This window comes from Chlorocebus sabaeus, chromosome 20, assembly GCF_047675955.1.
Source record: "Chlorocebus sabaeus isolate Y175 chromosome 20, mChlSab1.0.hap1, whole genome shotgun sequence".
Taxonomy (NCBI): Eukaryota; Metazoa; Chordata; class Mammalia; order Primates; family Cercopithecidae; genus Chlorocebus; species Chlorocebus sabaeus.
Genome location: NC_132923.1, coordinates 2818330 through 2871889, shown reverse-complemented (window position 1 = coordinate 2871889; position 53560 = coordinate 2818330). Strand labels below are relative to the sequence as shown.

General features: G+C 46.2%; 1 protein-coding gene across 5 annotated transcripts; it reads left to right on the top strand.

Annotated features, from left to right (window-relative positions):
• Positions 1-2317: 2317 nt before the first annotated feature.
• Positions 2318-30516, top strand: VANGL2 (VANGL planar cell polarity protein 2). 5 transcript variants are annotated; one of them, XM_037997690.2, is made up of 9 exons: positions 2318-2625; positions 3751-3834; positions 17299-17559; positions 17711-17831; positions 20648-21255; positions 22064-22200; positions 22700-22835; positions 25869-26100; positions 26945-30516. In XM_037997690.2, the coding sequence occupies exons 3-9, from the start codon at positions 17489-17491 to the stop codon at positions 27203-27205; spliced, it is 1566 nt and encodes a 521-aa protein (XP_037853618.1). In that variant the 5' UTR covers positions 2318-2625; positions 3751-3834; positions 17299-17488; the 3' UTR covers positions 27206-30516. The 5 variants fall into 5 exon arrangements, with proteins under 5 accessions (XP_037853618.1, XP_007974680.1, XP_037853619.1 ...); XM_037997691.2 differs by lacking the exon at positions 2318-2625 and adding an exon at positions 2953-3098; XM_007976489.3 differs by lacking the exon at positions 3751-3834.
• Positions 30517-53560: the final 23044 nt, after the last annotated feature.

The following is a 53560-nucleotide window of genomic DNA, read 5'->3' as shown; positions in this document are numbered from 1 at the left end:
TTCCATTCTGTTGTCCCTCAGGCTCCTGGCCTCCCTCTGTTATTGTAGGTTGATCCCTTTGGGAAAATCTCAGTTGAATGTGATTTCAGTGCTCTCCTTCCTTCTAAAGAATTAAGCTAGGTCCCTTAGACCATAGGGTACATGGGCCTTCTAGTTGGGTCTCTGTTTCCTTACTCAGTGACTTGGGGACGTGTGAAATCCAGATGGGATTCTATCCTGGGGTGAAGGTAGAAGGTAGTACAGAGAATTGCTGAATGGGACAGACCACACCAGTAAAAATTTATTGTTGGACTCTGTAATCCGGTGTTTTCATTGCAGAGATGTAACTGAAAGCCCCCAACCTCACCCTCAGAGAAGAGAAAGGAGGGACCAAACTTATTCTAGCCTGATACCTGATACCTGTTAATTGGGAAGCCTCGTCTGTTAACATCCTGACTTAGGTTTCAAACTTTCAGTGGGGCCAGACTATGGAATTATCTGTAATTCTGGCATCAGGGGCACTTTTTCCAGTTCTTCGGGCCCTTCTGAGGTCTGAGAAACAGGCTAGCAGCATGTCAACATAATTCACACTGAATCTGCCTGACAGACGGTGCCATGGCAGCCCTGACTCTGTGTCAAATTACACACTAGCTGCCCAGCGCTGGGGTGTGCTTTGGGGCAAGGCTGGGGACACCCATGTCCTCCCTACTTCCCTTAACCCTTCCCCAGCTCTCCTGCCACCCCCTCATATGAGCCCTAGTGCAGCCCGGTGCCTGCACATGATAGGCACAAGGTGAATGAGTGCCTGGACGCATGCAAGGACTTGGGTACATGAAATGATGATTCTGCATATTTCATGTAGTCTTGGTGCTGAGTCACCTGCTTACCCATACTACTGGAGGAGGGGATGAAGAAAGGCAGAGTTTGGGCAAAGGAGAAAGGAAGTGTGTTTTACTGTTCTGCATCTTTGAACAATGCAGCAAAGTTGGCTCTGTCCTCATCTTTGGACGGGTTAGAATGAACCATCAAAAGGGGTGAGATTAGGTCTCAGGAAATAATTTTCATTAGGGAGGAGCAAAAATTCCGAAACAAGTGAGGAACAGAGACTGGGAGTCTCCTTCTCTGGGATTCCTTAATCACAGGGTTGTTAGAGCAGGTGCCAGGACTGGAAACTGAAGGAGGCTGAGATGTTGAAAAGGCCTTGGCCTGCTTAGGGAGAAGTATGTGAAGATGCTTTCGAAATGATACTACTCTAAGTGGCGGGTTGCACGCCAATAACACTAATGATAATTGAATACTGCTTTCACTTACTCCAAGGGGAACATGGACTTCCCACAGCCCAGGCTTTTACGGTGTAGGGTCACTCTTGCAGGGTCAGATATACAAGAACCCTAACTGATTTCTTGGCATACTGGGAGGCAGAAATGCCTCAGACGTGTAGGATATTTTGTGAGACCCTACAATCCCTGTGTGGCACCTTCAACTCTGAAGTATCTGAAACTCCTGGGATGCACAGTCTGCCTGCTTGGGGTTGGGAACCCAACAGGCCAAGGCATTTTTCCTCTTGGAGGTTTCCTGGGAGAAGGCCCCCTCTCCTCCGCCATCCAAACTCCCAGGCGCCCGCGTCGTCTCCTCCTCCCCTTCTTCCCCAGGGCAGGGTTCCCTTTGTAATTAATCCCAACACTCAAACCAGAGGGGAGGAAAAACGTGTTAATGAGGGAGCGTCCCAGACTGACTGGGGCGGTCGCTGCTCGCAGCTAGAACTCCAAGTAATTAAATTATTTTTGGAAGGAGGGGATATGGTGGTGATGGTGTCAGGGAAATCCCCGTATGCATGGGAAGAGGCGTGCGTCTCTCGCCACTAATTAAAATCAGGGATGACCCTCCCTTCTCGCACCCCTAGGGGGAAAAAAATTCAGTCTTCCCACGTCCCAGATTCCATTGGATTTTGTGCAGCCGGGTCCGTGGCCCTAAAGAGAATATGGCCAGCCCCGGGGATCTGGGGGTTCCGTCTCCGACAGGAGGGGTCGAGGAAGACAGTCCCAGGAGGGACTGCGGGCTGGGCCAAGGCCAAGAATCGAGGCATTCTCCTGCCCACCGTTCGGGACCCGTGTGTCAGCCCCACCGCGGATTCCCAGGATCGCTGAGGGCCGCCGGGCTTCTGAAGGCGCAGGGCTGGGGGAGCGGCGACTCCGGGAAGAGCTGGGCCACAGACAATGGATGTGGCGGTAGGAGGGGCGGCGGCTGCGGGAACAGCCGGGAGGCGGCACCCGGGAGCTCGCGCTCCCCCGCCCCCTGCACCCCCCCACCCTCATCCCCTCCCCCTCCGTCCCCTCCCCCCTCCGCCGCCGGCTCCCGATCTAATTCCTGATCCTTGATTCCTTGATCCTTGGTCCCGCCATGGGAGCCTGAGCGCCCCCTATTCCCCCCTGGCCCCCAGCCCCCGGGGCCTTGAGGGGGAAGAGGCAGCGGTCTGGGACGGAGCAGGGGGTGACCAGACTCAAGAACCCCCCGTCTCAACACCCCCATCGCCCGCGCTGCCTGTCCGGGAGCGCCGAGTTCGGAGCGACCCGAAGCGCTGCGGATACAAAGGCGACGGGCCGAGCGGGGCGCCCGCTGAGCCCACCCGGCAGTTCGCAGCGGCGGGTGAGTGCCGGGCCGCGGGGGCGCGGGCAAAGTTTGGAAAAAAAAAAAAAAAGAAAAAGAAAAAGAAAGAAAGAGAAAAAAAGAAACGGAAAAGGAGGAAAATCATGCAAGGGGCCAGGGGGTGCCCGACCCCAGAGCGAGCGGGGTGGCTTATGGGCGAAGGGGGGCTGGGCTCCGGGCAGCCCCCTTCCGGTGCGCTTCCCCACGGCACAGCGGAGTACCCCCCCCAACTTTGGGGAGGAGAAGGGGCTCGTGGGGGAGGGGGCGGAGCCCAGGCCTGGAGAGCCGGGGACTTTCCTGGGCCCGGGCGGGGGCCTTAATGATCCCAGGGGAGCCGGTTGAAGCCGGAGACTGGGAGCTTGTGTTGGAGGTGGGGGGAGAGGCGTGGAAGGATCGGAGTCTGGAGGTATTGGAAGCCAAGGGTGTTTTGGGGTGCACACACCCCTCAGGAGCGTGGGGAGGGACGGAGGCAGGTATGCATTAAGGGTTTAGAGTGGAGTCTGTGGGGCGGGCTGGGCAGAGTAGATAGGGTGTGTGTACAGCCAGAGGATGGGGCTGGAAGCGGTAGACTGTGTATACGGGCCGAGGGAAAAGACGCTGGCATCGCTCTCCCCACTCATATTTACCCATTTAGGGGACTGTGGGCTCTGCGTTAGTGAGTTTTGAAGGGTTGGTGGAGGATCCGTGTGCATGATTCTTTGTTTTGGTGTGTGTGCATGCCTTGACGTGCTGCATGTTCCTGCAGGTGGGCCCCTGGTTTGAATGTGTAGGTGTTTTTCTGTGCTTGACTGTGTGTGCACCCAAGGAGCGGCTGACCACGCATCTGCTGTGTGTTTGGATATGTGTTTATATGTATACTTAGGGGAAGGCGTGTATGTCTATGTGTGTGTATTGGGAGAGGGCTTCACGGGAAAGAGGTGTGTAGGTACCAAGGAAGGTGGGTGTATAAGAGCAGAATGGAGTGTATGTGGATAGCTGCGTGTGCACCTGTGTACTGGGAAGGGGTGTGAGTGAATCTGTGTTCTCTTGTGTGTAACCTGTGTTGATGGGTGTCAGTGTGTTTGTCTGCCTTAGCTGGTATGTATGTTTCTGAGTGTGTGTAAGGGGTACCTCTTGTCTCTGCAGGCAGATTTTCCTGGCAAAAGTCCGGAAAGGAAGGCTGTCTGCAGGATTTTGAGACTTCGTGGATGGCCTCGTCTGGATTTAGGGGTAGTACCTTAAGTATCTGAGACCTACGGGTGGGAGGGAATGGGTTGTCTTATGAAGTGGCTGTTTTTGGGGGATGGGTTTTTCTGGAAGAGGGCGTGTGTTGTGGGGAATAGGGAACAAGGGGTCTGGTTGTAGTCCTAGAGGAATTTGGAAGATTGGCGGGGTCAGGGAGAAGAATAAGAGGAACTTCCTCCCCCATCATCATAGGCTGGGTTCCAGTGCTTGGAGAGGCTACATTCTTCTATTCCCAGCCTTAGTTAAAAGCCTCAGGCCACAGTTCTCTTGGAAAGCCGTCTCAGAGTTTGCTGCTTCAGAGCCTTCTAACTCTGCCCTAACTCTAAGATCCTGAAGTTCCTGAGGAGTCTTGGGATTTTGGTGCGGGATGGAAACAAGAGGAGGAAGCATGTCTGGAGGGATGAGACCTGGTAGGGAACAACTTGGGTTCCCTGCCCATGGGGTTGAGAAGGTGGCATAGGGTGTTTCTTCAGGAGTTTTTGCAAGTGAGTCTGTGTGGTTTATCACATAGTTTCCCTTTTCCCTGGTGTGAAGCATGATTGAGATGGAGCTGTGGGTGTGGGGCCAGGGACTGACTGTGTGTCGGGAAAGGGCCAGGTACCCATTGCAGGCTATACTGTCATACTCGTCGTCATGATAGTGTGGTGGGAAGTCGGTGACTATCCAGGAAGTGAATGTCTCTTTCCACCAAGAAGCCACAGCTCCCTTCTCTCCCTGTCCTCTCTCATCCTTTTTCTTTTAGGGTATAGGGAAGGGGTTGCTCACCTCCTTCTTAAGGATAGCCTTCCTCCATTGTACACTCTAGCAGTTTTCTTTTTGCGGCCAGTGGCTGGGTTGCGGCACCCAGTTTTAAGAGCTGAGGTGAGATTGCACATGCCCATTAGGGTCTCTGGGCAATTGCAATTGGAATGTTAGAGTCTCTAATGGGCATGTGCAATTGGAATGTTCCCTCTTTAGTCCTCAGGGCTCCCTACCCTCCCTAAGGCCTGGAGATAAGAGTAGTGGGAGTTACAAAATGTTTGAATGAGGAACGGGGCAGAGTAGGAAAAGCCATTTTTTTTTTTTTTTTTAATGGATCATTCCCCAAACCCAACACCCGTCTGACAGTTAGGGCTCCCAGGGCTAGCAAGGCACTTGCATCTAAGATGGTGTGCCCTGGCCTTCTGGGGTACCTTGTTTGCTCTGTATACACTCATCACATGCGTGATATATTATACTGGTGGGGGCTCTTCCAAAGAGGAGGAATTGTGGTCAGATAATAGGAAATGCCATTTCTGAAAGTACTTCCAGATTGGGAGTCGGTGGCCACGTTGGCCCCTCCTCACCCATTGTCTTGCTCCTGACTTCTACTTCCTCTAATTCTTCCGGGGCAGGCCTCTCTGGTGTGTTTGCCTCTTCTCCTGATCCTTTTAGGTCTGAGGAAATATCCCCCCTTCCCTGGCCCTAAAGCAGGACAGTCTTTTTATCTGCTCATCTGGTTTCCAGGTCCTTCCAGTTAATGGGGAGGGAACTTGGCTAACAGAAGCTTTGGCAGGGAAAAGGAAGAGATCTGATCCCCTCTGAGTTTTAGAGACTCCAGCCTTCTCCTTCCCTCAAGTGTTCCTCACATTGTGAGGCCAGAGAAAGGAGTCAGAGTTGGTTGGAATTAGTACTTAACAGTGGTGTGATCTCGGCAAGTAATAAACCCCCTTCCCCAGCCTCTTAGGTGTCTTAAGGCACATCCTCCAAGCCTAGACTGAGCCCTTCCACAAGGAATCCCTGGTCCCCTGCCAAGTAGCTTTCTTCCCTGGTTTGCTTTTAAATTCTGGCTTTGCCACTTTCTAATTCTGTGACATCAGACAAAACTGGTAACTTTTTGAAGCCTCACCTGTAAATTGGAATTAATAATAGGCCCTACTTCTTAGGGTTATGAGGATGAACTGAAATAATAGAGAAAGCACGTTGCACAGTTCCTGGCACATAGTAAATGTTAGCTGGATGGTTTGGATTCTGAGGGATAATCATCGTTAAGGGAGAGAGGTCGGGGTGGGGACAGGAGAAACAGGCTTTGGTTCTGATCTTCCTCTGTCCGGCCACATTAGACACTCTCTCCTATCTGCCAGGCGCTGTGTGAAGCATAGGGGATGGAGGGGCTAATAAGATGTTTCCCAGGGGAGACATGCGAAAACATGTTGATTCACTGCAGCCCAGTGAGTGCTGTGTGGATGTGTGTTCAGGAGGCCACTGGAGCATAGAGGAAGAGTGCTTGGCCCTGGGGTGAGGTGCCAGGGAAGATTCCTGGAGGAGATGCCCTCTTAGCTGGATTAAAAAAAAATTAAGGTGAAATTCACATAATAGGAAATAAACCACTTTAAAGTGAATAGTGGCATTTAGTACATTCACAGTGCTGTGCAACAACCACCTCTGTCTAGTCCCCAAACATTTGCACCATCCTGAAAGAAAACCCATACCCATTATGCAGTTGTCCCCATTTCCCCTTACCCCAGCCCCTGGCAGCCACCAATTTGCATCCTGTCTCTATGGATGTACCTATTCTGGATATTTCATACACATGGAATGATAGAATGCGTGACCTTTTGAATCTGGCTTCCTTCGCTTAGCATAATGTTTTCCAGGTTAATTCACATGGTAGCATGTAGCATGTATTAGTACTTCATTCCCTTTTATAGCTGAATATTATTCCCTTGTGTGGATAGACTTTAGCTGGTTAAAGAATGAGTTAGGCCAACAGGAAGGGTCTGAGGAGGGCACTGCTGGTGGAGGCTCAGTGTGAGCAAGAAGGCACACAGGGTGTTTGGTAGTCCTGCACCTTGAAGTGTGAAGTAGGGATTTGGCCTCAGTTTCTCTGTCTATAAAACAAAGTTATCATCCCTTTCCTGCTTGTCCTATGGGGTTGGTAGAGTTGGAGGTATTAAGGGAGAAGAGAGGCTAGGGTATTATTGCCTCTTCTTAGGCTCTGGGCTAGGGATGGGACTTTTTAAAACTTGCTCTTTCCTCCTCTTTCCTGGGCAGCTCACTCCTGTATGCATCAACCCTCATCCTTGTGGGGAGCCATCTCCCTGTTCACTTGGCATCAGCTTCCCCTCTCTCTGAATTGACCTGAAATTTCCCCTTTTACCTTCCAAAGAGGGGTAACCCTGTGCATGATGAGATTTTGTCAGCAGAGGTGAAGGAAAGCCTGGGAGTAAGTCCTACTCACACTCTAGCCTACGGCGGCCCTCCCCTTCTTTATCCTGTCTCTTGGTGATGTGGCTTGGGCAGCCCTCTCTCACCACCTCTGTTGTGATCTGGCTAGAACTGTGGTAGGCCCGGGAGAATTTTTGCTTTCCTTGTCTCTACCCTGCTTGGTACAGAATAGGAGGCAGAGGCCCTTTATGGTGGGGCCTTTTGGAAATGAAGTTTTGCTGTGCTTTGTCAGATGCCCCTGGCAAGGTTGGTAATTACAGACGTAACAGCTGGGAACTGGTTTGGGAGAAGCAGGCTTGGAATCAGCAGAGCTGAGGATATCCTAGTAATCAGGGTGGGGCAGGGAGAGGGGAGAGTGGGAAGAAGCTGGGGGCTGGCTAGGGTGGGAGGCTTGGGACCCCCTTCCCCTGCCACTCCACACACAGCTGGGCATAGAGCCTAGAGGAGAGTGGGAGGTGATTGGAACCCAGGTCTGCCTTACTGTAAGTGAGGAAGGAGGAAGGAGAGGAAGAAAGTTGGGGGATGCAAGGGCCGCTGAAGAAAGAAGCAGAGAGGAGGAAGAGGCATTTTGGTTGCTCTCTCGGGCAGTACCTGGATATGGTCTAATTTAGAACAGGGCCAACCCTGCACCTAAAAGTGGTTCCATCTTATTCTGGGGTGTTTCTCCTTACAGTGAGGTTATGGGAGCAGGAAGTGGAGGGGATTGGCTGTGGACCCACTAAAGGAGAAAAGGTGGGAACTAACATTTTTTAAAGCATCTATTGTGTGCCAGAATCTGTAATATTCTGTATGCATTATTTTGCTGAAAACTCTTAACCTTCTGAAGTAGGCACTATTATTCCCATTTTATAGATAAGGAAACTGAGGTTTGGAAAAGAGGAGTGACTCACCTGAGATTACATAGCTCGTAAAAGACTGTGCCAGGTCTGACGTCAGTGCTCTTCCTTTTTCCCAAAGTTTCTTCACCTTCCCCGACTGTCATTCCAGTTAGGTCTGATTGCTCATTATTGCCTTTAATCTTGCACTTGAGTAATTCCCCCGTTTTCTGAAAAGCAAACATGAGTCCACTGTCAGCCTGAGGAGCAGAGAAGCCTACCCTTGAGGGTGGGAGTCAGAGAACGATCTTGTCTCCAGGAGGAGCACCTTGGTGTCATAAACCTGGGGTGGGGCTGGCATTTCTGCAGAAACCTCTCCTTGCTGGGCCATGATTTTGCAGAGTGGTTGAGGGAAGGGAGTGACTGTAGGTTCTGGCCACCATGGCCCATGGGATCTTGTTTGTGATTGGGAGGAACCTGGTCCTTATTGTCTATAGGGATTTTTCACAGCCCCTAACAATGTCCTTCAGACCCCTGTTTTCACCAGAGTGTTCTTGGCTCCCTCAGCCTGGTCAGAGACAGAGGGTGTGTTTGTTTGTGGGTCTGGGGAGGGGGTTCTGTTATTTATTTATTTATTTTTTTCAGACAGAGCTCGTTGCCTAGGCTGTAGTGCAATGGTATGATCTCGGCTCACTACAACCTCTGCCTCCCTGGTTCAAGTGATTCTCCTGCCTCAGCCTCCCAAGTAGCTGGGATTACAGGCATGTGCCACCATGCCTGGCTAATTTTGTATTTTTAGTAGAGGTGGGATTTCACCATGTTGGTCAGGCTGGTCTCGAACTCCTGAGCTCAGGTGATCTACCTGCCTCCACCTCCCAAAGTGCTGGGATGAGCCACTGCGCCTGGCCTAGGGGGTCTGGATTTTTAGGGTAAGTAGGGTTTAGATAGGAACAGGTACTGAGCCCGAGGTGTGAATGCAGTCACTTAAAAAACAACAGACTGTGAACAAAACATGCATTTTGTCACCTGCTTTACTTCAGGAATGGAGATGGTAGATATAAGGGATGGGGGAGATGAGAATTTTCAGCAAAGAGTGAGAATCTGAGGTAGGGGGGTGGTCGAGATGGTGGAGGCTGGCTGGAACTTGGGCCTTTCAGCTGTCTCTGGTTTTCTAGATAAGAACTAGCCAAGTTGCCAGATCCAAGGCTCTGGGCTGAGGCAACAGGAGGTTCTCAGGATGGGGATACCCAGCTCTGCCACCCTCACCCCCAGTCACACTGTATCTCACGCTCTACTGCCTTCCTACAATTCAGCCTTTCCTGACAGTGTCCCCATGTGTTCTTCCCCCGCACTCCATCCTCACAGCTCAACTCCCCTCATCCACAGCAAGCCCAAGGTTGGCTAACTTCCCCTTCCCAACTAGCTGCTTTTCACGTCTTTGCACCCCAGGGCAGGGGCTGGGTGAGTAGGTTTTGAAGGTCTTTTGGGGCCAGGGACAGTTGCAGCCTACCTCGAGCAGCAGGCTATGAAGAGGGGGCATTTGTTTTTGGAGTGCACAGGAAGCTGGCTTATGGGTCAGCACAGCTCACCCACCTCCCATTGTCCACCCTCTCCCTGAAGACACCTCAAGCTGCCTGTTTTCCTTCTTGGTTCTTCCACAGCTCACCTGGTGGGCAGGTAGGGGCCAGTTCTCTGCCTAGGTCAAGGGAGGAAGCAGCTCAAATCCTGGTGGTGGAAATTGTGGCGCCTGCCCATTGGTAAAAATTAAATGGAGAATCCAGAAGCCCTGGTTACCTTCCCACCAGCTTAGTGTCCCGTCTTCTCACCGGCCCCCACCTGGGACAGATGCCAGGGGGATTACTCACCTTTTCTCCTGCAGCCTTTCCACCCCCAGTGTTCTCTGCAAGACTGACTGGGAATGGGTCTGGGGAAGGCTAGGGCATGGGGTGCTATGGGACATGTATGTACATACGTGTGTGCTTTTGTGTGCTGTGTTGGGGGGCAGGTACCTCTGGGAGCTGGGATGGGGGTGGGGGTGCTGGAGAGACAGCAGAGCAGGTCTTTACAGAACCTGCCTAGCGAGGGTGGGTGGAGCTGGGTGGAGCAGGCAGGAATGAGTCCAGGTTTCAGAGGGGCAACAGAGTGTGGGTGTATGTGTGTGGGGGGCAGGTGTTTCGGTGTGTCTGTGGATTTAGAGGTCCCCAGCCTCACCCCTGGCCTTAGACTGAGGGAAATTAAGGAAGTAGGTGGAGAGGGGCTTGGCTCTGGCTTCCCCAACTGCTTTTGAATTAGAATGCAAGCTCAGGTATCCTGGCCAAGAGCCTAGTCTGTGGGCCCTTCTCCTGTGGTGCACCCTGCACTGCGGTCTGCTGGTGAGAAGCTGCTCTGGAAGCCTAGATGCCTGGATGACCCAAGCACGGCCAGGATCCCACCCCTCCTCTGCCACTCAGCCCAGTGAGGAGAAGGATCCTGCCCCCACCCTGGGGCTATGAGGATGGTGAGCTCATGTCTGGGGCTGTCCTGGGAGAATGCCTGGTTAACAGGGCGGGTGTGGGGCACCTGGTGCCAGTTCCTGGGCTCCCTGCTCTGCCCTTCCCACCCCTCAGCCCACCAAGATCCAGCTGTTCTCTCTGGCCTCCTGGGCAGCACTGTCATCCACGGACAGCCTTTTTCAGGGTTTAGGAATGCGGGTCGGGACAAAATCTCCACCCTATTTGTGGTCCAGGACTGGAGCTGTTCCTTGCCTACGCTGTACCTTAGTCGTTTTGGTGATAGCAAAGCCTAGCATCTCCGGATGGGTGGCTTGCCCACGGCCCAAGGCTGGATGGGGATGAAGGAACATCACGGTTCTTAGAAGTGGTAGAAGGATGGGTGCAGGAACCACCCCTTTTGGGGATAGAGGCTCTTTGGTTCTGACTGTCTTAGCTGAGGCCTGTCTAGTCTCTGTTTCTTTGTCCCTGGTGAGAAGAGGGGGCAGAGTGGAGTCAGCAAATCCTCTCCTGTCGTGGCCCTCTCACACTTGTGTCTACTCAAGGAAGCAGCGTCCCGAGCAGTCTTATGGAGAAACCTGGTCTCACTCCAAGAGAGCACCCCTCAAAGTCAGTGTTAGTACGATTTTCCAACAATCAGAGGAGGCCGGAAATGGGCTGCTGTAGAAGTAGTGGCCATGAGAGAGTAGTGGCACCCAGAGAGAGAAGTAGCCACCTTCTCTCTCTGGGTCCCAGAGAGAGGCCCCTTTCAGCTTGGTGCTGGAAACTGTTGAGAAGAGGGTGATTCAGCCAGCTGTGTCCTCCTGAAGGGGAAAGGGAAAAGGAAAGGGGTGTCAGGGAGTGATGTGGGCATAGTCAGAGGTTCGGGTACCTTCCTCTCCTCTGTGGAAGCCATGTTGGGTATCTGCATTTTCAACCCACACCCATCAACTTCAGCCCCCTACCAGGGCCTGACAGCTCTGTCTGGGTTAAGCACATCTGTGAAACTCACGGGAGGAGTGTGACAAGGAGGAAAACCAAGCAAGGCTGTGAAGTGGGACAGCTGTGTCTCAAGTCTCTGCTGTGCCTTGCACTGGCCTTAGGCGTTGGTGAGGTGCCTGACTGCACAGAGAGCTAGCTCCTGGGATTGTGAGTTGGGAGGCTGGACTCTCAGCTTAGTTCCTGCCATCTCCAAGGCTGAAGGTGGGCATCCAGCACTTTGAGTGGAACTTATATTGATATCCTTGGACCTTGGCACTACGGTTGGTGATGATTAGGGAGCCAGGCAGCTAGGGGGTGGGTGCCCACATGTATACCCCTGCCCATGGGCTGCAGTGGGAAAGGGGTGCAGGGCATATGCAGGAAGAACCAGGCCCCTGTGTAGGAATCGGAGACCTTTAGTGGGCAGGGGCCCACAGACGACTCTTCAGGCAGGGTCTGAAGCAGTAATCACGCCCATTTCCCTGTGTTCAGGCAGAACCACCCTTCTCTAGTCCCTGACTGTGGAGAGGAAAATGGTCCTATCAGAGATCTCTGCTCCTGTCTGAGGAGAACTTGGCTTCTTGTCCTCTTTCCCATCGTCTTCCCACCTGGCTGGAAGTCTTTTAAAAATCAAACCCAAGCACCCTCTGCAGCTCGGCTGGCTAGGTGCTTCCAGCCCTGTCCTTGGTGATGAGGAAAAATAGGTGCCCTTTTTAGGTGCATGTTTGTGCTCTGTCCCCGCCCCACTTTTCTTCACGAGAATCACCCTGGTTTCCACAGCTCTTTCTCCCAGCCCCATCTTCATCTATGCTCTGTCTCATTACCCCACCCCAGGCCTAAAGTAGCTGGGACTGGGCTGTGGGGTGGGCCCGGGCTAGAGCAGTGGCAGGAGGTGGCGCCTGCAGCTGCCTGCGTCTGGTCATCGGTCCTCAGCACGCGCCACGCATGGGGGTGCTGGCGTTTGTGTTCAACGCCTTGCCCACTTAAGCTGCCTCCTTTGAGTGGGAAATGGGAAAGGGTTGGTCCGCCCTGGTCTGTGTTTTGGCCAACACCCACCTCCCTTATACACACACAGACCCCCACACCCACACCCACATACACACTACTCTAGGGCCCTGCTCCCTCTGCCTGTTGCCAGGTTCTGAATGTATTTTTTCCAGAGGCCTCCAATTGTTTCCTGAAGAAACCTGATCCCAGAGCTCAGACAAAAGCTGGGGCCGCCAGAGGAGAAACCCCATTCTCTCCTCCTCTGTCCCTATCGCCCCCACCTCTATAACCTCCCTCCCTTTGGATGCTGGGTATGGGTTCCAGGACCCGGCTGCCATCACCTAGGCAACAGGGGGCTTTTGTTGCCATGGTGATCAATGTGGGAGAAGCTGGGCAGCCGGGACAAAAGCCCCCACATTCCCCCCCGCCGAGCTCCCCCCAATCCCCTTGGGATGATACTGAGACACATTCCATTAATTTTATTTCTGAAAGGCCTTTGGAGGGGAGAAGGGTCTCCTTTTTGTAACAGGCTCTCTCTTCTCTCCCTCTCTCCTCCCTGGCCTCTTTTTAACCCCAGATAATCCATGGTTGGTTTGAGCAGGGGACTGAGTGTGTGTGTTTGTGTCTTGGGAAGTGGGGGGCAAGGTGAAAGGCAGTGGGGCACATTCCTTTTCTACAGCCTCCCCCTTCCCCAGACTAGGGCAGCTCCCTGTCCTGCACCGAGTCCGGACTTCCCTCTCCGTCTCGTCATCCCTTTTAACATTTCCACTTGTTGATCTCATCCAGTGATCCCCTCCCCCCATCTCTTCCCTGGGAACGCTGCCCACCCGGGAGACCCTCCAAACCCCTGATTCCTGAGACTGATTAAATAAGGGGAACTTCTGCCCTTCTCTTTACTCCCCTCCCCTCCCTCCTCCCAGGCCCCCCAGCAGCAGTGCTTGGATTAGTTCCCTGGGGTACTTGAAGACACAGCAGGCAAGGGTCTCAGAAGTCGGGTTCATTTTTGGTGCCTGTGTTTGGTAGGGAGGAGAGAAGCGTGTTTTGGTGCTTTTTGGGCTCCCTGACTTGGGTTGGCAGGCCAGGGGAGCAGGATTCATGTTGAGTCTTTAGTAAGTAGCACGGGAGGAAGATAGGGGGCACTAGGCTGGGCAGCTCAGAACAAAAGGATGGGAGGGGACTGGCACCCTTGTCTGGTTTGAAGTTTATCTGGAGGGGAAATGCAATGGCATCAGTTTACCTCCTGGGTGTGTTTGAAGTGGTGGTTCTGGTTGGTGTGCATGTGTGTGTGTGTGTGATTTCTTTATTTAGTTGTACTAACAGCAGGATTTATTTATACCACCTCTTTCTCTAGTCTCAGAGGAAGTGTCTGGGGATTGGAGTATGAGTGATCCTGGAGCTAAAACTTGTTAATTGCTTAACTAATTACTAGCTGAGCCATTTATAAAAGCACTTCTTTCACCCTCCTGATCCCTACGGCTACCCCATGAAAAAGGCATCATTATCTTCCCTATTTTACTAATGAGCTTACCAGGCTACAGGCACAGAGATGTTAAGTAACTTGCACATGGTCACACAGCTAGTCAGTGGAAGAGTTAGGTTTTAAACTCAGATCTTTGAGTGCACATCCCTGGCTCTTCTGGCTGTTGGCTTTGGCAGATGGTGGGTATACAGGAGGATGAGGAGATGGACAGCCTGGGATCTAGTGTGTGTGTCTAGACTCTAGTCCATGGCAGTTGTTTACTTCTCCACCCCCTTTTCTACCCCCATGTCACTCTGTGACCCACTTATTATCTTTGAGCCTCCTGGCAAAATTCAGTTTTTATGAGGAAGACTAGAAAGAATAGGCTGGAACCACAAGAGAAATGCAGGTGAGATGTCTAAACTATATGGAGGGATAGGCCAGTAGAATGGGTCCTCAGGAGAGTGGGTAGATGAGCCCAACATATATTTTTCAGGTAAGTGGATAGATAAGGGTCATTTTTGCTGCAAAGGTTTTTGGAAAGTCTTATGGTTGGGTTAAGGTGTTATGTCTCAGTCCTGTAAGTGTGTCCTTATCACACACATGCTTTGACATGGGGATACTGACAAATATAACTAATCCTATGGAGGATTGCATCTATAGAGCTCTGTTAAGAGGATGAATGAATAGATTTCACATTCATCTCCCTACAGTCATTATAGTTTCCCTGAGAGCCAGAGAGGTGTACAGTCATGGATGTTTTGGTCAACGATGGACTACATATATGATGGTGGTCCCATAAAATTATACTATTGTATTTTTACTGTACTTTTTCTATGTTTAGATACACAAGTACATACCATTGTGTTACAGTTGGCTACAGTGTTCAGTACAGTAACATGCTGCACAGGTTTGTAGCCTGGGAGCAATAGACTATACCATAAGGCCTATGTGTGTAGTAGGCTATACTACAAAAACACAAGGTTTGTGTAGGTACGTTCTATGATGTTCCCAGGATGCAGCTGCCTAATGACACATTTCTCAGAAAGTATCCCTGTGGTTAAGCGAGGCATGACTATGTTCATTTACTAGGTTGGTATCAGTTCCTTGCTCTGCGCCCATGGGAGGGGAGATTGATATAAATATGTATCAATCATATTGTTTATTCTCAAATTACTGATGGTTTAGAGTAGTCGGAGTAAAGGTAACTATACACAGCAAATCCATTTTAGTGTTTTTTTTTTTTTTTTGAGACAGAATCTCGTTCTGTCGCCTAGGCTGGCGTGTAGTGGCATGATCTTGGCTCACTGCAACTCCCGCCTCCCAGGTTCAAGCAATTCTCTGCCTCAGCCTCCCGAGTAGCTGGGATTACAGGCGCCTGCCACCACGCCTAGCTAATTTTTATAGTTTTAGTACAGATGGGGTTTCACCATCTTGTCCAGGCTGGTCTTGAACTCCTGACCTCGTGATCCACCCACCTCGGCCTCCTAAAGCACTAGGATTAAGGTGTGAGCCACCCCGCCCGGCCCCGTTTTAGTTTTTAACATAATCAGCCTCTCAACAGCATTTGACCTGGTTGACTTAATTGCCACCTCAAAACACTCTTAAATTTCTGGCTGCCTTGAGACCCCACTCTTCTGGCTCCCCTCCTTCTCTGGCCTTCTCATCCCATTTGCTCCTTTTCCTCTAGACATGTGTACATGTCAGGGTCTTTTATGTCCTTATGTAGTCCTCTCCCTAGGTGATTCCATCTATCCCCATAGCTTTTCCCACCCTCAGTACCTCCAGCTCGGACTGTCCTCCGAGTCTGGCTCCTCTGATACCTGGCTGCCTACTGTCTCATGGCCACTAACTTAGCAGGCTAGAAGCTGAACTAATTGTCTTCCCTCACAAGGCTGCTTCCTCCCCAGTCTTCCCTATCCTACTGATGGTGCTACCATCTGCTCCCTTGCTCAGGCTGGGGATTCTTGACACTCCCGTCCCGCTCATTAGGTCCTGTTGATTTGACTGTTGCTCACTCTTCTGTGGTTCTACCCTTAGCAAGCCTGTACTACTGCAGTCACCTCCTTACTGATCTCCCTGTTTCTACTTTTCCCTCTTTTCAATCCATATCTGCATAGCTAAAATCCTTCGAAGTTTTCCTGTGGCCTTAGAATAAAATAAAGTTCATGCTCTTCACCTGGTGCCTGGCTGTCTCTGCAGTGCCACCTTCTACCGCCCACTCTCTTCCTCAGCTCCGGCCCCACTGGCCTTTGTTGGTTCTTTAAATACAACAAACTCTTTCCTGCCTTTGGCCTTCACACATGTGATTCCTCTGCTCCTTTGCTTGGTTAATTCCTGTTTCTTCTTCAGGCCTGTGCTGAGATGTCATTTTTTTCAGACTTTCTAGAACCGCTAAGTTTAAAGTAGCCCTTGCCCCATGTGGTGTCTCTCATAGTTTCCTGTTCCGCCCTTCCATCCATAAGTATAAACGACCTGCAATCGGTCATTTATACTTATCTGCTTACTTGTTTGGTGTGCCCTCTTCCCTGCTAGACTGTAAACTCAGGGTTTGTTATACTACTTTACACCTAGCAGAATACATGTTCATAGAAGGTACTCAAACAAGATTTGATGCGTCAATGACCGAAGATAGGAAGTAAGTGCTCAGTGGATGATGATGACTATTAGGGGAGTCAGGGTCAGCAGGGAAGATAACATTGGGTGCTAGAGTACGTGGGGGCTCCTATGAGGGGTTGGGGCTGGGCTCTGAAGAATGAGCAGGATTTGGGTAGGGATTAGAGAGAGGAGAGGTCATCCTCCTCTGCAGAATCAGAAGGTGAAGTATGGTTGAAAGATAAGCCTATAAGTAGGCAGATAAACTTGTGCCTTGCCTATTTCAGAACTTTAGGCAAGTAGAAACTTGTCTTCTCCTCCCACCCCCACCATATTATCCATAGTTTCCACCCCTCACCCTCACCTGGGGGTGTGCATATGAAGCTGCCACACCTGATTTTACCAGTAACCCTGGGTGTGTTTGAAGTAGATGCTGGGGAGATGGTACCAAGGGAAGCAGCCCGCCGTGGGCACACTCAGAAAGTATGAGTGAGGGGAGGAGGTGTAGCATGTGGAGGAGATGCCTGGGGTAGCCCCTGGACAGAAGCCAGCTCCTTTCTGCTCTCTGAGGTGTCCATTGGTTCAGCCTGTTGGCTTGGCCAGAACCTGCCTTCTTCATGCCTCAGTTTTCCTGGGTGAGAATAGGGAAGCAATGCCCTGCTCCTCCCTTTCAGAGGGCTTGTGGTTAGGTCATTCTGGGTGAGCCTTCCTGCCCTGGGAGCCTTTGCTAGCCATCTTCCCCCAGGCCTGAGTCCTTGGCACAGCCTGGCAGGGCTCTTTCTAGAGGAGGGTAGGAGGAACTGGGCCCAGTGGACAGCAGGAACCTGGGTGGAGATATTCTCAGGCCATGGCTGGGCTCCTTTGAGCCTTCTGTGGCTATTGTGTGTGGATGGTCTTTCTCTGCTCTGACCCCATAGAGAGCTCAAGCCGCCTCTAACCAGCTTCTTCCTCTCACCAGGAGCGTCGCTGGATTTTCTCTGAGACAAGCCCACCCGTCCAGCAAAATAGAGTCCCTCAGGGTGACAGTTGACTTCCTGAAGGTGCCTCTTGGCCTGAAGAAGCCGGTGCTGAAGGAGGTGGCTGTGGGGCCCCCCAAGAGGCCCCAGCCTGCGGCCCTGGAGCGCTATAAGGCGCGGCGTTCAGACGCCATGGACACCGAGTCCCAGTACTCGGGCTATTCCTACAAGTCGGGCCACTCCCGCAGCTCCCGCAAGCACAGGTGGGCAGGCATGTGGGGTGACGTGTGGCGGAGGGAGGGTTGGGGGCTGTTAAGAGGTGGGCACGTGCAGGGGTGGTGGGGTAGAGTGGCTGCCGAGAAGACCCTGGTCCACTGCTGGACTTTCTGTGCCTCTTCTGGCTTCCTGCCGCAGGGACCGCCGGGACCGACACCGCTCTAAGAGTCGAGATGGGAGCCGAGGGGACAAGTCGGTGACAATCCAGGCTCCCGGGGAGCCCCTGCTGGACAATGAGTCCACACGAGGGGATGAGCGGGTGAGCACCGGGGATGTGGTGGCCCAGACTGGGCATTTTCAGACTGCTCCTGAGGGGCTGGAGGCTCCACAGAGTGGGGGAGGGCTTGGAAACCTAGTCTCAGACAGCTGCCAGATTGGGGAGTGTGTCTTCTGTTATACTTAGGTTGGCTCAGTATCTTAAGGTAGGACCTTCAGGAATTTCAGTATAGAGATCCCTCTGGAAGCAGCAGCCTCTCCTTCCTTATCTCCAGAGGCGTGGAGGGGTGACCTGGGCTGTGTGATGGGAATTGCCCAGCTCCTCTGCAGCTGCTGCCAGCCGGTCAGGCCCGCTGGGAGTCTGGAGCAGGAGGGCGGTGGTGGTGGCTGGGCCTGGGGTGTGTATGAGCAAAGCTGAGTTTTCCTGGAGCCTCAAGGTGTGGGCGCTCTGTGCCCTCTGGTGTCAGCCTGTAGAATGGCGTCACCTAGGTCTTGGGAAAGGAGTATGGGAAGAGTAGATGAAGAAAGCCTGAGGGAGAAGAAGTGAGGCTGAGGGATGGAGCAGAGACCCTCGGAGAGACTTCTCCAGGACAGGGTGAGCAGGTTTTCTATTCTAACCTCTGTGGCCCGCTGTGCTCACCTGGTAGGGAGGACAGTGGACAGAACACAGTCCTGGAATAGGGCAGAGGCAGGATTCGAGGTGACACTGAGGTTGCCCAAGACTCATTCCTCTTGGGAGCATCTCTGGGGGCTGGAGATTCCCAGCTCCTTTTTCCTCAGAAGAAATCCTTGTGACTGACATTGGGAATTCCTGGGCCTTGGGAGCAGGTCAATGCCTGAAGGAAATGTTCTTTTTCCCTCTCTGCCAATCCCTTCTCCCTGGGGCCTGGTCTCCTGAGTTCTTGAAGTGACCTTGAGGCATGACCAGCTCTCCTGCTGTTGGGGAGGAGATCCCAAGCCATTGGTCCTTGGAGGGGGTGGGCAGTATGTCTGGGGGTCAGAGGGCAGGGAACAGACCGAGGGCCTTGAGCTGAAAGCAGTCAGTGCATCTGCTTTCTATCTTCACATCAGACTCATTCCCCATCCTGTGGAGAGGAGGTTCCTCAGCCTCCCTAATCACTGGTGCTGTCGGGCTGCCTTCATCCTGTAATCTGAACCTTCTAAGTGTCAGGATGTGATTCCATATCCCCAGGCTGTCCCAGGAGTGAAGGCTGTGGGTGCTGAAGGCGGCTGGTGGTCTTGGGACTCCTCTGTGGGATGACCTCCAGCCACTGCAGAGAAACAGCTTGAGCAGACCACACTTAGAGGGGCACCTGGGGACCTCATCCTGGCCACCTTCTTGCCTCTAGGGATAGGCATTTAGATGGCCCAGCAGAGGTGGCCTTGCAGACCAGAGACCCAGAGACCCAGGGTGGCCTTGAGTCTGCACAGTGTCCTTCACACCTTCACCCCTTTACCCCTGGGGTCTTCTCTTCTTCTCTGTGCTGCTTTGGTCAGGTTACTGCCTTAGTTGGAAACCTTCAGTGGCTCTCCATGCCTGGAGAATAGGTGCTTATTGCCTAGCCCAGCACTGCAGCATGGCCTGCACAAGCCCCGCCTGGCTGTTCTCTGCCTCACCTTCCTGGTTGCACCTTGCTGTGCTTCTGCATATGGATCCTCTGCTCTCATAGCCCTTGGGTGCCTCAGTTCATGCCATTCCTGCCCTGGAGGCTCCTCCTCTAGCTTCTGCTGAAATCATGGCATGCTGGAAAGAACTTAGATAGGACTTCCATAATTTTTTTTTGGTTTTTTGAGATGGAGTTTCGCTCTTGTTGCCCAGGCTGGAGTGCAATGGTGTGATCTTGGCTCACTGCAACCTCCGCTTCCTGGGTTCAAGCGATTCTCCCACATCAGCCTCCCGAGTAGCCACAGGCACGTGCCACCATGCCCGGCTAATTTTTTTTTTTTTTTAATTTTTAGTAGAGATAGGGTTTCTCCATGTTGGTCAGCCTGGTCTCAAACTCCTGACCTCAGGTCATCCACCCACCTTGGCCTCCCAAAGTGCAGGGATTACAGGCATGAGCCACTGTGTTCAGCAGGACTTCCAGAATTAATGTTAATGTTTGAGTGATTCATGTGGATTTTGTTAAAATGCAGATTCAGATTCTGGTTCAGTAAACGTGTGGTGGGCCTGAGGTTCCACCTTTCTAACCAGCTCCCAGGTGATGTCCACACTGCTGGTCCACAGATCACATTTTGAGTAGCCAACCAGCCCTTAGAGATCATTTAGTTCAGCGATTCTCAATCTTGGATGACCACTACAATCATCTGGGGAGTTTTTTGTTTTTTTTTTTTTTTTGAAAAGGTTCACAAGCAGATCGTATTCCCCAGTAATTAGTATTATTTTCTGACCTCCATTAAGTGTTCTAATGTGTGCATCTGGGATTGGGAACATCTTCCTGGAAGCTCCCCTCCCCCAAGGATCAGCTCAGGTCCCACCTGCCTGCTTTGCTTGGCGAGTTTGCCCTCGGATCCCAGTCACTGCCTGAGCAGCTCCTTCAGTATTTGTCCTGTGCTGTCTGCTCTGAGGATCATTGCCGCATGTGTGGTTTTTTCCTCTCTCATTGACCAGTGTCCAGCTCCCTGAGGGCTCGGGTCTTGGACTTGGCCATCTGCAGAGGCCAGACTTGGACACACAGTGGAGCTCAGTAAATACTTTGATGGTTGCGTATTTGTTGATTACCTTCTCTTCTTTCTGCCTTCTCCTTTCCCATGTGTTCCTCTCTGCCTCCTCTCCCCTTGCCCTTTCTCCTGTTCATCTCCTCTTCCTCTTCTTATCCTTTCCTCCTTATTGTGTGGCTGGCCCCCTTCTGCCTGTAGGATGACAACTGGGGGGAAACGACGACAGTAGTAACGGGCACCTCAGAGCACAGCATCTCCCACGATGACCTCACGCGCATCGCCAAGGACATGGAGGACAGTGTCCCTCTGGACTGCTCCCGTCACCTGGGTGTGGCGGCAGGGGCCACCCTGGCGCTGCTGTCTTTCCTCACGCCGCTGGCCTTCCTGCTGCTGCCCCCACTGCTGTGGCGGGAGGAGCTGGAGCCTTGCGGGACGGCCTGCGAGGGCCTCTTCATCTCTGTGGCCTTCAAGCTGCTTATCCTGCTGCTGGGCAGCTGGGCTCTGTTCTTCCGCCGGCCCAAGGCCTCGCTGCCCCGCGTCTTTGTGCTGCGCGCCCTACTCATGGTGCTGGTTTTCCTGCTCGTGGTCTCCTACTGGCTCTTCTATGGTGTGCGCATCCTGGATGCTCGGGAGCGCAGCTACCAGGGCGTGGTGCAGTTCGCCGTGTCCCTGGTGGACGCCCTTCTTTTCGTGCACTACCTGGCCGTGGTCCTGCTGGAGCTGCGCCAGCTCCAGCCTCAGTTCACGCTCAAGGTCGTGCGCTCCACCGACGGCGCCAGCCGCTTCTACAACGTTGGCCATCTCAGGTACTAGCCCACGGCTGGAGAAGGGTTGGGAGGGAAAGGGCATGGGAGGATGTGGAGTGACTGCTAGGGTGGGAGGGTGTGATGGTGGGCTGGAGGTGATGGACTTGGAGGGCTATGTGGGAGGGAGTTGAGTACTTTGCACCAAGTAGGTTTTCACCAATGTTTGCTGCTTGATGGGCAAGTTCATGTACACGGTTGTGGGGCAAGATCAGTTGGGAGTTATGAGTTGGGAATGAACAGGCATTTAGAGGTAGGGAATATTAGAGGGGGATGAACCAAAGGGAAGAAATATTGGGGGGGTGCACAAACAGGGGCTTTTTGGAATCCCCTCTCTAGTGGAATCCCCACTCTTTCTGGGAGGCACAGCTTCTCGTGAGCACTCAGTGGCCTGTGAAGTGACCTGGCCAGAGGAGGGATCCCCAGAGAAGGAGATAAGGAGGAGAGTTCTTCAGCTCCCAGTAAACAAGCTACCCCTCGAGGCCACACAGAGTATCAGTGGCACATCCTTGGTCCTGTAGAGAATCTTGGGGGAATGCCGGATGGGGATGAGGTGATCTTTGACTGGGGACCCAGGCCCAATGCCCTTTCTCTGCTGGGCTTTGGCATGGTGGGGAGGGACTGGAAGGCCCAGCCCTGGGGAAGGCTTGGGAGCCTGGTAAGTAGACCTCAGGCCCAGAGTCGGGCTTCTTGGAAGCAGCTTGTCCCTGTCCTGTGTCCTCTCCTGCCCTGCCAACCTGCCCTAATGTGTCCCTTCCCCTGTGCCCCTTGTCTGTCCCTTCTCCGCTCCCTCCTGCCGTCTCCCCCACAGCATCCAGCGCGTGGCAGTGTGGATCCTGGAGAAGTATTACCATGACTTCCCTGTCTACAACCCCGCCCTCCTCAACCTGCCCAAGTCCGTCCTGGCCAAGAAAGTGTCTGGCTTCAAGGTGTATTCCCTCGGAGAGGGTGAGCAGCCCTGCTCCTCTGCCCTTCCCTGTCTCTTCCCAAGAAGGACTCCAACTTCCCGCCTCTCTCTTACCCTTCGTCCCTTGCTTTTTCCTTTCCTTAGCCTATGTTCCAGCCGCTTCTGTTCAGTCACTTCCCTTGACTCCAGGTGGCTGAGCTGCTCATCCTACTTGCTGTCCCTTTATGCTATGGCGTGTCCCCTGATCTGGCTCCTCAGTATCTCTCATCAGCCCTGGTCTAAGCCCTTCAGCTCTTGGAGCTGCAGAACCCCCTGCACTGGGGAGGAACACCTGCAGGACTCCTGTGCTTCCAGTGCCTTCCTTTTTGCTTTCCTGTGGCCCCTCCCAGAGGTGGCCAGGAGGGTTGGGATTAGGAGGTATTGCTGGGTGGTGGGAACAGCTTCTTCTGGACGTGTCAGGCTGCTGTCTCCAGAGCTCCTGGAGTGGGAAGAGAGGCCACACTCTGATGTGACCATCTCCTCTACCCTGTTCTTGTGCAGAAAACAGCACCAACAACTCCACTGGCCAGTCTCGGGCTGTGATCGCAGCGGCAGCTCGGAGGCGGGACAACAGTCACAATGAGTACTACTATGAGGAGGCTGAGCATGAGCGAAGGGTGCGCAAGAGGAGGGCCAGGTGGGTCCCTGGGGGAGAAGAGGAGGGGAGGTGCTTGTTCGGGGAATGGGGAGAGGAAGACCAAGGAACTCCTATAGCTGGAAATATAGAGCAATGATGACATGAGTTGGGGGGGTGTTTGTTTTCCATTGCTGCCCTAACAGATTACCGTAAACTTAGCAGCTGTGAAACAGCACACATTTATTATCTCCCAGTTCCGTGGGTCAGGTGTAGGCTGGCTGGAGGCTGTGCTCAGGCCTCACAGGCTGAAATCAAGAGGACTCTCATCTGAGCCTATGCTTTCTCTTTCAAGCTCATTATTATGGGGAGAATTTAGTTCCTTGTCACATAGCCCCATAGGCAGTTTACAAGATGGCAGTGCACTTTTTTTCCCAGCAGAAACAGGTCTCTAACTTCTGCCACCAGCTGGAGATAACTCTGATTTTTTTTTTTTTTTTTTTTTTTTTTTTTTTTTTTGGTATTTTTAGTAGAGATGGGCTTTCACTATACTGGCCAGGCTGGTCTTGAACTCCTGACCTCATGATCCACCCGCCTCAGCCTCCCAAAGTGCTGTGATTACAGGTGTGAGCCACCACGCCCAGCCCAACTCTGATTTTTAAAGAGCTCATGTGATTAGATCAGGCCCAACAGGACAGTCTTCTTTTAAGGCCACTGACTTGGCACATTAATTACATCTGCGAAATGTACCAAGATTGTTGTCTAATGAGGGGATGGGAGTCTGGTAGAAGTGGAGGGTATCTTTGAATTCTGCCTGCCACAGTGGGGTAGGGACCCAATAAAGGGATGTGAGCTTTACCTGCAATAGCACGGGCTCAGGCTAGACTAGCCCGCCTACCAGTAGATCTTGAGGGGACTCACCAGATGGTGCTTTTGTTGCCTTCAGAAAATGAGGTTTTAGTGCCTATATTTTGGTAAATTCTTAAATGCCATCCTCGCTTCTCCCTTTCCCTATTCATATTATTACGTGAATTTAGTCAACCCTGAAGAATCTTACTTGGTGCCTACTCTGCCGGGTTCCATCTTGGTCTGTCGGGAGTTCCCTGAGGGAGGAGCAGAGTGCCTTGGGACTTGGCTACACACCTGCCCTCCGCCCCATCTCCCACACCATCTCCAGGTTTCAAGGGCAAGAGGTAGCCCTTACTCTGTTCTTATATGAGGCTGGCATCCCCTGTAGTAGAACAAAGATCACCAACGCCATTTCTGTGGCATTCCAACCTATCTCTAATTGTCTTGGAAATGGCCCTCATGGGAAGGAAACCAGTGATGTCCCTACCCCTTTACCTTCTGCCCTGAGCAGGGTCATCCAGTCTCCTGTGCTGCCACCACCATTTTTGGCACATAGAGGACTCTCCTTTCCCCATTACCTTGCTTGTAACCAGGAGCAAACTTTTTCCTTTGTTTACCTGAGATAAAAGGATCTTTTCAAAGGGAATTTACTGAGAAATGTAGGGGAAGCAAGAGAATAAAGAAAGAAATGATAGACATACACAGATCCACACCTACATACCCAGAGTCCCATCTGAAATGACTCAAGTTCCTGGGTTCCTGGGTTTCTGCATAACAGGCCTCACTTTCTTTCTTTGTCCTGTCACTTTAGGCTGGTCCTGCTCTTAGGCCAGGGGCTTTTACTTTGGTTTTTGGACTTGAAGTGCAGATAATTGGATTAATGGCTCTTTTCAGCTTCTAACATATTGTCATTATAGGGTTTTTCATGGTTCTTTGTTCTGTTTTCTCTTTTCCTCCAGTTCCCACTTTCACTCCAGCCCCACATTTGAGGCATCCAGTTGAGTGTGTTTGATTTCCTTAAAACCCATATGTATCCTTGTGCAAAATTAGTGTTAGTGTAGTGATCTTTGTTGGTGTTGGTGTGTGTGTCTGTATGCTTTTTTTTTTTTTTTTTTTTTTTTTAGACGAAGTCTTGCTCTGTTGCCCAGGCTGGAGTGCAGTGGCGTGATCTCGACTCACTGCAACCTCCGCCTCCTGGGTTCAAGTAATTCTCCTGCCTTAGCCTCACCAGTAGCTGGGATTACAGATGTGTGCCACCATGCCCATCTAATTTTTGTATTTTTAGTAGAGATGGGGTTTCGCCATGTTGGCCAGGCTGGTCTCGAACTCCTGACCTCAGGTGATCTACCTGTCTTGCCCTCCCAAAGTGCTGGGATCACAGTCATGAGCCACTGTGCCCGGCCATCTGTATGCTTTTAATGTAAATGGACTTCTTTTTCCTGCTTCCTCCTTAACACTGAGTTTTTGAGATTCATCCAAGTTGCCTGTACATCTAGTTTGTTGCATCTTTTTGCTGCACAGTAGTTCGTGGAATACTCCCAACATCCTATCCAATATTTGGTTTATAGTTACTTCTTTCTTTTTTCCATTTTGATGAAAAAGTAGTATTTTACTAACATTTTCATTTGCATCTCTCTAATTGCTGGCCAGTAACTACTTCGTATATTCTTTTGCCTTTCAGTCCTCTTGTGAATTTTCTGTTTACCTCCTTTGCCCTTTTTTCTCTAGGCTTCCTGCCTTTTTCTTCTTGATAGAAATTGTAGCAAATTCTTTGCATGTTCTAGATATGAATCCCTTGTTGGTTTTAGATGTGTATATTTTCCCCAGCTCCATCAGATGTCAGTTAATGTTGCCCATGGGATCATGGTTGAATAGAAATCTGTCTTTTTGATGTAGTCATATCTATTAATTGTTGACCCAGTGAAATATGATTTGGGGGTCTTATTTAAGAAGGTTTTCCTTAAAGTTGGATGGAATGCTTTGTCTTTCCTATAGCACAGTTCCCAGTTGTCTCTCTGGGGTTTGACACTAGGTTTGCCCTCTGAATCCCTGGGTTGGGCCCAATGAACTCTGACTGTTTACTGTTCCCAGTGGGAGAAAGGCATGATTGCCCCTGGCTTTGTATTGCTTTGGGTGAGCACAAAGGCCTGACCTCATTCAGGCAGCTGGAGTGTTGGAGCTAGGGGAGAGGGGTGGGGTGGTGGAAAGAGAGGTGGGCATCTGGCCCAGTCCCCTCCTGTCCCCTAGGCTTGTAGTGGCAGTGGAAGAGGCCTTCACTCACATTAAGCGGCTTCAGGAAGAGGAGCAGAAGAACCCCAGGGAGGTGATGGACCCCCGGGAGGCAGCCCAAGCCATCTTCGCATCCATGGCCCGTGCCATGCAGAAGTACCTTCGGACCACCAAACAGCAACCCTATCACACCATGGAGAGCATCCTGCAGCACCTTGAATTCTGCATCACGCATGACATGACGCCCAAGGTAGGCCTGCCCTGCTGCCAGCATCCTTCCTCTTTCCCCAGCTCCTCTTCTTTCCCACATTCATTTTCCCTGATTCTCTCACTACTTTCCTCACTGTCCACCTCATTTCTCTCTCCTCATCACCTCCTCTTTATAATTTTCTCTCTCATTCCTATTCCACCTGCCCCATCTGTGTGGGGTGAAGTCTTTAGGTAGATGAGGAGAAGGGAGTCCTCAGGACCATTTTTGGGGATGGCTGAGACTTAGTTCTTATCTCTATGAGGGCTCTGGAATTACCAGATCCAAAGGCCCACCTTTACCCCCATTACCCTCTTCGCCTCCACTAGCTGGTCTTGGCTTTGTATCATTTTGAGCCATTGCCCACCCTTAACTCTATTGCCAGCTTCCAAGAATTGCTTTCCCTGAGCCACCCTTGGTGAGCAGGTAACTAAAGATGTTGCACTTTAACGTTGACACCTCTGGCTCCCTCCTGGTGCAAAAAAACAAAACCTGCTTGGCATTAATCATATAAGCTGTGTGGGAAGGAAGGAAGAATGAGGGAGGGCTTACCCAGGTCACAGCCTGGTGCAGGGAGAAGAGCAGCAGATGGGGGTCAGGGGAGCCGAGTTCAGTCCTACCTGATGAGCCACATCCCCTTGTGCACTCCAGCTTCCTCATTTATAAAATGAGGGTCTGAAGCAGATGATCTCAGGCCCCTTCCTGCTGTAACATTCTGAAGTTCTAGTTCATATACATAGAGTGAGCTCAGGGACATCCTTGTTGTCTTTGGAAACTATGCCCCAGGGGATGAAGGATAGTGCGTAGGTGACAGAGATTTTTATTCAGCCCCTTCTTTTCTCTTCAGGCCTTCTTGGAGCGATACTTGGCGGCTGGACCTACCATCCAGTACCACAAGGAACGCTGGCTGGCCAAACAGTGGACACTGGTGAGCGAGGAGCCGGTGACCAACGGGCTCAAGGATGGCATCGTTTTCCTCTTAAAACGCCAGGACTTCAGCCTGGTGGTCAGCACTAAGAAGGTCCCATTCTTCAAACTCTCCGAGGAATTTGTGGATCCCAAGTCGCACAAGTTTGTCATGAGGCTGCAGTCTGAGACCTCAGTGTGACTGTGCAACAGCAGGGGGAGTGGGAGACTCTGGGGGGCTCCTGAGGGAGTAGGAAGGGGCTTGGTTCTCAGGCCCAGCCACATTCCTGCCACCCTTCTTCTTCTTGCTCTTGTTTTTTTTTTTTTTTTTTTTTTTTACTTGAATTAACTTACCCCCACCTTCTCTCCTCTCCTCTTCCTTATTTTACCCCATGTGAACCTGGACCATCCTGCTGTCAACAGTACCTGGGAAGGACCCCTCTCCCCTGCCCCCAACAACTTTTGTATTACTCTAGGCGCTGCAGGAATCAGTGCCTCTCTCCCTCTTCTTTCCCTACCTAGTCTTTTCCCAGATTGCAGTCTCTCCTGAAAGGGCACAGGACCCTGCTAATTGTACCTTCCCCTCCTGAGCCTCGACTCACAAACCCAAGTTCTTGTAGCATTTCTCTTCAGTGGCCCCAGCAGGGTTTCTCTGGGGCACATGGTCATGACTCCAGAGAGCCACAGTGCCAAATTCCTCCAGGGCAGCAACTAGCCCTCCTGTCCCTCACACCAGCCACAACAAACCCTGGGTCCTGGGGCAGGGATACTCCTGCCACACAGTCTGAGTTAGGAATCTCCTTGCCAGGAGCATTTGCTTCCACATATATTTAGAGCAAAGAAGGATCCCATCCTTTTCCCAGAAATCTCCACCTAATGTTTTTGGTTTGTATGGTCACGTGACCATAGGCAAACAAGTGGAAACTGTCTGTGGCCACTTTTCCAGGGACTTGGGAGAAGGTACCTTTCTTCCAATGTGTCCTTCCTAGGCAGTCCCCGAGGAGGAGGGCTGAATAGATCCCTGAGGGTTTGGAGAGACCCCCATCATTGACTCTTGCTCCCTGACCCTACCCTCACTTTCCTCCTTGCTCTTCCCAGTGAAGGATGGTAAGTCCTGTACAGACTTAGTGGCTTACAGACCCTGACCCAGCCCCCGTGGTCTTAGACAAATGTTTTTATTTTTGTCATCAGCCACCCCTGTCCTGCTGTCTTCTCTCGACTCCAGAGACCTGTTGCCTCATCTCTTTTGGGGAAGAGCTGGCAGCTCCTCCTCATCCCCTGCCTTAAGTCCAGTTCTTTGCCTCAGGGGTCTGGTTTCCTTGGCCTTCCAGGGTCCCCACCCCTTTTCTCCCTGCCTGATTCTCTGAGCTCTGGGCTCCCTCTGTACTGGGTTGAGGGACAAGGATCACTGCCTTTTGTAGGTACTTCACCCCTCACCCCATTTTAGCTTCCATAGTCTTTGCACCAAATCCAAATTCTTGATAATTTAGATCTCATTTTGAGCAAAATTTGCTGGTCCTCTAATAAATCTTTTCAATATAAATCTGAGCCTTTGACTCAGACATTTTTGCCAAGGAAAATAGAATTAGGAAGTACCCATATACATCTAGCCAGGATCCACATGGAGGACCTTTCCAATGGCTGCAATGACTAGGCCATTCCTCTGAGTAACTCACAGTGTCCCTTTGTAGGCCCTTCTTTTCCCTGGAAGACTCGTTGGTACTTACCTTGCAGAGCACATCCTGGGATAAGATCCTCAGGGTCTCACCTGGGAGGCCCCCTCTCTGTGTAGTGCCAGCCCTGGGAATGATGGAGCCTAGTGATCGGGGTTTCTCCTGCTGTCCTTTCTGCAAAAGTTCACCTGTTCACCCACCACATGCCAGAGAGGGGCTCATTGGCCAATACCTACCTTGCCCCCAAAGGGGTGAGTTGTAGAGCTCACTTAGGCATGGCCTCTGGCTGGGGCCAGGGTTATGAGATAGGCCTGTATGAAATACGTCCTGTTCTGGGGGTCTGTCTCTTTTCTTCTCTTCAAAATCCTTGTGTCAGAGGAGTCCCTTCTTAGTCACATAAATACCTCACTATCCTGGAAAACAGGGCCTGGATGGTGACTGGGGTCATTGCCTTTGGGGGCAGGATGGAGTGTGGTGTGGTCTGAGGAGCAGATTGGGGTTGGAGAGAGGGAAAGGATTTGGGATCTTAGTTGCTGTCCTAGGTTAGGGGCAGGGGAGTGTTTATTTTAAGATCCTGCCATGTTTTTAATCACTGTGATTTTTTTTCATTCCCCTTTCCTAAAAAAAAGAATTTTCTCCTCCAACTCTCTCTCTAAGCACTAAGGGCTGTGCCTGAGAATGGTAGCATTTTGGTCTTTTGCGTCAGAACTGTGGTATCTTTGTCTTCTTTCATTGTTGTTATTATTATTATTATTATTACTTTTGTTTTTTAAAATGTCAGGATGAATTGTCAGACGTATGGCCATGTGTTTGTCCTCTGCTTCTCCTCTGTGGGAAGTTGTCTCCATGCTGTAAACTGCTGTGGGATGTGCGGCTGACTCAGTCCCTCTGAGCAGTTTCCCCACTGTGTCTGTCCCATCATGCGCTGGATCTGCTCATTCTCCTGCTGTGGGGGTGTGCCCACCTCTTACCCCCTAGACACCATAGGGCTGCTGTGGCTGGGCCTCTCCAGTACTCTCTTTTGTGTGACTCATGGCATCCTCGCTCATCCCCACCGTGCCTAGCAGGCCTTCCTTTTCACCACCTCGGAACGCTTGCCCTTCCTCCCTCCACACCAGGACGCTGTGCCTCAGTCCTTCACCTACCTCGCCACTCTGCCACTGTCCTCATTGGTCCTTTCTCCTAAACTAGTCTTTGTGCTCTCTTTTTTTCTTGTTTATTTCCCTCTTGTCTCTCATCTTTTCTTCCTCTTCCCCTCCCATTTCAGTCCTTTACTTTTCTCTTTCCCATCTCCTCTCAATATTCCAATGGCAAACCCTGATGTAATACCTTTGATGAGACATCGGGCTCTCCGGAACTTTCTCATTTGACACATCTTTTCCCCAGGGTTTGTACTTCTCTTCTTTCCCAGGCGAACTCCCCTGTTCCTCTGTGGTGTCTGTCAGTCTGTCTGTCTTCTCCTTCCTCTGTCCTTCCCACGGGGCAGTATCTGCTGATGGATTCAGTCCTGGTGTGTGATTGTTGTGATTTGTTCTTCTGTGCGCAAAAGGAAGGGGGCTTTTTGAGTCCCTTCCAAGTGAGATTGTAAATGTAGAATTTTCCACTGTTGGATCTAGATTTTTTTTCTTTTTTGGGGGGGGGGTTACAGAGCTGAGACCTTGTGCATGCATGTAGAAAATTGTAAAATGTAAATTTTTTTTTAATATATAAAAAGCTTGTTTCTACAGTTTGCAGTGGATCTAAACATTATGGCAATTTTAGGGTTTTTTTCTTAAACATAGGAACTAAAACTGTACAAATTTTTTTTTATATAAAATAAAGACATTTGACTTTTGTGGGGGCATTCTGTTGCTTTTCTTTCTTTACAGGAATGGGAGCAAAAGAGGGCCAGGGGAGAATGAATATATACTCCTTGTTAGGGAGGGAATGGGCAGGAGGGGGCAGTGTGAGCCCGTCATTGCTCTACAGGCCTTCAGGGTGTGTTGGAGAGAAATGGGAAAATGAAAAAGGAAATTGCTTATTCCGAATCCTGATTCTAAAGAGAGAGAAACAAGAATATGAGGACTCAACCACTTCCTGGTGTAGTTGTCAGGATAGAGAAAGAAAGATTACTTCCTGGGTCCACTGTCCTAAGCAAGCTTGTATCTGTATGGCCTCTAGGACAGGAGTGGGTTTCTAAAACGTCTTTCTAAAACAGAAAGTGCCATAGGAATTTCAGGGGATAGTTGAGATTTCAGTCAATGGTGACAGTTCATCACAATTCGTTGAGACAAGTTTCTGAAGTATGTGTCTTAGTTCTAAATATGTAGAGAGCTCATTGCTCCGTTGTCACTGTAATGCATGTAATCAGGCACTAAAATCATCCTCAAGAGATTGGGGCCCTTCTCCCAGTCTTACCTGGACCTGACCTCTGTGACTTTGGGCAAGATGCTTCACAGGTAAACAGCCTACTAAGGTTAAAAACAAGCATTTCTGTATGGAGATAGCCTATTCACTAGATTTCCTCCTCTTCTCCCCTGCCTCATACTCTGCCAGGCTCTGGGGATGCAAAGGCAAGAGAGGCTCCATCCTGGAGGATGACCCAGTTTACAGGGGTGACAGGCCGGGTGACCCTAGTGCAAGGCTTCATGGTGTGTTCTCAGGCAGAGTGTAGATGAACCCTGGCTGAATTCCAAAGAGCTCGAGTTTCCTTCTTCAAGAAATCTAGGGAGTTCGTTTAAGGCTCAAGATGGGGGAACACCCTTACCTTGAGATTATGTTTTGTTCATCTAAGTATTCCTAGAATCGAAACCAGTTCCTCGCATATAGTTGGTGCTCAATAAAAAATTATTGAATGAATAATGAACTTAACAACTAACAATACAATAGGGGCTCATGAAAGGGATCATGTACTTGCTTCTCCCTTTAAAATTACACTCCAGTCTTTCTCATGTGAAAACAAACAAAAATACTTCCCCTTGAAACTGCATCCCCATTCTCACAGCTCTGTTCTTTTTGTAACTAGGCTTGTAGAATAGTTTCACTTGCTGTTTTCAGTTCATTTCAGAGTCAACTTGTGACTTACATTGTGACCAAATTTCTACCTTAGCATGCCTCTGAAATTATTCTTGTTCTCAACAGTGAAGTGAAGTATAGTAAACACCTTTTAAGTTTATTCTTTATTTAGTGCCTATGATGTTCCCAGCCTGATGCTAAAGTACTTTCTCTGGTAAAGATATTGGATATGGTCCTGCCCTCTCTGAGCTAACCTTGGTGGACCCTTGAGGAGCCTAGTTAACCTCAGGGACCTCCTTCTGTAATGCTGGCCCCAGGAATTCATAGATTTAAAGCCAGACCTCAATATTTGATTGATAAGATCATATTTTCTCTAGAGGTTTGCTGCAAGCAAAAGTGATAATCCTGACCATTTGTCATGCAGCAAAGAGTATTTGTAACTTTTGTCTGAAAGGATGTGTTTTCCATGGCAGTACTTCACATAGCACTGAAGTTAGGGACCCAGCTTGGTGGATTGTCAGGGTCATGCCTGGCACTTCATGACATTATATGTGATTATATGTGATTACATATGCTGCCCATGTGTGATTTTTGTTTTTTAGCCTTTGCCTTTGAAATACAGCTGAGAGGGGAAACTGGGGGCTGGGGCTCTGGACGAGGAGACATAAAGATCTTTAGACCAAGGTCTCACTGATTTGTTATTAGTTTTTTATTTTTTAATTTTAATTTTTTTGTTACTTTTTGTTGGTTTGTTTGGGATAGCTTAATGGCTTCTACAGATTGAAAGTCAGCTTGCTTAATGTAACCCTTGGCTTTTTCATACTTTAAGCATATGATAGTAATGCTCTTCTAATTGCCAGGAAGGCTGGGGTAGGGGAAAGTCAGCCTTTGGAAAACCACTGCAGCATTAGTATACACAAGGTCATGGAAGATGCTAGAGAGATAATAAGGGACCACCTACATAGTAAATCTTGGAGAATAGTCATCCCTGTCCAGTTCCCTAGTTTCTTTTTAGGCTGAGAATGGGGTCCATTTCGCTTGGTACAAAGGACAGGGCAGACATGATATCCTATCTGCTCATAACAGTGAATGCCACATTTAAGTATGTAGAATAGTGGGAGAAGGTAATGGTTTAGAGTTGGGAAACCTGGCCAAGGCATTGGCTTCTCTCATTTCATCTCAGCAAGTTTTGGGGACACACTTACTGTGTGGTAGGCATTATGATACAAAGATAAATAAAACATTGGCCCCCTCCCCTTGGAGCTCATGGGGCTTTTACTAGATAAGTTGGGAAATTTTATTTTGTCATATGTTGTAGGCAAGCCAAGGAAGTACACTGTTTTCCTGGAGGTGGTAAATGCCATCTGTAAAAGGCAGACTGAAGCCAACAGTGTATGAGGGTATTGAGCCTGATATGTAAACTATTTTGATGTCGCTTCTCAAAAATAGCCATCTGTGCTCTGATATCCTGTAATAGGAATGACTTTGGTAATAAGGTTATGAAAATTAGGAGTATGGCTGGGTGCAGTGGTTCACGTTTATAATCCCAGCACTTTGGGAGGCCGAGGTGGGTGGATTACCTGAGGTCAGGAGTTCCAGACTAGTCTGGCCAAGATGGTAAAACCCCGTCTCTACTAATAATACAAAAATTAGCTGGTCATGGTGGCACACACCTGTAATCTCAGCTGCTCGGGAGGCTGAGGCAGGAGAATCACTTGAACCCGGGAGGCAGAGGTTGCAGTGAGCCAGGACTGGGCCATTGTACTCCAGCCTGGGTGACAAGAGCGAAACTCTGTCTCAAAAAAAAAAAAAAAAAAAAAAAAAAAAAAGATTAGGAGTATGAGGTTCGGCTGTGTCTTGTCCCTTCTTGCTTTTGGGCACAATTAGGTCATGTTGTTGCTTCACTTCGGGTAAGTATGTGGTTAAAAGTGAAACTGGATTTTTAGGATTTTTAGGGCAGTCGAACTACTGTATATGTGCTATAAAGGTGGATACTTGGCATTATAAATTTTTCCAAACCCATAGGATATACAGTACCAGTAGTGAAGCCTAATGTAAATTATGAGCTTTGAGTGATTAATTTTAACAAATGTACCACTCTAGTGGGGTATGTTGATAATGGGAGAGTCCATGTAAGTGTGGGGGCAGGGCATGTATAAAAAATCCCTGTACCTTCCACTCAATTTTCGCATGAAACTAAAGCTACTCTAAAAAGTCCTTTACATTTGAGGTCAGGAGTTCGAGACCAGCCTGGCCAACATGATGAAACCCCGTCCCTACTATAAATACAAAAATTATTTTGGGAGAATGCGCCTGTAATTCCAGGAACTCGGGAGGTCAAGGCATGAGAATTGTTTGAACCCGGGAGGTGGAGGCTGCAGTGAGTTGAGATTGTGCCACTGCACTCCAGCCCGGGCAACAGAGCAAGACTCCATCTCAAAAATAAATAAATAAATAAATACAAACAAACACTATTTTAAAAAAACCTGACTAAGAAGACATCAAGCACAACTTTACCTAGTTCTAGGTACTGCTCTAGTAATAAAAGTGATAGTATTAAAGGTACTTGTGATGCAGGGGGCAAAAAGTGCAGGTGTGTGCTGTTTCTCTTGAATCCCTTAACAGTGTCACTCTGGAGCTTGGAAATCAGTTAAAGACCACTGAAGAGGAAGCTGAAGCTCTGTTGGTCCATCAATAATACTGCGACAACCAAAAATTTGCATGAGGGGACTTAAATGAGTCAGGAAACATGTGATTTAACTTAGTGGAGATTTTCGCTCCTTTCAAGTTCCTGTTAATGTTAGTTCTCTTTGACATACGAATATGTGATTTTAGGGTGGGGTTGGCTGGGATGGTTTTTACTGTAATAAAGAACACTTGTTGAAGGACTTCTTGTCTTCTGCCAGTTTACTTATATCTTAACACAGTACCTCCGGCCTCAAAGATGGAATCCAGTTAAAGTGAAAGCAGAGCCAAATCATATGCAGGGAAAACTGACCTTGTAGATTTCATCAGTGACTGATATGAGATTGTGTACTTCTGATTTGGAGCATATTGAAGAATTCGATGCTGGGCAACCTTTTTCCTGGAATTGAAATGTTCATCGGGTTTTTACTCTGTCTTGAAATAGGTCCCCAAAATAGAGTTTTTCAAACTTCAGTGGTACATATAGCAAGTGTACAAATCACTTGAGGATTATGTGAAATACAGATCCTGATTCAACAGGTCTGGGGTAGGGTCTGAGTTTCTTCATTTTGAACAGGTGCCCAGGTGTCTTAGTCAGCTTAGGCTGCCGTAACAAAATACCATAGACTGACTGGGTGGCTTAAAATCCAGAAATTTACTCCTCATAGTTCTTGAAGCTGGAAGTTCGAGATCAGGCTGGCAAGCATGGTTTGGATCTGATGAGGGATCTCTTCTTGGCTTATAAGATGCTGCCTTCTTGCTGTGCCCTCACATGGCAGAGAGAGAGGGAAAGACAGTGAGAGAGCCAGGTTTCTTACGTCTCTTCTTATAAGGGCACTAATTCCATCACAAGGGCCCTAGTCTCATAACCTCATCTAAATCTAATTACCTCCCAAAGGCCGCATCTCCAAATAACATCAAACTGGGGGTTAGGCTTCAACATATGCGTTCTGGGGCAACACAGTGTTAAGCACCAGGTGCTGCTGCTGCTGTTCTACAGACCTTATTTTGAGTAGCAAGGCCCTAAAAGAAGCTTAATATACCCCTGACAATTTGAGGGTCCTAAACATGCCTTACTTAACTCTAAGATAATTGATGCAAGAGATCAAAATTGTTAAGAAGTCTAAATTTTATGAATGTAATAAATAGTTTGGTGAAGTCATTGTTGCTCATGCTATAAAATTGCACCACCTGTATCCAATTGTGATTTTATGAGAATCTTAAATGATATGTTGCGAGATAGGCCTTATGTGTGGAGTTTATACAAAAGCAGTTCAGTAGGCAACTTCATTGATCCAATGAGACATTTAAAATGACACAAAAAAGAGCCAAGATGAGATCTTATCACTAAAGGCCACAGAAATTAAAGGAGCAGTTTACAATATAAATTATCTTTGGCTAGAATTTTTTTTGCCAACGTGACTGTATTAGTCCATTCTCATGCTGTTATGAAGAAATACCCAAAACTGGTTTAATTGACTCAGTTTCTCATGACTGGGGAGGCCTCAGGAAACTTACAATTCTGGTGGAAGGGGAAGCAAACACATCCTTCTTCACTTGGCAGCAGGAGAGAGAATGAGAACCAAAAACTGCCAGTCTCTTTGCATTGCAAGAGTGACATTTACTTCAGTTCTTAACAAGTTCCTCATCTCCATTTGAGACCACCTCAGCCTGGACTTCATTGTCCATATCACTATCAACATTTTGGTCAAAGCCATTCAACAAGTCTCTAGGAACTTCCAACCTTTCCCACATTTTCCTGTCTTCTGAGCCCTCCAAGTCTCTAGGAAGTTCCAAACTTTCCTGTATTCTTCTGAGCCCTCCAAACTGTTTTAACTTCTGCCTGCTACCCAGTTCCAAAGTCACTTCCACATAACTGGATATCCTTATAGCAGTACCCCACTCTCTGTGGTACCAATTTTCTGTATTAGTCTGTTTTCATGCTGCTATGAAGATATACCCAAGACTGGATAATTTATGAAGAAAAGAGGTTTAATTGACTCACAGTTCCTCATGACTAGGGAAGCCTCAGGAAACTTACAATCATGGCAGAAGACAAAACAGGCATGTCTTACATGGCGGCAGGTGAGAGAAGTAAGTGTCAGCTGAAGGGGGCGGCCCCTTATCAAACCATCAGATCTTGTGAGAACTCACGATCATGAGAACAGCATGATGGTAATCACCCCCATGACTCAATTATCTCCATCTGGTCCCTCCCATGACACATGAGGATTATGGGAACTACAATTTAAGATGAGATTTGGGTGGGGACACAGTCAAACCATATCAAATACCAATAGAACAGAGGAAATTCATGAGTTTTACCATGTTGAGATAGCATGATAAGGTGACTCAATGTACTTCAATATTTGCATTAATTTCTATGGGTATAGAATGAAAGTGTGAACCTTGAATATCTGAGACAGGTCTCAGTTAATTTAGAAACTTTATTTTTCCAAGGTTGAGGACACACACCCATGACACAGCCTCAGGAGGTCCTGATGACATGTGCCCAAGGTGGTCAGAGCACAGTTTGGTTTTATACATTTTAGGGAGAGATGAGACATTAATTAACATATGTAAGATGAACATTGGTTTGGTCTGGAAAAGGCAGGACAACTTGAAGCAGAGGTGGGACAACTCGAAGTGAGGAGGGGGCTTCCAGGACATAGGTAGATAAGAGACAAATGGTTGCATTCTTTTGAGTTTCTGATTAGCCTCTCCAAAGGAGGCAAGCATACATGCATTTATCTCAGTGAGCAGAGGGGTGACTTTGAATAGAATGGGAGGCAGGTTTGCCCTAAGCAGTTCCTTGGTTGACTTTTCCATTTAGCTTAGTGATTTGGGGGCCCCAAGATTCATTTTCCTTTCACAAAAGTAACATCATATTTCAATAATTGTAGGTAGCATCATATATCAATAATTTAGAAATATCTTCTCAAGTTTCTTTTCCCAAATCGTGGTCACTGCACAAACTTCAAGATCTTGACAATCTTGTAGTTAAATGTTGCTGGAAGCTGTCTTATCTGTGTTTAGTGTTTTTCACTCATTCTGTCATTTAACCAATATTTGTTGAGCACCTTCCATGTGCCAGGAACTATGCTAGGTATTGGTGGCATGGCAATGAATAACACAGATATAGTCTTTGTTCTCAGATAGTAATCACTTAATTTCAAAGGTGATGAATGTAGTGATGAAGTATAGGGGACTATGGGATCTTACAGTAGGAACCTGACCAAGGTTGTCAGGAAAGGTTTCCTTGAAATAAAGGATGGGGCACAACATCTTTTTGACTAGGAAGAGCTTCCTCATTCTCTTCAATAACCAAACTCTATACAAGTAATTGCTGTCTAAAAAATGAGTGTCAAAATAATTGGACCTTGGAAGTTGTCAAAAGATTTCTTGAGAAGGCTGGCAAGGATGTGTAGCAAGGGGAATGTTTGTGCACTGTTGGTGGGAATGTCAATTAGTACAGTCACTATGGAGAACAGTATGGAGGTTCCTCAAATAACTAAAAACAGAACTACTATATGATCCAACAATCCCACTGCTGGGTGTATGCCCACAAGAAAGGAAATCAGTATATGGAAGAGATAACTGCACTCTCATGTTTATGGCGGTACTATTTACAATAGCCAAGATACGGAAGCAACCTAAATGTCCATCAATGGAGGAATGTATAAAGGAAATGTGATACAAATATACCATGGAATTCTGTTATTTATAACAACGTGGATGGAACTGGAGGACATTATATTAAATAAAACAAGCCAGTCACAAAAAGACAAATATCGCATGTACTCATTCACATATGGGAGCTAAAAAATACCTGAAGTCATGGAGATAGAGACTAGAATGATGTTTACCAGAAGCTGGGGAGAATAGGAGGTACAGGGAGATTAACAGGGAATGGTTAATGGATACAACAATACAGTTAAATAGAATGAATAAGTTGTAGTAGTTGGTAGCACAATAGGGTGACTGTAGTTAACAACAATTTATTGTATATTTAAAAATAACTAAAATTGTTGAATTGGAATGTTCCTAACACAAAGAAATAATGATAAATAAATGCTTGAAATGATGAATACCCCAATTACCCTGATTTGATCATTACATACTATATGCCTGTATAAAAGCATCATATATGCTCTATAAATATGTACAACTATTATGTAGCCATATAATTAAAAATAAAAATGAATTTCTGAACAACTAAGGGACTGTTATTTTACTAAGCCTCAGTGACGGCAACTGAAATAAAAGTTACAAATGAATCTTTTGTTTTAAGAATAAAATCAAAGACAGGGAGAAGAATTGGAACATCTAATGTACCCTGTGTATATGTACACATAATTGCTTGACACTAAAGAGAAGAGCACCTTTGCGGAACCCCTCATGCTTATACCACAGAACCCATACCTGGTACTCGCTATTTCTCAGCTGCCATGGTTCTTTCTGAGGGCAGCGTCTTGCCAAAGCTTATCAACAGTTCCTGAAATAGTATTTACTATTTGAGGAGAGCTCTGAGTTAAGCATTTTCAGTTCAGATGTTGTTTTCCCCTCGAATCTTCAACAAACCATGTGGAACCTCTGCTTCCTCAGATTCCTGGTATGGTGCCATATTGTGGCCAAAGAGATGTCCAAGAAGGCCTGTTTGCTTCAGATAGTACCTCACAGAGTGTCAGTATCTTAGGAGGTCATTACTGGTCCAGACATTCTGTCTTCATTAAGTAATTAAAGGGAAATAACATTCTGGAAATGGAATAAAACCAGCCATACGTATAAAAGAGCAATTATAAATAAGAATGTTAATTTATCAATTTACAACAACTGATAGATCTAGTTTGGGAACTGGAGTTGGTAATTTGTACAGGTATATTCCTGATGCGACAGTTCAAATTGATAAATTAGCATTTGTCTATTAAGTATAGAACCAGACAAGAGGAATTGGAGATTCTGAAGGACATCATTAAATGTTGCAGTACTTCATTCCCATTTTCTCTTTTCTACATACTACCCATGGGTATCCTCATCTCATCCCAAGTCTTCAAATACCATCTGTGTACCAGGTAGCACAGCATAGTAGTAATGAACATGGGCTCTGGGGTCAACCTGCCTGGGTTTTTCTTCTGGTTTTGCTCCCAGTAGCTATGTGGCCTTGGGGAAATTTTCTGCTTCTTCATCTTTAAAATAAAGACAATAACACAGTGCCAACCTCATAGGGATGTTGGGAGTGCAACTGAGAAAATATTCATAAACTGCTTTGATATGCCTGGCATGTAGTAAGTACCCAATAAATGTTAGTTATATACCAAGTACTCCCAAATCTCTATTTCTTGCCCTGACTTCTCCCCAGAATTCTAGACTTATAAATCTAAGTGCTTATTTGGCATCTTCACAAAGACATCTAAAAGATATTTCAAACTTACTATAGAAAGTAATAGCCTAGCGAGATAAAGATAACGTTTGTCTCTGGGGCAGAGAGCAATGATTTTACCAGGCTCTTGAGTATGGCTCTGTGTCAGGAAGCAATCTGCTCTTACTTTCAGTTTCAAGTGACTGGTGGTGATCCAGGTTCAAGTAAACAAATTCTGTTTGCGGTCTACCCAAACATCTATATCCTCACTACCAACACTATTTATTTTAGCTGTGGGGACCCCTTAACTAGTGGCCACTGCCTTATTGCTTGTTGGCTGGTGCCATGGGGCTGTTTCATCATAATAATGCCCCTCCCTCCTTCTGCCCAGAAGAGAAAGAAAAATCACCAAGCACCATTTGGACAGCTTGCTTCAATCCTAACTCTTACCTCTCAGCCCCATTAACAGGTAGAACAGTGGGTATCCTCATTCTATACCTCTCACTCACTACTTGGATGAGAACAGTCACTACTGGATCCCCAGGAGTCTCTCAGATCTTCCAACCAGGCCTGCAAAGAGGCCATTGTACTTTCCTCTTCCCGAAAGCCATATCTCTGTCAGCATCTCGTCCCCATTGCCAGAACTTCCAACAACTGTGAAAAGCCTGAGATGTTATGTCACCTCTAAACTAATAAGTTTGCCTGCTACTGTTTCATGGGTACTGACAAAAAAACATGAGACTCCTGGGTCAGAGACAAAGGTCTTTATTACCCTTGGCCCAGTAGGTAGCATGAGCTTCATATTTGCATTAGTTCTCCTTGCTTCTAAGTTCCACTGGGTGATACGGAGCAGCCAAGCTGGATGCTCTGCATACAGTAAGTTTGTGTCATGGTTGAGAACCCTGGGATTAGGAAACCCTAGTATTTTAAAGAGCGTTTACTTGAGACACAAGTAGCTTAATACTCTGATCATTTTATGTAGTTCTTTCCCAGACTTCCTTTTTACTGCTTTTCCAATATTGTTTTTCGTTTAAGTGCCTGAAAGGTGGTCAACGTGTTAAGATGCTGCCCGTGAGTCAATGTAGATGTGTACCTCAGGCAATATCTCCTTCCAAACAAAGTGTACAACTAGAGATGCTGCTTCAAGTTCTGCCTGCTGGAGAGATTTTCTTTCATTAGTGACTTTGAAGCCTCCACTGAGTGAGGTTCACTGTAGTGGAGAGGCCATTCTCGTTCATCTGGGGCTGACGTAGCATGCAAATCCAGGCCCATGCTCTTTCTTCCTCCATTAACTGTTCATAGGGAATTCCTCATGAGGCTGTCAGTGTAGGGCGAGGGAGAGGTGGAAGAGTAGCTGGAATTACAAAGTCCCCTGCTTATGCAGCATACTTGTGTATTCTGGACGTGTTCAGATCCAGTTTTGTATATTCCACTTCTGTTTTATAATGAATTCCTGCTAGGCAATTCAGTTTTATATTTGGTGGTTCAGGTGACACCCAGTTCATGATGGACAGTTCGTGTTGCATGATAATTTGGTGTCCCGAGGCAGACATTCAATTTCTACCAGCTCTCAGAAGCAAACCAGCAATTGCTTTACAAATGGCGAAAGGTTGTCAGCACAAGTGGACATCAGCTTACTGCAAATCTCTGGGGGGATCTCAAAGACTTCCAAGGAGGAAAAAAAATCCATCTAAATTTGATTACAAAGAAATGCAAGAGACTCCATGCCTAAATTTGTTTTGTATAAAGGTAAAAATGGTAGATTTATTAGAATATTCCCCCTGGTGATTCTATCAAATGCTTCTCTCCTCCAAAATCAGATCTCATATTCAGAAATTTTGGAGACCATTAGAATGATTTTGTTTCTGCTTTTTAAAAATTTTTTTGCATCCATAGTTTTGGGGGCTCCTTAAGTAGATGCTTGGTAGCACCAAGCTTGTGTAGTCTATCATATGGCACACGTGAACAAAGAAAGGGCCAAAGGAATTATCAGGCATGGCTGGCTTGCTGTATGAGAACAGAGTTATTAATGGTATTGTACAGGTTTTCCTCTATCAGGCCTTAGGGGAAAGGGGTCAGCTCAGGTCCCCTTGTGGGGGGCATTAGTGAATAGTTGGATTGATTTATACAAGCAAAGTGTTGTTCACCTACATATTCTTTAGTGACTATGTATAACTTTATAGGATGTTCATCTAGCATGTTTATAAGTAAGGGCTTGATGGTCTGTAAGTGATTTCCAGAAGACACTATCTCTCAGTTTGCAATATCCTTGTCTGTTAATAGTAATAGGGGCACACACCTTATGGAACAGATTGTAAAATTTGAAAACCTCGAGATTTATCAATGTTTTCACTGCCTTTAATTTCTTACAAAATTAAAGGAGGGTAATAAAACACTAATGGAACTTAAAAGCTGGCCAAGAGTTATGGCAGTTTATTCATTTGAAGTACAGTGGCCAGATGTTCTGTCCATAAGTATAATTAACAGGACTGTTATAACAAATATAAGGCTAGTACTATTTTCAAATGAAATATGAATGAGTAGGTTCATGAGATGTCTGGTTACTAATGGCCATGCACTGGTGAGACATCCATGTGATGGATAATGTTGTGTTAAATTATTATAAAGCATTAAGGATGATTCATTCAGAGGTTCAAGAAGCCCTGACTTAATGGATGAGAATCAAATTTAATTCCGAAAAGACATAGTTTGAACTTTACTGAGAGGGGTCTAGTCCTGCTAAGCTATTAGTAAGGCCTCTGTTTAAGATACATGTCTCATACAATAAGGAAATATTGCCCCCACCCATTTAAACATCTCTTTGCTATTAATCTCTGTTTTTCCTTAGACATTGGGACTAACAGCAAATTCACCTTTTCTTTGTTTCTTTCTTTTTAAATTAATACGTATTGTTAATTTCAAAAGCTTTTGGGGTACAAGTGGTTTTTAGTTACACGGAAGAAGTGTACGGTGCTGAAGTCTGAGAATTTAGTGCACCTGCCACCTGAGTAGTGTACATTATACCTAATATGTAGCTTTTTATTCCTCACCCCTTTCCACCCTTCCTGCTTCTGAGTCTCCAATGTCCATTAGACTTACTCTGTATGCCTTTGCATACCCATAGCTTAGCTCTCACTTATAAGTGAGAACGTGTGGTATTTGGTTTTCCATTCCTAAGTTACTTCACTTAGAATAATGGCTTCTGGCTCCAAGCTGCTGCAAAAGGTGTTATTTCATTCTTTTTTATGACTGAGTAGTATTCCCTGGTGTACGTATATATCACATTTTAAAAATCCTCCCATTGTTTGATGGGCACCTGGGTTGTTTCCATATCTTTGTAGTTGTGAATTGTGCTGCAATAAACATACATGTCTAATGTCTTTTTGATATATTGTCTTCTTTTCCTTTGGGTAGAAAACCAGTAGTGTGACTGCCAAAGTGAATGGCAGATCTACTTTCAGTTCTTTGATAAATCTCCATAGTTTTCCGTAATGGTTGTACTCATTTACATTCCCACCAGAAGTGACTAAGCATTCTCTTTTCATCACATCCATGCCAACATCTATTCTTTTTCGACTTTTTAGTAATGGCTATTCTTGGCTGGGCTTGGTGGCTCACGCCTGTAATCCCAGCACTTTGGGAGGCCGAGGTGGATAAATCACTTGAGGTCAGGAGTTTGAGACCATCCTGCCCAGCATGGTGAAACCCCGTCTCTACAAAAATACAGAAATTAGCTGGGTGTGGTGGTGGGTGCCTGTTATTTCAGCTACTCGGGATGCTGAGGCAGGAGAATCGCTTGAATCTGGGAGGCGGAGGTTACAGTGAGCCGAGATTATGCCACTGCACTCCAGCCTGGGCAACAGAACAAGAATGTGCCTCAAAAAAAAAAAAAAAAAAAAAAAAAGCTACTCTTGCAGGAGTAAGGTGGTATCTCACTGTGGTTTTAATTTGCATTTCCCTGATGATTAACAGTGTTGAGCTTTTTTTTTCATGTTTGTTAGCCATTTGTATGCCTTCTTTTGATTGAGTTCCTTGTAAATTCCTTGTAGATATTAGGCCTTTGTTGGATGCATAGTTTGCAAATGTTTTCTCCCATTACGTAGGTTTGCTGTGATGATTATTTCTTTTGCTGTGCAGGAGCTTTTTAATTTAATTAGGTCTCATTTATTTATTTTTGTTTTTGTTGCATTTGCTTTTGGGGTCTTTGTCATAAATTCTTTACCTAGGTCAATGTCAAGAAAAGTTTTTCCTAGGTTATCTTCCAGATTTAAGTCTTTGATCCATCTTGAGCTAATTTTTGTATATAGTGAGAGATAGGGATGCAGTTTCATTCTTCTACATGTGGCAATCTGATTTTCCCAGCACCATTTATTGAATATGGTGTCCTTTCCCTAATTTATGTTTTTGTCTGCTTTGTCAAAGGTTACTTGGTTGTAAGCATTTGGCTTTATTTCTGGGTTCTCTATTCTTTTCCACTGGTCTATGTATCTATTTTTATATTATATGATAATTTTTATTTATTAAACTGGGTACTGACTACATAGGTGTTTATTATTATCCTTTTTTTAACTGATCTGAAATTTTTTTAAAAAATGCGATTCTGTGTAGTGCTGCAAACTTTACTAGGAGATTTGAAAGTTATACTATTCAAATGTTCAAGCTAATTGAACATTTGAATAGCACTTAAATTTGCAAATCATTTTTTGTTACTTAATTCAATCAACAATGCACATAATTTTTGATTATTGGTTGTAAAGAAATCTGCTGACTTGCTTGATAAAATAACAAGTTTGCTAATACAGATATTCCTCAACTTATAATGGGATTATGTCCCAATAAATCCATCACAAATTGAAAATATCTCAAGTCAAAAATGCACTGAACATTATAGTTTAGCCTAGCTAAAAGTGCTCAGAACACTTACATTAGCCTACAAATGGGCAAACCCATCTAACACAAAGCCTATTTTATAAAAAAGTGTTGATATCTCATGTAATTTGTTGACTACTGTACTGAAAGTAAAAACCAGAAAGGTTATATGGGTATTTGAAGTGTGGTTTCTACTGAATGTGTAGCGCCTTTGCACCCTCATAAAGTTAAAAAATATTAAATTGTTAAGTCTGGCACTGTCTGTATAGTGAGACTTCACATAAGCTATGTAGCGTGGCTCCAGGTACCAATTATCCAACTTGTATCTTGGTTTCCCCTTTTGCCTTATCCACGGGCATCTTCATTCTGACCCAACAGTAGACTCATCATTACTTTCCACTTACTTTTCCATAGCATGGGTAAGACCTTCCCTTCAGGAAAAACTTCACTCTTACCTAAAGGGATGAAGTTTTTCCTTGGAACCTCAATAGGCCTACCACATAAGAATTCAGTTTTACAAGCTCCACATAGGAGCAACACATCACAGGCAGGAGGGCAGGAGGGGTTATTGTTTTATCATTTAGCCCCTCAACCACTGCAAGATAATAAGTAGGCCAAAATAATAGTGTAGATGGCTGTAGGGTCCCTGAAATAAACTGATGAAGAAAAGTGGTCATTAAGATTTGCCAGGTTTCCCATCATTTGCAACATGTCACTTCAAGCTCAGCAATTGGATGTGTGTCAAATGGCTAATGGGATGATATCTCAATTTTAACTTCACTATCACTATCCCAGTCTGGAATAAGGATTTGGTAGACAAATAAGAACCTTCTTCATATGTTGCCATGTCTGTACCTGAACCATACTCTTCACTCGCTTTTAAACACTGGACTTGGTGTTTGTGGGTAACAATGGAACTGGGCTAAGGTGAGTTTTGGCCAGTGAACTAAGCAGCTAGGGCCTTTTTCATACAAGGTCTAGGATAGAGAATAATCCAGACAGTATGTCCATACTGACCACTTTTGCAGATAGTCCATATAAGGTAATTCAACAGTAGCAAAACCATTGACAATTTCTTACCTCTGGGCTACACTTTCTGGAGTTCATTGGCATCACTACATGATATAAATTAATAATTTCTAAATTACCTGAATAATTATCTATGACTAAACTAGTCACTGTAAATAGAGTCACTTCATGTCACTTCATGATTTAATATACTATATTGCATTTTAATGAACCATATTAATTCATTTGTATATATACATATATAAAATATACCTATATAAACATCATCTTTAAAAGGGCATCCTCTGGGTAAAGGACAATGTAAATGAAGTGAAGGAAGAATAATGTGGTGTATGGTCAGTCTTAGTATTTTTTGTTCTTTTAGAGATAGGGTCTTGCTCTGTCACTCAGACTGGGGTGCGGTGGTGTGATACTGCAACCTTGAAGTCCTAGGCTCAATCGACCCTCCCATCTCAGCCTCCTGAGTAGCTGGGACTATAGGCATGCACCACTTTATCCAGCTAATTTAAAAAGTTTTTGGGGGGCTAGGCACGGTGGCTAATGCCTGTAATCCCAGCACTTTGGGAGCCCAAGGTAGGTGGATTACTTGAGGTTAGGAGTTCAAGACCAGCCTGGCCAACCTGGTGAAACTCCATCTCTACTAAAGATACAAAAATTAGCTGGGCGTGGTGGTGTGCACCTGTAATCTCAGTTACTCGGGAGGCTGAGGGAGGAGAATAGCTGGAACCCAGGAGGCAGAGGTTGCAGTGAGCCGAGATTGTGCCACTGAGCTCCAGCCTGGGTGACAGAGTGAGACTCCATCTCAAAAAACATTTTTTTTTTGTTTTTCTTTTGTAGAGATGGGGTCTCATTATGTTGCCCAGCTGTCAGTCTTAGTATTTATTTTCATTTTGACTTTTTGTTAGTGTTTGGTTTCTTTTGAGTTTCTAGAATAGTATTGGGACTCACTGGGCGTTGTCAAAGTTAGTTTTTACACCAATAAATGATGAACCCAACAAGGTAATGGCCCAGAGATTAGATCCAGATATCTGTGACACTATGGGCTGAGGGGGTCTTAGGAAATTTTTGGAAGGATGTAACTGAGTACTTTGCATTGAATTTTGGGAAGTCTGTTGCATTCTCTTAATTCACCCAACAGTACCAGCCAAATGATAATACAAAACTTAAGGTTCTTACCTGAAATATGAATGAGAGAGCTATGCTGTGCTTACATTTCTACATAACTTGCCTTCTTTCCACATACCTGTTTTTTGTTTTGTTTTGTTTTGTTTTTAAACTAAACTGGTTGAAACTGAATCAGCCAGGGATTTTAAGCTTTCTTCTGGTCCCAGGTTTAAACTGAGTTTCCAGTCTTTGGTGCCTAGTGCTAATTGGATGGCGGTGGGGTGTTTACGAGGGTGGGGCAGGGACCGTTGGCACAATCCATCCTGTTTCCACGGCAGATACCTCCCATTTCCTGTTTATTTTTTTAACATTCTATATAGAAATAGTTTGTACAACTTCAAATTAAAAAAAAAAAGAGTTTCAGTGTGGAAAAAAACAAGCCATCTGCAAGCCCTAGTGAGGCAGAAATCCACCCTAGTCTGGGCAGCCCGTGGCTTTGTCTGAAAAGGGACCTTACACACTCAGAGCTTCTGTTCCTGGTATCCTCAAAGCCTTGGCTGACCTTGACTCCCTGGCACAACTGGCTCCCCTGGAAAAGTGGCTTGGGATTTGTGAGTTCAAGACTCTCAGTTTTGCACTAGGAGACTGGGGTTAGGAAGAGTATGCAGTTTAAATCTCTGTTCTGTTCACCAGACTTCATGAAAGCAGTGGTGGTTCTGTCTTAACTCTTTTTGGCTGCTTTGCCTCCAGTGTCTCCACACTGATAATGTTGCTCTTTTGATGAATGATAATGGACTGACATGGACGTGTAAGAGAATAAGAAGAGCAACAGTCGTAGTGCTTGCATGGGATCTTCTGTTTTTTTCAAAGCATATTCACACAATTCTTCATTTGCCCCTTTCTGAAACCATCTGAAGAAATGTGACAGAAGAGAATGGGACCCAGTAACAAAACTAACATTGATGAATTATTTATGAAGTGTCAGGTATTAAGCTAAGCTGTTTATATACACTATTGACAACACTTTATTTATGTACGTATACATTTACATACATTTCATAATAACTGTGTAAGATAGGTACTGTTACCTACCTCTGCTTTACACAAAAGGAAATCAATGACAAAAAGTCGATTAATTGGGCCAAGGAGACCTAGCTTATAAGTGTTGGGCTGGGATTCAAACCTGGTCTGCCATCTGCAGAGTCCAGTGTTTAACCACTAGCGAGTGGAATCTAGGGTAAAGGGCACCCGTGTAGTATTATAACTCAGGTTAGAATCCAATTCGTTACCTTAGAACCTGGGTGTCCTGACTTTTATCCAATGCTTCTTTCTTGCTTTTTTCATTTTTTTTTTATTGTGAAATATGTCATACACAGACTATATTGGATGAACACACAGACTATATTTGTTGAACCATGTGAAATTGTCAATATTTGCTCAGATTTGGCACATAACAATAGTAACTTCATGATTTAATATATTATATTGTATTTTAATGAACTATATTAATTCATTCATATATGTGTGTGTGTGTGTGTGTATATATATATTTATTTATTTATTTTTTGAGATGGAGTCTCGCTCTGTCACCCAGGCTGGAGTGCAGTGCATGATCTCGGTTCTCTACAACCTCCACCTCCTGGGTTAAAGAGATTCTTGTGCTTCTGTCTCCTGAGTAACTGGGATTACTGGCATGTGCTGCCATGTCTGGCTAATTTTGGTATCTTTAGTAGAGACAGGGTGTCACCATGTTGGCCAGGCGGGCCTCAAACTCCTGACCTTAAGCGATCCACTCGCCCTGGCCTCCCAAAGTGCTGGGATTACAGGCTTGAGCCACCACGCCCAGCCAATTCATTCATATTTAATGAACCTATTTAATGAACTACTATATCTTAGTTTAATAAACTAAAGTTAAGCAAACCCTAATATAACCAGCACACAGTTTAAAGAGTAGAGCATTGCCCTCTATGTGCCCCTCCTCCTCCTTCCCCTCTGTAGATAATTCTATGCTGACTTTTGTGATAATCATTTCTTTTCTTTGTAGTTTAACAACTGTGTTGGCATCACTACAGAATATAGTTAGTTTTTATTTTTTATGTCTTTATATAAATGGATTATACTGCAAGTGTTCTTTTCCAAGTTGCTTTTTTCCTTCAATATTAGGTTTATGAGATTTTCCAGACTGATGCATGCATTTATAGTTTTAATTAATTAATTAATTAATTTTTATTTCAATAGTTTTGGGGGTACAAGTGTTTTTTTAGTTACATGGATGAATTGTAGAGTGGTGAAGTCTGGGCTTTTAGTGTATCCATCACCCAAATTAGTGTACATTGTACCCAATAGATAATTCTTCATCCCTTTTTCTCATCCCGACTTCCCCCTTTCTGAGTCTCCAATGTCCATTATACCACTTTCTTAGATTTCTAATCCATGAGCACGGGATGTTTGTTTGTGTCATCTATGATTTCTTTCAGGAGTGTTTTGTGGTTCTCCTTATAGAGATCTTTCACCTCTTTGGTTAAGTGTATTCCTAGTTATTTTATTTTTTTTGGTAGTTATTGTAAATGGGATTGAGTTCATGATACGATTCTCAGCTTGGTTGTGTTGGTGTATAGCAGTGTTATTGATTTGTGTACGTTAATTTTTGTAACCTGAAGACTTTGATGAATTCATTTATCAAATCTAGAGATATTTTAAATAAGTAAAAGTAGATCTACACTTGGATCCAGCAATCCCACTACTGGATGTCTACCCAGTAGGAAGGAGAAGAAGTCATACTAAAAAAGACACCTACACACGTATGTTTATTGCAACGCAATTCATGATTGTAAAGATAGGAATCAACCCAAGTGTCCATCAACCAATGAGTGGATAAAGAAAATGGTGTATATACATGCCACACAATACTACTCAGCTATAAAAAAGAATGAAGTAATGTCTTTTGCAAAAACTTGGACGGAATTGGAGGCCACAATCCTAAGTGAGGTAACTCAGGAACAGAAAATCAAATACTGCATGTTCTCACTTATAAGTAGGAGCTAAGTCGTAGGTATGTATTTACAGGGTTTTTTTTTTTTTTTTTTTTTTTTTCTTTTGAGACGGAGTCTCGCTCTATGGCCAGGCTGGAGTACAGTGGCACAATCTCGGCTCACTGCAACCTCCACCTCCCGGGTTCAAGCGATTCTCCTGCCTTAGCCTCCTGAGTAGCTGGGACTACAGGCATATGCCATCATGCCTGGCTAATTTTTGTATTTTTAGTAGACACGAGGTTTCACCATGTTGGCCAGGATGGTCTTGATCTCTTCACCTTGTGATCCGCCCACATTGGCCTCCCAAAGTGCTGGGATTACAGGTGTGAGCCACTATGCCCGGCCTATAGTTTTTATTGTTGTTGTATGATATTCCGTTCTGTGAATAAATCACAGTGTACTTATTCATTCTACTGTTGAGCACTTTGGTTGTTTCTGGGTTTTAGCTAATTAGCACAACACTCCTGTGAACATTCCTACATGTGTCTCCTGGCGCAGATGGCAGAAATCCCTCCAAGTCTAGTGTACATATTTATGGGTAGATTTACTGAGTGGAAGAAAAAGCTAAACCGTTTACACTAAATGACTCTGCACCCAGTGGGTACCAAGTTTCCATTGATCCACGTCCTCTCTTACACTTGGTGTTATTAGATTTTAATGCGTTTGTCATCTAGGGGTATGTAGTGATCCTTTTAATGTACATTTCCTGGATTATTAAAGAGGGTGAACAGTTTTACATATCTTCAGTTGTCATTTGGATTTCTTCTTTACCCTTTGGGAAATGCTGCCTCTGTGTGTGTGTGTGTGTGTGTGTGTGTGTGTGTGTATGTTCACAGGAATTCATTAAATATTTCTGGATATTAGTCCTTTGTCAGTTACATATATTGTAAATATCCGCTCCCAGTTGTGGTTTGGTTTTTACTTTCTTTATGGTTTCTTTAAGTAAAAGGATTTAAAAAAATTTAATGTATGGGTATGATTAGTGCTTTTTATTTCCTGTTTAAGAAATCCTCTTTTATGCTAAGATCATGAAGATATTCTCCTATAATACCTTTTAAAGTCTTTGTATTTTTGTCTCTTACGTTGAGGTCTTTCATACTCTTAGAGTTGAGTTTTGTGTATGGTGTCAGGTAGTGGGAGGAGGTCTAGTGTTCCAGTGTGATTTATTTTTAAAAATCCATTGTTTTCCTACTGATACACATTACTATCTTTGTTATATATCAGTTTTCCGTGACTTTTTCCAGTGGGGTAATCACTGTCCCCTGTCCACATTTGAGAATAGTTGAATGATTAACCTTGTGTACTTGCTCTCTCTTCTTCTCTGTTTATTGTTTCTATGTGGTTATTTTACAGATGTAGTATCATGAAAACACTATAGTGTAATCAGTATTATCTCTTAACTTCCTTGATTTAACTACCATTCATGACTTGTAAGTCCCCTTGGATGCTGTGTCCCCATCGGTGGCCTCGTCCCAAGTCACGCAAATCAGAGCTGAGTGATTGGTAACTGTTGTGAATAGTTGACTCTCAGGCTTTGATACCTGGGGAGAAGAAGGAGAAAATTCAAGTCACTAAGCAAATAATATGGGCAGTGAACTAAAGGAGTAGTGCCTGCGGAAGTTGTGTACTAACCTGGAAGCAAGAGGATCTCCGTCCTTTCTTTAACTATTTTGTGTGTGACCCTGTTCTCAGTTTTCTTATTTGTTGGGCTACATGAGCTACATTATCTCTTTCACTTCTAAAATTCAAATGAGACTCTGTCACCATCTTTCTGTGTGACTATATGTATCTAAATATCTTTTTGGTTTTCCTTTCCATAGCTCCAGTTTCTCTTACAGATACTGTTTAGAGTGAGTAATAAGTAAATGTTTGATTTCTTCCTGCTTTGGGTAGAACTGTGCTGATGTATCTAAGGAGGAAATGGAAAAGAGGACTCTTAGTTGATGAGAGGAGATGAGAAGTTTATGAGAAAGGGCAAAGAGCCACCCAGGCTGCCCCTGGGGTCACTTTGAAGCTTAAAATAATACATCTTCTTTGTACCTGTTTCCTCCACTAACAAATGAGAATATCAATAGCTACCTCACTTTATAAACTTATTGGGAAGATCACAGCAGATAGTATAGCTGTAAATAGTAAAGTATTTTTTAAACGGAAACAACTGTATAGGCATTCACTAGGCATCCACTCTGGTCCTGTCAAAACAAATAAAATATGATCCCAGTCCTCAAGGATTTCACAGTCCAGAACTTCTTTAGAGACAACATGGTATCATGGGAGGAATACTGGAGTAGATGCAAGAAGGCTTGTTTCCTGATAGTGTACTTGTGTGTGATCTTGGCCAAGTCTTCTAACTTCCCTGAACCTGAGCTTTATAATTTGTACAATGAGGAATAGGAAAGATAAACCGGACAGCTGGCAATATCTGTTCTAAAAATCTGATTCTGTGCCCCTGGACAAACACAGCTATTTCTTGTCATTTTTGCCTCCTTAGTAGATAGGTTGTAAGAGTCAAGTAAGATGTGTGTGAAAGGACTTCGAAACCTTAAGAAGCTATGCAAATGAGATGTGATTATTACTATCACCACCACACTCTTTCCCCAGGTTTGAATGGATTGCAAAACTGGCTACCTAATTTGTGGGGCCTACTGCAAGATGAAAACAAGACCTCTTGCCTATTGTAAGTGAAAACAAGTCCCCTGTTAAAAAATTATTTAGAATTTAAAAACAACAATAGCAGAGCATTAAATCAAATGTGAGACCTTGAGTGACTATGGTCTTGGTGACTTGACTATGCGGTCACAAGTCCACAAATCCAGCCTTGATAATTTTGTTTCCAGATTGCAATTTTCCAGGCACCTAGCATGTTTGCTATCCTTACATTTTTCTCTTTCTTTCTTTCTTCTTTCTTTCTTTCTTTCTTTCTTTCTTTCTTTCTTTCTTTCTCTTTCTTTCTTTCTTTCTTTCTTTCTTTCTTTCTTTCTTTCTTTCTCTTTCTTTCTTCTTTCTTTCTTTCTTTCTCTCTCCTTCCTTCCTTCCTTCCTTCCTTCCTTCCTTCCTTCCTTCCTTCCTTTCTTTCTTTCTTTCTTTCTTTCTTTCTTTCTTTCTTTCTTTCTTTCTTTCTTTCTTTCTTTCTTTCTTTCTTTCTTTCTTTCTCCTTCCTTGCTTCTCTCTCTCTTTCTCCTTCCTTCCTTCCTTCCTCTTTCTTTCTTTCTTTCTTTCTTTCTTTCTTTCTTTCTTTCTTTCTTTCTTTCTTCTTTCTTTCTTTCTTTCTTTCTCTCCTTCCTTGCTTCTCTCTCTCTTTCTCCTTCCTTCCTTCCTTCTCTTTCTTTCTTTCTTTCTTTCTTTCTTTCTTTCTTTCTTTCTTTCTTTCTTTCTTTCTTTCCTTCCTTCCTTCCTTCCTTCCTTCCTTCCTTCCTTCCTTCCTTCCTTCCTTCCTTCCTTCCTTCTTTCTCGCTTTCTCCCTTTCTCCCTTTCTCCCTTTCTCTCTTTCTTGAGACAGAGTCTCGCTGTGTCACCCAGGCTGGAGTGCAGGGGCCCAACAACCTCTGCCTCCCACGTTCAAGCGATTCTCCTGCTTTGGCTTCCTGAGTAGTTGGGATTACAGGTGCATGACACCACACCTGGCTAATTTTTGTATTTTTAGTAGAGATGGGTTTTCACCATGTTGGCCAGGCTGGTCTTGAACTCCTGACCTCAGGTGATCCACCTGCCTCGGCTTCCCAAAGTGCTGGTATGGCAGGCATGAGCCACCATGTTTGGCCTGTCCTTGCATTTCTTGGTGGTTTACAGGATTATGACTTCTGCTTCTGTCT

What these genes read in the sequence shown, in the direction of transcription:
- VANGL2 (XM_007976489.3), top strand. Translation starts at nt 17,489, where the DNA reads ATGGACACCGAGTCCCAGTACTCGGGCTATTCCTACAAGTCGGGCCAC. An exon ending in CGCAGCTCCCGCAAGCACAG is followed by an intron (nt 17,560 to 17,710) that starts GTGGGCAGGCAT and finishes TTCCTGCCGCAG; the next exon opens with GGACCGCCGGGACCGACACC. An exon ending in GTGCGCAAGAGGAGGGCCAG is followed by an intron (nt 22,836 to 25,868) that starts GTGGGTCCCTGG and finishes CCTGTCCCCTAG; the next exon opens with GCTTGTAGTGGCAGTGGAAG.